Source organism: Genypterus blacodes, unplaced genomic scaffold (assembly GCF_046128005.1).
Source record: "Genypterus blacodes isolate CSIRO-AG114 ecotype Tasmania unplaced genomic scaffold, CSIRO-AGI_Gbla_v1 ptg000057l_1, whole genome shotgun sequence".
NCBI lineage: Eukaryota > Metazoa > Chordata > Actinopteri > Ophidiiformes > Ophidiidae > Genypterus > Genypterus blacodes.
In genome coordinates, this window is record NW_027466869.1 from 2,722,886 (window position 1) to 2,792,826 (window position 69,941).

Consider the following 69,941-nt stretch of genomic DNA (forward strand, 5'->3'; position numbering starts at 1 on the left):
TATTACATTGGCCTTTATTATCCATTCTAACCTAAATTTAACTGACTGGCTGCATGATGTCATGTCTCTAACCTTGAACACTGAAAGCGAGTGACAGAAATTCACAGGATATATTTGTAAAATGAAACAGAAAACTAATTTTTTGTTTTGATTTGTGAAGGGAACAGATTTTCACCTTTGTGCTGCACTTTGTAGGATTTTAAAATCATGCTTTTGTTACCTTAAACGTTCTACAACCTTAACATCAGGACAGAGTGCTTTGTTTGGTCCCTTGCATATTAATCAGAGTGTCGTCACACTGTGCTCGGTTTTGTTTTGAGTGCACAGCTGAACACACTGTATAATCTTCGTCCTCAAGTATGGGGGAATGGCGTCCTTTAATCATAGTATTTGTGTGAACAATGCTCTGTTTTGTACAGATTATGAAATATAATGTAGAGTAGAAAAATACAGGGTTTGGGAAGAAGGATGTGTATACTCTGTTATTGTAGAGCTGCTCTTACTCCACATTTACAAATCTGCTGCAGGGTGCTTCAATGTGAAATAATGTTCATGCACACATTCACTGCACCTGTGTGAAATAAGATGAACACGGAGATGAAGAGCTCTGATTTGCCACTAAAAATGACTTTACTTTGTCAAATTTAATATTTGACTCTTATAAAAGCCTGGGGGGATTGGAGCTCGCCTCTTTCATTTTCTGTACACGTTCTCTTCTCTCCGGCCTCTCCTCTGCTGCAGCTCCATTAGGTAATGAGCCGGCATGATAAATCACAGTCATGACTACTATAAGTGTGGGGAAATGTCTTACATAAGAATGACCACTGCTTGGCTACATCAGCAGTAACCAGAGCTATGCGCCATGCTGTAGGAGGGTGATGCTACTTTAAGTCTTTCACCTCGAGGAGAAGACTTCTTAGTGCTTCTCGTGTCTCTCCGGCAGTGGAGATTATTATGACTGGGTCGATAGCTGGAATTAGTAGCTAGTATTGATATTAGATAGTCAGCGGGAAGGCATTCCCCCCTGCTGCCACAGCCAGGAAGAGAGAGAAACAGAGACAGTCTGAGGAGGAACTACATCACTCACATCAAGCGCAAAGTATATAAACTTCCATCAGGACAGACCTGTGCAGTATGTGTGTGTATGTGTGACTGAGAGTATAACACACACAGCCTCACCGGGGCTGCAAGTAGAGCAGGTTACAAGTATCACTTCTCTCCTGCCAGCGGGGTCCGAAAAATATTAACCAGCTGTTTTACCCCAGATATGTCTGGAATGTGTGTGTTTAACTGCAACTGGCCTGCCAGGGACTATTATTACCTTCAGGGTGTGTCGATTATTTAGTGCAGCTCCTCAGTCATCCAGGCTCCAGGAGAAAGAAAACACACAGTGGATGCTCATGTTGGGCTCTTGGACGGGCGATGCTACGATGAAACCATCCTATAGGAGCCTGACCTGTGTTTATGCATCTCAGCCTCACAGCTTATGGGATTTGACCTAAATCAACTGGAGAGTTCACAATACCCCTCAGACTAGTATTATAGCGTTTTGAATAAGCCACTTAGCCCTCCATGATAACTGTGTATCGGGCCTGTAAATACTCCAATAGCCTGGACCGTACTCTGTAAATACCCAAACACAATCTGGAGGGATTACATGTCTCGGAATGAATGGTATGTCTGTCACCAGCAGACAGATTATCCCACTCCCAAGAAATGACCCACTGTTGCACTCAAGTAAAGTAAAGAAAACATTATTTGTGACATAAACAAGTGTGGGTGTGTGTCAACTCAGGTATAGAATTAAAGAACGGAACAACATGGCTGACAGCTAAGAAAAAGACTTCTTTGGCGAAGCGCTTGTTAGTATTGGATCAAGACCTCTGGAGATTAACTCCCCGCCAAAGCAGCTGATTGATCTGAGTAATTTATCAGCCTTTAGCTAATAGACAATGATGATTACCTGCAGCTGCAAAAACTATTTTCCAATTTCCCAATAAATCACAAGTTAATTGTATCGCAGCCTGTTTCATTAAGTGGATTATGGTGTGGGAAGTGACATAAGAGGTGAATTAACAGCTGTAACTGTGTTATGCTGATAAAAGGGGAAACATTGAGAAATATTTAATGGATAAATGATCACTAGGAAATTAATCAGGAGCAATTTCCTGTAGTTCTAAGGAGCTGCGATGGTAAATGGCCAGAGGTCAATGCTTACAAGATGCAGGACACAAGTAAGCACTGCTCAGATATAGTAACAAAAACAAGGCTAAATTGCAATAAAAAGAACATAAGAGGATGATGTACAGACTAATATTCATTAACTCAAAGATATATGTTTAACTGTATTACTGTAATCGTGCTGTTGGCTGTGGATTTGGTCAATTATCCTACAGTGGCGTAAAGGATTTGTTTATTGTTAATTATTTAGATGAACTAAGTGAGTTAAATGGTTTTGTTTGGTTACTTTTACCTCGCTAATTTAGACGTTTAAGCTTTTATTGTCCTTAGTCTGACTCGGAAACAATAATGAGGAAGGGAAAAAAAACAGTGGGCCCCCGTGGACACTGCTGGCGAGATTAGTCAAGCAGATCTTCAATGAGAAAGAGAGGGAGAGAGGGAGAGAGGGGGGGGGAGATAAAGGAAGGGGGGGCACCTTTTGTGCAAATATATCAACCAAGACTGAGACCAGCATCAGATTTCTGTACGAGGGTGTGAGTGGTAGAGAGAGGAAGGGAGAGAGCGAGAGAGAGAGAGAGGCAGGCACTTTTCAGAGAGAGAGAGAGTCATCGGAGCTTTGAGAGAAGAAAGGAGAGCTGCTGCCGCTGCTTCGATCACGTTTACACGCTTCTTCTCCACCTTCACCGAAGAGTTTCTCTTGCAAAGTCCAAGAAGCAGAGCCATGGACGGGATAACGCTCGGACGCGCGTCGCTCTTGTGCACCTTGCTGCTGGGGGCACTGCACGGTAAGTTCCCCCTCACACTTTCACCTACACTTCTTGATTCTTTTTTTCTCCCCGTTCCCATTATACTCGTTCTTAAAGTAAAGTTTAAGACGTGTGTGTGTTATCTCGTTGCTACGGGCTACACATTTACTTTCATGTGTCGCAGACTCTCACACGGTGCTGGAGGTCTCACTTACACGGCGTATCAGCGAGTTATTCTACTTTTTAAATGACCGGTTGCGCCATAGTTATTACCTTGTATTGGTCTTTTTTGATGGCCGGTGTTTGACAACCTGTTACCGGCCGCCTAAATCTAGAATATTCCGCTAGCAGGTGGGAGAAGGCATTTTCCACAGCACTATTTTCATTTAACGGTAACCAAAGCGAGTTTTATCGTGTTTTAAGTTATCGAGTTGTTGTTTTGTTGTGTTCTTTTTGTGGGGTGCTTTAATTTAATCGTGGTTCTATGTGGTTCTTTGCGGCGGTGCGGGAGAAAGCTCAGCACCGCACTTTGAGTTCACTTCTGCCGGTACGGTGACGGGACTGCGCCGCTCCGCTACTTACCTCAGGAACCCAAACCAAGTCAGCTTGCGTAAGACTGTACAACACTTCCGCGATGAACTCACAATAAAACACACATATACATCGTGTCCAAGTGTAAATAAAGCAGATTGACAAAGAAGCCTAGAGCAAAAAAAAAAAAGACTTGTATGTAATTCCCTATAATGGTCATTCCTCTCTATACATACCCTGCATCAACCCAATTAATGTAAAGCTTTTATTTTGAAGATGTAACCGTTTTCCGGTCTCGTTCACGCTGCGGTTGCGTGTCTCCCGCTTTGATCTCTGATCGGCAGGGATGTAGCGTCTTATGTTGGGCTGTGAGCCTCACACATACACACACACTCACACACTCCGCACCCCTGCGTCCCCTTAAAGAGACTTACAATTTGATATTAAATGTACATTACATTTACTGTCCAAAAACGCCATTTTCCTACAGGGGGTTAGTAGTGTTGTCTGTCCACTGTGGTCTTCTACTTATTGACCTTAATTGGACAAATGTACATTTATGTCCCGTGATTCCCATATAACACACAGTGATGTTGGATGTGTCTTTCCTTTCTCTGATAATTCTTAAAAGTTTGAGCTTACTGTTATTATTGTACTTATCCTGTCCCCTTTTTGTAGATAGCCCTTGTTTTTGACAGTCGTAGTTATTATAGGCTTACTTGTTGGATGTTCTGCATGGGAGCTGTGCTTACATTTGTGTTATAAGGCTGCTTTGGGAATATTTTTCTGCTTCACTGGCTGCTTTGAGACCACTTGCCTCTAAAATGTCACATTTTGTGTAAATGCTTTATGAGCATTTGGTGCAAACAGTTTCAATCTCCTTGCCAGTGCAGTCAGCCTGTAATGCTTTGGTAAAGGCTGTGGTGCGCTGGAGGGCGGGGCAGGGGTGCTGGGTGCAGGGTGGCTCCCTTCTCTCTGGCTTCTCCCATTTTTTTCTCCCTCTTGCTCACTGCATCACTTTATCTCTCCCATCACATCATCAGAGATTTTTTTCCTTTCATTTGGTAAGCATACCTCACTCCACCACAAGCGCAGCCCCTGGGAGTTCACCTGGTGTACCTTTACCGCCGATCATTCCATCCCCTCCTCTTCACTCTTTCTTCTTCACTTCCTCTTCATGCCCTAGATCTGATCTTAGGAATCCTTCCCTTAACTCCTACTTCTTTCCAAACAGCACGTGGTCAGGGAGACAGTTGTTGCTCCTGCTTGTCTGTCTGCCCTTTGTGGAGCCTTGGAACAGGTGCCTCCTAAAAAGTGCCCTGTAATTGGTGGATGCAGGCTAGTTCAACTATACAGCTGTGGTGCATTGATTTGAAGGCTGGTCTCCAGGTGCTCAGCTGGCTCCCTCCCCTCATGCTGCACTTTGATGAGCTCTGCTAAAGTCTGAGGAAATGAAAGATGCCCTTTTCACTTTGGCACCGCACGCTTTCATTTCTTTGAAGAAAAACTTTGCCAAATCCCCTGTTTTTGATTGCGCCTCCTCTCTCTCTAGCATGGTGTAGTTGAATATTAGCAGCTCTCCTTGGGTCATAGTGGGATTCTGGGACCTACATTCTCACTTAACCAACTCTCGCTGGTTGGGCACTTGCAGCTCTGACCTACGTCACAGTGCGCCAAATAGACCCTCAGGATACATAACACCCAGATGTGTGTGAATGAGGGGCCGCGTGGTTGTGTATATTTGCCTGTCAGTGTCCTACATATTTGTGTGTGTGTGTGTTTTATGTATGTGCATAAGTGTGTGCTTGAGACATGGATATGTGGTGCATTGCAGTGCTCAGCATACCATGGTCCAGGGTTATGCTGACACTTTGACTACGGCTCAGCTAGACTGGTTTGTAAACGGATCCTCTTCCTCGCTCTTTACATGCCGTCGTCTTCTCTGTGGCTTCATAGGCATCAACAGGGGGGGCGACATGATGGAATACAACTTAATTTGAGGTACTTATAGTGCTTTGTAGCACTCAGTCTATGACAAACCAATGTTTTTGCAGGGTTTAGTACTGTAATAAGGAGAGCCTGTGCTTTCCCCTGAGCACGGAGGATCAATGTGGGGATGAGAGGAGCAAAGAGTGACACCAAAGCAGAGAGGGGAAAACATCCAAGCAAACCTCTGCGACTTCAAAGTAGCGAGGACGAGGTGGAAAAAATTGTTGTGACAAGCATCAGCTGAGTTAAGGTGTTGGCCTCTAACTCACGGTGTCAGCCTCTTTGTCTATCTGGGCCTTAAATCCCACAGTCGTTTCCTCACTTTTAATTTCTGTACCCCCTGCAGGCGCAGCATCAAAAGTGCACCCCCGCTGCCACGTGTAATTATTATGGTATTAAGCTAGAAAAAAAAGCTCTTAGCAGATAAAAGCCAGTGCGATGCCTTCCACAGTTGTCACGGGGCTTTTTGGTTTGAGTGTTGGGGCTTTTGTGTCACATCCACTTGCACACTTTGATTGTGCGATTGCAGGATCTCTCAGCAGTATCGGTGCAAAGTCTTACCAACGCTATTCACCGTAGACACTCACATAATACTGAAGAGGAAAGAACACACACGTCGAGACCCTAATCACATGGTTACGGTGTTGCACAACAAGAGGAAACCTTAGCTCCCGTAGCCACTAGTGACAGATTGATAGGGGCTGCTTAGGGAGAGCGAGTCCATGTTTGCCCCCCCCTGTCATTTAAGGGGGGGGGGGGGGGGGCCTTCCTTGGAATGGGCTGGCTGTAATTACTGAGGTGATTCATGCATGTGTGTGTGTGTGACAGTGACAGGGTAAAACACAGAGGTGGAATGAGTGGTATTCACACGGACACGTCGGAGCTCGCTCCATAGTGTTTTTTGAGTGTGCAAGTCACAGCTCGTAATCCGCACACAAACACGCACAATGCAACCTCCATTTACCATCATGAGGCGGCGTTGCACGCATTCTTGAGGTTTGACGGGGTTCTGCTCAGCTGAACACACACACGACTCCAGTGAAACAGTTGTCAGTTAATGAAGAAAGGCCACGTTAAACTTGACTCACGCTTGTAAAACTTCCCTCAGAGCTGCCAGTGTGTCCTATGCTTACTATGTGCAATGAATTACACATGGACCTCACCTGTGAGGGTTTGATGTATGTGTGTGTCTGTGTGAACGCGCACGAGCGGCGAGCAGGTTTAATGCCGGGCTTGAAGTTTGATGATGTGGTTCACAGGCGAATCCCCGAAATTTATTCCGCTGCCTTTTCATCCTCACACCCTGCAAAATCTTCAAAAGCGGCTGCAGCTAATACTGTCATCACACACACACACACACACACACACACACTTGCACAGACATGCAGGCTTAAACCCACACACACACACACACACACACACATACAACACACGGATAAACAAAAGGTGTATTCCTCTAGATTAGCTTTGTCTGTTCTGATCTCCGTCTCTTATCCTGTCTGTCTCTCCTCTGTCCCTCCCCTCCTCTCATCTACCCAGCTTGTCTCTTTCCTTCCTTTATGATGACACTTCAGAGCATCCCGTTTGATGTCCAGTTGTGTGTGTACGTATGTGTGTGTGTGCATGTGTGCGTGCTTGATGTGATTTACCGTGTTGTCTTTTCTCCGTGTTGTCCCCTGTGCCTTTGTGCCTGGTTCACAGTTAATGACCCTGCATACTATCAGGAAGAGTGCCCAGTGTGAGATCCAGGCAGGGTCTCCGCTGCTTTTACGTCCACCCCTGGAGCATCTCCGTCCTCTGCAGATTTACGACCGCTATTGATGATTTTAGAAGAATGTCCATCCTGCCCCCCGCCCCCGCTTGCCCTTCTCACCGTTTCTCACTTTGTCAGCACGGCGTCTTGTCTATTTATGTGGCCTCGATTCCGTGAAATAAATGTGTCCATGCAAGTTGTAAGTTGTACTCATGTGAATGTGTAAGAACTGATTTAACAACGTCGGGGAATAGGGAGCTGTCTACAAGTTGTTTAATCTGGTCGCAGGCTGTTGCTTTGAAGCTGCGCCGTCTTGTCATTAGCAAGTAGCAAGGAGGGAAAAGGAAGATAGCAGGAGAGGAAGGGACGCAGAGAGAGGGAGATAAAGGGATAGACGAGGGATGAGTGCGACAGACTATTGTTGTGTTGCCACCGTGCCTTTGTGTTTGTCGTCTCATCTCGGGGGGGGGGGGCATGATGATGATGATGATGGTAGAAAGAGAGGGGGTAATGCAGCCTTGAAAGGATGCTGTGTTCTGATGTGTCTTTGTCCCTGCACCTATGTAGGAGTTTGTGAGGGGGGGGGGGGGGGCAGGAGTGCGAGGCTGGAAGAAAATTGAAAACTCAAGGAGCTCTTTTGGGAGACAAGGTTAAGTGCTGCCAATCCATTTAGCTGGAGAGTGCTGCAGCGAGACGTGGCTCTGTTTCTCAATCTGCGTGTTGCTGTAGGAATACTCCATGCACGGGGTCGGCCTCGGCCCTTTGAGCCACCGCGCCTTTCAGAAATCTGTGTCATAGGAGAACAACAGGGACGTGTTCCTGAAAATGTCCACTTTCACAAAACTCCTCTCATGTTCCAGTCCAGCTGTTTGGATCAATCAAGTAGCATGAGAGAGAGCGAGCGAGGGATTAAGGCAGCGATGAGCAGCAGCAGAGAACAAGTCAGGCGGCGGAGTGCGTCAGGATCGAGTAATACCAGTCTGGAACGGGGAATGTCGCAGAAACGCCTGGATCTGTGGCCAAGGGGGATCATTTTTCTGGCAGAGGAGCAGAAATCCTAACCCTCCACCCCTGCACCCCTCCGATCCTAAACCCTCCATCTGACTGCTGGCTGGCACGGCGTCCCCAGGGAGCCCCGCAAGCTGTCGCTTTCTAGACGTCAACAGTTGCCTCAGCAGCAGTTGTTGAACGCACTCCCTCCAAAAAGCCATGCCTGCACCCCCCTGCACACACACACACACACACACACACACACACACACACACACACACACACACACCACCACCTCAACTCACACACTTGGGTTCCATTACCACCTCGTGTCTTTCCACACCGCCAGTTTGGCCTGGTGTGGGGGGGGGGGAAGGAGCCGGTGAAATGACGTCGCACTTTGTGCTCAGGATTCTTTCTTTTTTTGCAGAAAAATGACGTGGTGGAGTCTGAAGGGATTCTTTTCCTCTCTTATCTCTTCTGCTTAGTGATAACCAGCAGATGAGGGTGACTTGAAGTTCACATAGCAAGAGAGTGTACCATGTTTGTACGCCTGCACATGTGTGTGTGTGTGTGTGTGCGTGTGCGTATTTACTCAAACCGCTGCCACAAAGGACGATCGAAACCTTACCGATGACTCCCCTCTCTCTTTCAAACCACTTTTCATGTCCAATCTCTCCTTTTCCATCCGTCAGACAACATTCCTGCCCCCTGTCACCCTCTCACCCTGCATTTTAATCTAGTTAATGGTTAAGCAGCGGTGGTTAACCTCTCTCAGCGAGGCTGGTCACTGTTTGACAAAGATCTGATTACTTTAACTTGGCAGGGGAGACATGAGAGACGGTAAGAGGAAGGCGCGGAGAGTGTGTGTGAACATTAATTCTCCACGCTGGGAGGAGGCGGTGGAGGAGGGGAGCGATGGTCGCGGCAGTGTTTGTGCGTGAGATTTGTGTTACACTTGCACTTGGTTCCATGTGTGACTTTAGGCGTGACTTCACGTGTGTTTGTGTGTGAGAACAGGGGGTTCCCCCCGCGTCACCTGAGAGCTCGGACAGAGTAGCGTCACCGAACGAATCCAGTGTCTGATTTCAAGCCTTTTCTACTCCAGCGACTGCCCTCAGGGTCTTACCTGCCTTTGTTTTACCACGGTGTCACTTTACCATCACACACCTGTGAAAGGAACGGCCGCATCGTTGATGTTCCCTTTCCTCCCGCTCAGCTCTGCATGTGTGAACTTGACTTTTTAGGCGAGAGGTAGCGGGGTAAAGCTACCACGCAAAGACTATTAATGTTCTCCTCAAGTCACATCCTGTTCTTTACCTCAGTACCTCAGTTTCCTCCCTGAGTTACATTTCTCACGGTAATCTCCTCGTTCTGTCTAAGGTGCCCTAGTTTTAGCTCAACTGTGCCACCCATCACATCTTTTTTTCCCCCTCATACATCGCTCCATTCTCACCCTCCGCCTCGTCCCGCTCTCATCTGTGTCTCACCCCTGGCAGACGCAGACAGAAGATACGCACATACCTCGCGACCATGTGCTGTCTTATCATCACAATAGCCTGAACAGAAGGAGCCAGTAGAGGGGAGGGGGGGGTCTCGTCTCAGATCTCCGTCCATAGGGAGACCTTCCTTTTTTTTCCCTTTTCTTTGATTGACACTTCAGCCCCTCTGCAATTCCCACTCAGCATCAGTATTGATATTTGTAAAGTTACCGTAGATTGGCTAGTGGAAATCATTGAGTGATACATTTAGACGCGCGTATTTAGACGTGTTTACTTCAACAACATGTAGCCGAATCCCTTCGCTTTGTTCATTATTTTTGTTCGTATTCCGGTAATGGCCAGAGAGGGAGAGCGAGCGAGAGCGGGAATCAGGTTTCATAGCTTCTTTTGATTCAATACAGCAGGAAAATAATACAAGCTTGCTCCCACTGCATATGAATATTTAATCTCAAATCAATAGCATCCAATTGGGTTATGACTCCATCAGGCTAAATGATGCCCATCTACATGACTGTGAGATCCACAGAACAACAAAACGTAATGGACGGTTACTGTTCGCATAATGTTTGACTTACAGAGTGCCTAACTGATTTAGTCTCTTGTTATTACACGATAAAGTAATTATAGCCCCGCTGCGTTGCCACAACAGCATCTTGCATCAGGCCCCGTTGTAGCAGCAGGTCTAAATTTAGTTAATGATTATTCACGCTGAAGAGTAATTGTACAGAAAACGTAGAAAAACGTGGTGCAGAATGTGAATTTGGGGGTGATTTGGTGGAGAGGCAGTGTAGGTTGTGCTGAAACAGCTTGGAGGACCTCCTTTGATCCCACTCCTCATTCACATCACACACACACACACATTTTGGGGGTTGTTGCTCTTGAGCATGATGAAAGATGGGCCGACTCTCCGCGTCAATTAGCAGCGAGGGAGTGTGTGTGCTCGTGTGTGTGTGTGCGCGTTGGTCTGCGTATTGCAAACAGCGAGCGAGGGTGGGGTTGCTTAATGGCCGGGGCAGAGGGGACACATGTCCAATAATAAGGCCTGACAAAGGACGACAGGGAGAGGGAGGGATGGAGGGATGGAGGGTCATTATATCTCTTTGCTAATGATGAGGCAGCGTGGCTCAATTGTATGGTGATCTGCTCTGTACTTCCTGCACATATAGACTGTGGTCTGTGTGTGTGTGTGTGTGTGTGTGTGTGTGTGTGTGTGTGTGTGTGTGTGTGTGTGTGTGTGTGTGTGTGTGAGGGTGTGTGTCAGACAGACGGCAAGCGAGAGAAATGGCAATGCACCCTAGGCAGTATACTGTTTATGATTATACGTCAGAAATTGTGTGTGTGTGTGTGTGTGTGTGTGTGTGAGGTAGTATGAGAGACAAGTGTGTTTTATTCTGCACTGCTCAAGGACTTTATATTGTGTGTGTATTTTTCAGTGGGGTCTTTTTGTGTCTGTACCTGAACAAGGGTACATTGTTAAGACATTCCTGTAGGCTGGTTGGAATGCAGGTATTAATGCTGAGCTGATTGCACACACAGGGGAGAGAGAGAGGGAGGGGAGGGAGGGGGGGTAAGGACAGGAGGAGGTGTAGAGTGAAGGGATTGAAGGAAGGAGAGAGGGAAGGAGGGAGGGAGGGACTCTGAGGCGCTGTGAAAGGGAGACCCTCACAAACGGCACAGAGACTCCATGTTTAACTCTTTAACTTGTGTGTGTGTGGAATGTATATCAACAATCTTCTGCGTGTGTGGGTGACAGAGGTGCGAGTTGCTGGTCGTGTGTGTGGGACACGGCTATGCTGTGTGTGTGGGCGTTCGTCCCTTGAGAGCATGGGAGCATTACTACAACCTGACCTGAACTGGAATCCGGACTTAGCGGATGTTATAAATAGGTGTGTGTGTGTGTGTGTGTGTGTGTGTGTGTGTGTGTGTGTGTGTGTGTGTGTGTATCCCGGGTCCAGTCCCACATCAATGGTAGTACCAGCTGGTGATGGGGCAGCAGTGAGCCCACCAGGACGTTGGAGGAGGGGGCCTCTCCTTTCTTTTATTTACTCCCTGTTACCTTTCCTCTCTCTCTCTCTCTCTCTCTCTCTCTCTCTCTCTCTCTCTCTCTCTCTCTCTCTCTCTCTCCCTTTTTGCTTTGTTTCCTCTTTGTTTCATATCTTTGTATCAATGCAGCCAAAAGAGGAAAGACACACACAAATTTCCCATCTTTCCACATTAACGTCTCCTCCCATGTCTCTCCTATTTGTCTCCTATTTGTCTGTTTTTTCTCATTTTTCTTTCTCTCTAACAAAAAGTGGCGGTTGTCCTTCTGTCCCCCCCTCCCCCCTGCATTGTGTCATATTGTGCTGCCATGGTCACGGCTCCTGGCTGCCTGAGCACCCAGCTGGTGGTGTATGATCCAGGCTGCCAGAGTCAGAGTCTGTGCCGCTTGGCAAAGAACCGAGAAAGGTAAAAGCTTGAGCCAAAAAAGCTCCCCTCTACCGTCTACAGTAGCCCCTCACACACTCACACACACACCAACTCTGACTCGCAGCCCCCCCATCTCTCACCCCATCTGCTTGAATATCCTGTGTGTGTGCGTGTCCATTTGGCGCTGGTATAGAGGCAGTTGGTGTAACGGTTCAGGAGAGCTCCTCAGCAGCGTCCACCGTCCACATGACGCGGCAAACAAAGTCAAAACTCTGTATGCTAGTTTAACCCCCATTGAGCTAATGCTAACTTCAATGGCAAACCAGTGAAAGAGGCTACATGCTAGGGACAGTGTGGCAACTTTCATCCCGTGGACGAGACAGCTGTTCCCTCCTCCCTCGTTACCGCCATCCGTCAGGTGGAGAGCTCACGTCCCAGCTCACGTGTTTGCTCTCCGCCTCTGACTCAATTTCTCTCTCTTTCTATTATTCTTTCTTTGTTTCTTCTTGCTTGCTCTATGCTTCCAGTAAAAGGCAAAAATGAAGGCAGAGACAGCTGCGTCGTCATGCTCTTGAGATCAGATTGCACAAGTCCACCCCCAACAATCAGTGCTTCCTTCTCTCTGCCCTCATTTCTGTCCTCTCTTTCTTTCTCACACATCTCGTTCTTTGTCTTAAGTATTCCCTTCAATCTTTTCTTGCATTCCTTTTGCTTCAGGTACACACACACACATTCCTCTGCCTTCTTCCTTCCTTCCTTTCTCCTCTCCTGACTTTTTATTCTCTATCAAACATCTGTCCTGATCTCATTTTGCCACCCTCTCTTTTGCTTTGTCTCTCTCTTGTGTTTCTCTTCCTCTCTTCTGTCTCTGTTCCCTCTCCGCTGCTGCGTTCAGGTTCCTGCAGTGGATTATCAGTCAGTTAACTCGCAGAGGGCAGCCAAAGACTCCAGTACAAACACGAGACAATGTCCAAATGATTGACTGGCTGGCTGCGGACCGTGGAAACAAAACCTTCATATCAGCCCAAGCCAGCCTCAGTCCACCGCTCTGCCTGTCCACCGCATTAGCCGGTAACGCTGAGTGTGGCGGCGGTGTGGATAAAGCTCCGTTTTAGCTTTCGTTTGTTTGCGGCAGCCGGCTTTGCTGTGGTATCGTCCAAAATGCTGCATTATCTCATAAACACAGGAGCTTCTATGAGAACGACAGAAAGGGTTCTCAAATAATGACATTGCTCTGGCCCGACGCGTGCTTGGCGCAGGCACGGACATGCACGCCATAGTGAGCGTGTGGAAAGCGTGATGTAATTGCAGTGGAAATGTCCGGCCTTTGTCATCACGCACCACTCAAAGTCAGAAACAGTATGGGCAGTGTGGTGTCATCGATGATTGGTTGAAGCAAAGAGGCGAAATGGGTGCTCGTCTGTGGAAATGTACCTGAATGCATCACAGCAAATAATATAAGTACAATCAGTATAGCTGGTTGTATTGTCACGTGTTTGTATATCTATTGCATTCTGGGATGAAAATATCCTGAATGAAATGAGTTTCTGGAGCTTTATGTCAGCAGAAGGTGAGGAGCATCTTGGCACTGATGCTCTTAATGTATATAATGCTCCTTTAATCTGGGAACACATTGTCCCTGAGTCTTATGGGCCTTTAGATCCCATCTGCCTGAGCTTTTGCACTGCTGAAACCTAAAGCTTGAGTGTTACCTCCAAGTGTTACCTTGGAGTGTCTCCTCCATGTGTCTCCTCCATGTGTCTCCTCCATGTGTCTCCCTGCCTCCCCTGCCACCTGGGCTCACAGCTCATTATGGAGGTGTGTATCATATGGTTGGCTTCTCTGCCCCCCAGCTACCTTTCTCCGTCTCTGGAAAGTCTCGCAGTCACATAGATTTCTTGGAAGCGTCCGATGACTGACAGCTTCCACTTCTTCCGCCTATCAGCATCGTCCACCCCCCCCTCACACACACACATTCCTCAGCTCACAGCTCTTTAGGTGCACCTCACCTCTTTCCATACCTGACAGATTCCTCCCTCCCCCTTTCCTCTCTGGGTCTTTCTCCCTCTTCTATCCCTTCCTGCCACAAACCTGTATGGACAAGCGCATTGCCTGCCTCTGCAAAGCCCCCTCCATACCCTCCACACCATAAATGTCAAAACCCACCCTAGGGCCCCCCAACCCAACCACAGAATGTGTGTAATGCTGTGACGCATTACAAAAGCACACTGTTCTCCAATGTCATTTGGTGACATACACACTCAAAGGATCATCTCCGAGGGGAAAAGAAACTTTCAAACTGATGACTCACAGCCGAACAATGAGGGTAATTTGAGAAATGTAAACCCAATATCTCACTCACGTTCTTAATCATCTGTTCCTGCAGTGAGGTAGATGTCCTTTATAGACAGGCCTGTGATTTTGAGAACATTGAGTTATAAATAATAAATGAAGGATGCTGACGGGAGGTCCTGCTTCACAGCGCTGCCGCCTTTGAGTTCATGTAATTGAAACAAGTTCAAAAGTGTCATGTCTGCTTTTATCTCCGTCTGGTTTGTCTCTCTTTTTCCTCCCCCGCTCTTATAATGGAAATTGTGGGCTGACAGTGACAGATAGAGTCACGTGGTCACAGATGTCCAGAAATATATTATTTTCTTTTTCCATTTCTGTACGCGCTTGATGGGAATAACGCTGGAATGCGGTTTTTCTCTCTCTACTGTCCACCCAGCTACCCTCTCTCTCACCCCACCCTCCTCTCACCACCTTCCTCCCTCTCCCCTCCTCAGTCTCCTGTCCCCCCACCAGCACCATCACTTTCATAAGCTCAAACTTGTCTAGGTTATTGCCAGATGCATGGAGGAGGAGGAGGAGGAGGAGGAGGAGATGGTGCCAGGATGGTAGTGGTGCTGATAGTTGAGCTTCAACACCCTGCAGTCTTCCAGAACCCCCCACCCTCCCTCCCTCCCCGGCCCTCTCAACACACTCACATTTACATTCACAAACACAGTTAATCTGCTCGGTTCCGCAGCACACACTGTTTTATTTCAATCATTATCCCGGCGCACTACTCCCACTTTAGACCATCTGCACCTGTAAACGCCACTGAGCATGATTCATCACTTTGGATGGAAACTTTCCAGAGGGTGTTTTTGTTTGGGGGAGAGGGGGGGAGGGTGGGGGGAGGGAGGGATGGTGCTCGCTGAAGATGTGTTACGAAACTGGGGGTGTAGACATGACCGTCACCCTTCACTCGTTTCTCAAGGCTGGTGTTTACAACCGCATCAATCTGATGTTTATGTGACAATCACAACGCCGATAGCTCCTGTAGAAGCACAGCCCTGCACGAAATCCTCTCCATGTTGCGCAGGAATCAATTTTTTGGAGAGTAGATCAGGTGGTATATGGTTTGACCTGATTCTCTGCGGTGCTTCTTCCTCTCCTCTGCCCTCTCCTTTTTTACCTTTCTCTCCATACTGTCTGCCTCTGAGGTATGCCATGATTAAAGTGATAGCCGGGCACTTTGACACACTCCTTTCTCAAGCTCCTTTGATCCTGGTATGCTGGCGATTAGCATTGCATCCCCATGCCAGTTTTGCCACATTCACTTTGTGAGCTTTTTTTTCTCCTTCCCTCTCTGTCTGTGTCTGTCGCCTCTGTAATCTCCTGCTTGTCAGTCTCTCATCTTCTTCTAATCATGTGTTCCCCATCGTGTTCTGTTTGCGTAAAGCCATTCTTTTCTCGCTCGGGCACTTTTTTTTATGTGTGGCCGCATAATGGAGCCATGGAGGCGGGGGCCTTATCAATGATGTATGAAGAAAAGGGGCAGGAAGGAAGTCTTTGTCTTGTGTTTGTGTTAGTTTGTCACCATCTAAAGTAATACATCTTTCTGTTCTTTGAGTACCAATCACTGGCCAGCTGTGAGATTCAGTGTTGGGGATTGGCTGCTATAGTCAAGCTGGGTTCATGTTGGCCACAGTAGTTTCCAATGGTGACCCATCTTCATTCATGAAGAAGGAATCATTGGTCATAGAAACTTGGTGAACAACTTCTCCCTAGATAAACCTTGTATCAGCTGTACTATATGTCAGGATACAGATTTAACAATCCATTGTAACCAACACGAGGCCCATTAGAGAGTCAACTACAAACCCTTTGCACTTTAACATTCAGAGGATAGATTTTGGGCGAGGTACCACTTTGCTTAACAAGAACCTCAACCCAAATGAGGTTTGTTTTAATTAGTGTCCTCGACTTCCTTATTAACCTTGTTAACCAGGCAGGCACGGTCAACCAGTAATGCACAGAAGAAGCCACAGTGTGGGAAACACTGACCTTACACTGTTAAGTTAGTTTATTTTCAACTGGGGTAAGAATGTGTGTTGTTATGAAAACAAGCGTAGTTTCACAGGCCTCTTATGCTACTGTGTGACCTTGCATTCGTGGAAGAAGAAGAGTCAGTATTTTTGTCCTTTTCCTGAAAAGCAGGACATGGGCTCTATGTGAGTGCAGGAAGCTGGCAGTGAGGGGGTCCAATCTGTTTTTGTCTCTATAGATAGAGAGAGAGAGAGAGAGAGAGAGAGAGAGAGAGAGGTTCAAAGGTTGGTTCAAAGGTTTCAGAGGAAAGCAGAATCTGTCTGAGACATTTTTCAATCATATTACCATGCCTGACCTTTTCCCCCTCCCCCCTCTTCCTTCCACCCCCCTCATCTTCATATATTTCTTCATCCGTGACGGCTTCCCACTGTTTAGTTTATTTTTCGGAACAGTGATCCCCCTCGTCGCTCTCAGCTGAGCCCCCTTACCCTCACCTGCCTCCCCCCTCCCTCTCCCTCTCCATCCAGACTCCTTCTTTCACCCCTCCTTTGCCTGTCGTCCATCCCCCGGAGGCGCGGGTCTGTGCAGGTTCAGACGTGCGTTGTTTTGTCTCTCTCAGGTTTCGTGCATTCCAGATGTTATCACCGGGCTCCTGTTAGCTTCTCTGATAGCCATCTCGACAGGGCAGTCCATCACTGAGACAAAGAGGCACGCTGCCCTCTGTGTCAGGCCCGATGCCCACAGATGGCGGCGCTGTGCCAGGCGTGGCCTACACACAGTCACAGTGTGTCATCTTGTTTGACACTGTGCCGGTTATCTTAACAAGGAGCTTTGTCCTCCTCACAATTTTGCTGTCTGCTTTTGAATTGCAAAGGCAGAATGTTTTGGGGTGAATCTGTCAGTATGAGGGTCGGTGCCAAACGGTTAAATCATCTAATTTACGGCTTGATTTCTTTGCTATTTATGCTTTTGTCTCCCATTTCTTTTCTAATTGCATCAAGAGCCAAGCTATGAATAAAAATTTAGTTAAGTAATGAATGAGAGAAAATGATTTTGTAGCAGATTTGAATATTGTGAAGATTGGACTAATGGACCTCCTCAAAGCCTCTTGTGGGCATTGATGTGTAAATGGATGAGAGAGAGAGAAAAAGACTGAAACATCCTTAATTCATGGGCTCACAAAAATTAGACGTTGGAACTGAATGTATTCATGGGTCACGTTTCATTCTGTTCCATTTAGTCTCTCTCGTTTTCAAGCTTTCTTTTCACAGCGCCCAATGTTTCTGAGCGAGCACATCTGTGTTCCACGTCTGCGTATTTGCGTGTATGCGGGTCTATCCGCCTCTAATCCAGCCTTGGGCAGCCTCCGTCCTCCTGCAGGCTCAATGTCAGCACTCTCACTTTGATGTCAAGCCACAATTTATTCTTCTGTCTCCGCGGACTCCCCTGCTGTCCACATAATGTCAGGCAATCAATAATAATGGGACCTACCTACCTACCCTGCTTGCCTACCGCTTTAGTTATCCACCCCCCGGACTGAACCATTCCAATCTCTGACCTGCCCCTGCCCCAATGGAACCGCTCCTGTGCAACCGCCCTACCCACTTTTACCAGTAATGTCTATCCAGCTACGGCAATAATCGCTACGGCTGTTGCTGTGGTAACATCCAGCCGGTCCTGAACGACCACTCTTCTTGTTTAGGAAAAACATGTTCCCTACAGAAAGGGATCAAGAGAGGGAGAGAGATAAAGAGAGGGAGGAGGGGGAGAGAATTAAAGGAGAGGATGGATGAGCTGTTTGTTCATGAATATGTTTAGTGGACCCCCGTGCCCCCTTGGCTCCCCTGTACGCCCCTCTGTAGTTCACTGAAGGCAAGAGAGAAAAGGGGGAAGACAGGTGTGCCATTATGTTGCAGATTAGCAAGGAATGCTGGGAGGTTAGCGCAGAGGAGGGGAGGCGGCCAACTCAGATGCGTGCAACGCTTATTTTCAAATGCGTATGCAGCGTATTACGTGATCTCCATGCCAACTCTGTCCATATGCTGAATGATATGTGAAATATGCTGGGTGTGCGCCTGTGTGTATGTATGTGTGTGGGTGTGTGTGTGCGTGTGTGCATACCGCAGCCTTCTTCCATCTCCTCGCCCTACCCATGTATGGGCGAGTGTAGCCCCTCGCTATCTCCTCAACTCCAGCTTATCTGCCGTCCTGTCTTACAGTGTCAGTGCAGAAAATAGAAACTAGTTTGCAGGAATGCGCTCACTGGCTTTTTCTTGCGTGCACCTTACACCAGGGACAACCAGAGTCAGAGGCTTTTAACCGCTCATCATCTGGGTGTTTGATCTTTCCTGTAATGAGATCTGCGTGAGTACACTGGGTTTGGTATGTGCGTGTGTTTGTGTGAGACAGAGGAAAATACTGGAGGACGTCCTCTGCATACAAATGATAGTGCAGCTACTGTATCTACACCCGGAAATGCATTGTGGGTATATTTCCCTGTGAGTTTAGTTTCTCCTCCACATCCCATTGTTAGGAGGTGATTCCCAGTTCTCAGTTCCCAGTTTCCTCAGCCAGCCAGCCAGCCAGCCAGCCAGCCAGCCAGCCAGCCAGCCAGCCAGTCAGTCAGTCAGTCAGGCAGCCATGTGGTCCGTCTCCACTCTAATTAAACTCAATGTGGTTCCCAACTCCAACCAGAAAGACACAACCTCAATGCCAGACTCTATGTCAGCTCCTGCCAAGACCTGTACGTGTGTGTGTGGGTGGGTGTGTCACAGAGAGAGAAGCTTGGAGAGAGATAGAGGAAAGGTTCATAGCCATATTTATCACTTATGTTCCTCTGTCAAGAAAGTGAGGAGAAGATTCTGCCAGTGCAACGGAGAGGCAGGGGTGGAAGCAGAACGAGAGGAGGAGGTGAAGGCGAGGACGGATTGAAACGGATCCACAGCAGGGAGGGATACACAGTATTTTCCCAAATAGATACATGAAGGGAGGACGAGAGCGAGGTTAGGAAGGTTTGCAGGGGAGGAGGAAGAAAGGGAGAAATGTAGGAGAAGAGTAATTAAGATGGAATTATTCTATCTCCAAGGGATCAGAGGGATTAATAGACGATTCAAGAATGGGAGTCTGATTCCTCTATGTGAATGTGTGATTGTGTGTGTATATATGTGTGTGTGTGTGTGTGTGTGTGTGTGTGCACTCCAGAAGGTGCGTGTGTCTGTGCCAGTTAGCTTGTGACCATGCCTGCCAGCCAACTAGTGACTGTGTGTATTGATGTGTGACTTTGTACCCCCCCACCCCACCTCCACACACAGACACACACACACACACACACACACACACACACACACACACACACACACACACCCTACTTACTGCAGTTCATCCAAGCATTATAAGTTAATCCGCCATAATAGGCAAAAAAGACAGAAAGTGCAGGAGTGTGGGAGGTAGGTAGAAGAGAAGAAGGGGGAGGGGGGGCATCATAAGGTAGTGAGTGTGTGTGTTTCTCTGTGCGTGTGTGTGTGTGAGGTATGCCAGCCAAAAGGCTGTGGATTTAGAGCTAGACAGGCCGTTCTAAATCTCCAGGCTTATATGCTGTTTGGGGCGGCGACGTGTTGATAGGCGCGGCAGGCAGACAGCTCGTGTCACACAGATGAAATCATGGCTTTGGCGTCACGCTATCGCCACCGTAAATCTACGCAAATACAAGAAGGAAAGCGACTGATTTAAGAGCGAGTGCGAGGGAGACGAGGCTCCTCAAGGGGGGTACGGGGAGGCGAGGGAGATAAGCGGGACACGTGTCAGTTTTCGTTGACATATGGAGGTCAGCGGGCGACAATGAAGCAGTGTTGGTGAAAGAGGGAAAAGGTGCGGCAGCAGTCGAGGGGGAGAAGTCACGTACGCGGAGCAAACAGTGAGTGAGTTCACCTTTTAGCGAGGATTTCCCGTATCGCCATACCTCCCAGCGACTGTTGCCACTGTCAACACCGGCGCTGTAAGCCTGTTTGTCCAAGAGGGAGGAGGGGCGGGGGAGGAGGGTTAGAGGGCAGGTGCAGGGGGTAATTTTGTGACGGCGGGGGAGCAGAGGTGGGCTTCACCCCGCCCGTCTGCAGGCGCTGACCCGTGCCCAGACTCTCCCTGCCTTTGCTTTACCTCCTTAGCTCCGTTTTTCTTCCTTCCTCTCTGCTGCTGCGACCTTGCTTGAATTCAGCCGAGATTTACAAGCTCCACTTATGTCTCTCAAACACACACACACACACACACACACACACACACACACACACACACACACACAGGCACAGGCAGAGGCAGAGACACACTTGTTCAGGCTTTTGTTGCCACACTTTCGTGCCCTCTATTCTCCGCTGCTCTATCTCTGTGCCGGTGCGTGTACCCCCCCTTCCTCTCTATCCCTCTATCTGCCTCACACACACAGGCTTTACCGGCCTGCTGAGCACGGTGGCCTGGATTTGGAAAAAAAACAACCCAGGAACGGCTGGATAAGAGAGGAAGGGAAAAGAGAAATGAATCAATGCATACACCAGTGGCCTGTTATCTCATTACAGTGGTACCGGCTTGTCACGCCCGACTGCCCGGCCCCCTAAGGATCACCCTTGCCCCCTCATAAGACCCCCTTTATTCAGCCAGCGCTCTCGTATTTCAGCTCGGGCACAAAGAAGGGCGATTCTCCGCGGTTTCTGAGCTGTCGGCACCAGATTTGTGTGTTCAAACTCAGCACGCATAGACACACGTGAGCAGGGATCCAGGCAGATGCACAGAAAGCTTTTTAGTTGGTATTTATAAAATGATGCATAATGGAGGCTAATAAGGAGAAAGGATAGATTTTTTTTTTCTCCACCATTTTCTCCCCATTCTTTTCTCTTCTCAAGTCCCATGTGGCTATTAAAAGGGGGCTTGAAGAGAGAACTGCTGTCAGTGGAAAAAGTGGAGATGGAGTTCCTCTCTCTCTCCCTCTCTCTCTCTCTCTCGCTCGCTCTTCATGCCAAAATGAAGCCTCATTAGAAGTGAAGGGAGTGCTGCTTTTTAGACGAGATAGGCAGAGTGCTACTCAGCACTCCTGGGGAGATGAAGGAGAGAGGAGAAAGAGAGAGAGAGAGAGGGAGGAAGAGAGACAGACGTGGGAGAGGTAGAAAGTTGGGAGATTGCAGATGTGGAGTTTGCCCGCGAGGAGCAAAAGAACAGCCTCATCATTTCAGTGTATGCAAATGAGGAAGAGCCAAAGTAGAGTTCTCGCCAAATATTATCGTCACAGGACCGAGCTAACATCTGGACCTTACTAACCCGTAGGCCTTTCTGTTTACTGTTGCTGTATTTACTCCCAGCATGGGGAGTGGGTGTGTGTGTGTGTGTGTAACCCGTCCACCCAGCGGCAGGCCCTTTATTAGACCAACATAACACCTGGGTGCTACAATTAAGGACGAGATGATGCTTAGAGAATGGTGACAGAAGGGGGCGGTGTGTTTGAGGAATTGAGTTGTTGGGCTGTTGAGATGTGGAGGGCAAGCAGGTGTGTTTGTCCGTGTGAGTCTGTGTGTGTGTGTGTGTGTGTGTGTGTGTGTGTGTGTGTGTGTGTGTGTGTGTGTGTGTGTGTGTGACGGCAGCATTGTACTGTAATCAGGCTACTGTAAATAGAACCTGACAAAGCCATCGCTTGGCTCATTGGCACTAAAATACACTCAGCAGGACGGTGTGTTTCACGTCAATAATGTTTGTCTGTGTGTATATACTGTGTATATGTGCGTGTGTGAGTTGCCTACTTTCTCCTTTCCTTACTTACTACTTATCATATGTCCAATTTTATTCCCCTCCCCGGAACAAACCAGGTTCTTCTAAATCTTAATCAAACATGCGGTAAGTTTCCTCAAAGATACACTCCACACACACACACACACACACACACACACACACACACACACACACACAAACACTGGAGAGAAATGCACACACTCCAGCCAGTGTTATTGCAGTAAACTGGCGTAAGTGCTACCTAATGCTGACTATTTATCTGCACAGTGGGAAATGACTTGCAGAATGAGTTGATTCAAGGAAAGAGGGAGAGAAAGAGCAAGAGAGTGAGAGATGGCAGCACTTTGTTCAAACCCTTTTAGGGAGATTAGCTCCAGTCTTTATATCTCTCCTCTTATTTAGTCAGCCAATCTCCTCATCCGTCTCTCTCTCTCTCTCTCTCTCTCTCTCCCCCCCTCTCTCTCCCTCTCCCTCTCTCTCTCTCTCTTCTCTGTCTGTCCAGAGGTATGGACAAGTTATTATTTTGAAAGCACGGTACAAATGTTAATGCAGCAACAAAACTCACGTCATCGTTGAATCGCTAATCTTTTGCTCATTTCCTGTTCCTGTGGATTTCGGTCACTACGTTTCTGTTGGCGTCCAATATTGTGTTCAGAGTAAAACGTCATACGTTGGCCAGCAGTGGACACGTCTCACACTCGTTTTGTCTTGAGGGCCAAAGATTTCATCTCAATTCCCTTATGGTTGTTAATTTTCCTCTGCGAAAGACCCAAACCGCTTCAAGTGATAAAGGAGTTAAAATGTGTTAAGAATATCAAGAAGATAACTAGGCTTATGTACAATGATTATGAAACTAGAAATGTTGATGATTGCATGTACTCAAATAACGTAATAACACCTGCATCCTGTGTGAGGATGTAGGGAAAGAATAACCGAGAAGTAGAGCTTACACAAGAAGGAATAACTGAGAAGTGTAGCTTACGAAAGAAGGTATAACCGTGAAATAAAGCTTAAAGAGAGAGAGAGAGAGATTTCTCGTAACTGCCCTGAGATCGGGAAATTAGACCTCAGCTCACAATTTATACTAGAAACAGGTTAGAACAAGATTAGTTAATTGTAATGTGTATGTGTGTGTGTTTGGAATGTAGTGATCGGTAACAATAATCTGAATCAGATCAGAACAGGTAGTTAATTTAGTAGTGGAATGTCTTCTTACAGTTTTAATAATAGTCTATGTTCTCTTAATAGTTAATGATTAGCATAGGGATATATGTGACGTGTGATTGGCTACAATGCTGTAAACTTTGCCTCTGCTAATAAAAACCTGATAAAATCAAATTACAAAATTGTCTACATACATACACACTTCTGCGACCAGTAAAGGCGCAAGGAAAGGCTGAAAGGACACGAGTGAGAGGTAGGTTCTAACCTGTTAACTCTAGCCAAAGGCAAACTTAAACAGACCCTTGGGGCTCCCTCAGACATGAGCCACTAAAACATAACCTAGCAATCTACCAAGTTCACCGATTCATTTAGAGGAGAGCTGCCGTGAATGAACGCGACCAGCTACGGTCACCGGCCCACAAGGGTTATTCGGCCGGGGGTCAGCTGGGGGAAGGAGGGTAGACGTTCAGAGGAGGAGGGCAGTTAGCAGCTAGGCGAGTCTCCTCGCCACCAGCTTAATTAATCGCCAGTAAGATTCCTCTGAGGTAAGACCTTGTGGATACGGATTCAGACCCTTTAAACGGAGAGCTGGACTAGTACCCCCCTGTTACTAGGGGAGACTTGTGGATCGAACAATAGCAACTCCACGGACATAACCGCAGTGATAGTAACCCAGCAACTGCATAAGTTTTACCTTTGATTAAGAAGAACCAAAATAGGGCGAGAAGAGAATTTTGTCCCTTTAAGGCCCCCTTCCTTTGTTCCCCTCTCTCTCCCCACCTCTGAACATTCACTGTAGTAGGTGCGGACCACCAAGGCTTACCAAAAACCCTGAGGGCACCGCCGATGAAGAACATAAAGTCATAAATATTGAAGTTGCACAACCTACTCAGCTCAGCATTTTATGCAATTTGAAATAAAGTCGTTGAAGACTGTCAGGCGTCCAATTTACAGCGTCCCTGCGAGAAAACATCACCGAATGAAATAGACTTGATGAAATATCAACACACTGCAATAGGTAGAGCCCAGTACATCAGTCAAAACACCAGGAGGTCTTTGTTTTAATGTCTAATGGAGATGTAATCCATTACACCATAGCTTATGTCCCCTCACTTTTGATTGGTGCCGTTTTCCTCCTGCCCAGTCAACCATAGGAAAACGTCAAATATGTGTAGATAAGGGCAGCGATCACAACGCTGCAGTCAGCTCCGTCTCTGGACGGTTATGAGTCCCTCTGTCTGTGCAGCCATCATGCAAATATTTCCCTTTTGTCCTCTCCACCTCCTTCATTACTGAATGCACTTCATCAGGACAGGCCATTATGGCTGCTGGTGACATTAGCGGCAGCACATATACAAGCAGATTGCCTCTGCCAAACAGTGCATATCATTTTGGCCCATTAAAGCAAGTCATTTAGCCAGGTAAATAGAGAGAGGCAGGGGGGGAATGGAAATGACGCACAAGGGACTATTGCTCTCTCTCTCTCTCTCTCTCTCTCTCTCTCTCTCTCTCTCTCTCTCTCTCTCTCTCTCCTTCTCTCCTTCTCTCCTTCTCTCCTTCTCTCCTTTTCTCCTTTTTGCTTTGTTTCCTGTTTGCTTCACATCTTCATATCTATGCAGCCAATAGAGTAAAGACAGACACCCCTTTTAACTGTCCATGTACGAGGACTTTCGTCTTGCCCATCAGGCCGTCTTCTCATCATCTTCCCGATCAGACTGCATGTTAAAAATCCCTCCCTCTTCTTTCCTGCTTTACTGTGTGCTCGTCCTTCTTCAGCGCTCAGGGCTTCATATCAAGGGCGGAGGGAACATAGTGTATGATCGGGAGAGAGCGGGGGTACAAAAGGACAGGGTTTGTTAATTGGATTGCCCGAGGCAACAGAGAGAGAGAGAGGTAGAGAGGGATGGAAGGGAGAGGGAGGAGAGAAAAGGAGGCCTAGATTTGGGGGCTTTCGAAACATTAAATATTAACGCCTCTTCTCATCTCTGGCCCGATGGTAACACCCACTGATTGGGTTCTTTTGCAATTTGAAAGGCTTTCTCTCTCTCTCTCTCTCTCTCTCTCTCTCTCTCTCTCTCTCTCCTCTCTCCTCTCTCCTCTCTCCTCTCTATGAACAAATTGAGTTCCCCCTGTAAGTGAAAGGTGCACTGGAGGAGACGGGGTGCAGTAATTTGCAGACTCCATCCGTTTTGTGCCCCTTTGATTTTAAACTTTAATAGAATTCTATGTGATATTTGATCCAGTCTTTGGTGTCACTCACGCGGCGTGGCCTTAGACGGAAATCTCCAATATGAGCTCTAATCGGAGCAAGACACCGGCTTTTGGCGTACTAGGTCACATTCAATGGGTTGCTTATTATGGCACTGGATCCTGTCTGCTGAAAGATATTAGCTTTATAAATGGCGTCGATATTCTGCATGAGAGATGAGCTCAATTTGAGTCAGCTCACTGTAATGTGGAAGGCCACTCAGAAGCGTTGGTTTATGGAAGAGATGATATATCAAGGCTGATTTTGCAGCGGCACTTACACAGCACTAAAACGGCTCGTGTATTCAGAGCTCTGTTCATAATCTCTCAACCCGCCATTTGTCTTTGTTGTATTTTTCTCAAACCATTGCTCAGAGTAGAGAAGAGTAGAGTAGATTGGAGTAGAGGAGAGGAGAGTATATTGGATTGGAGTATAGTAGAGTAGAGTATGGTACAGTGGAGTAGATTAGAATAAACTAGAGTAGAGTAAGGTACAGTAGAGTAGAGAGGAGAAGGGTAGAATAAAGAAGTGTAGAGTAGAGCAAAAGACTGCGATGTCACCTGAGGAATTCTGATTCTGCTCGTTCTCTCTCTGCCTCCATCTCTCCTTGTCCCTGTGTTCTAACACTACAGTAACTCACTGGCTCTTTTTCCATGAGGACAAACGCTCCCGAACCTACACACAAACACACGCACACACTCTAAATTCTCTTGTTTGAACGGGGTTGACTTCTCACCCCGTTGCCAAGACAACATGGCTTGCGAGGGGGAATCTCCTGGTAGACAAAAGAGTGTGTAAGGGGGCCACTTCACACTGTTTGTCTTGAGCTTCTAAACTACCGGGAGATGGCACACACACACACACACACACACACACACACACACACACACACACACACACGTATACATACACACACAAAACACACTCACCAGTAAAGCTGTGATTTATCTATTAAGGCTGCACACACTGCGATGCCTATCTCTCACACACACACATCCAGTTTGGCAGGCTGATGGTGTTTGCCGAGTCATTGCACTTTGTGATGACTTTGAGTTTTGCATTTGATTGCATTGAGTATCTGTGCAGATGTGACATTGTCAGTGCAGCCAGAGGGTTTATGGCTGATGTGTACGCAGGATAATGGCCAGTAGATCTCTGTTTGATTCATCTGTATTACGTCAACATCAAACCCAGGGAACATCACAGCCTCTCCAAACCCCCGCCCACCCCCTTCCTACTCTGTCCTCCGTCTGTCCTATTTATCCTCATTTGAGATGAAGTTCAACTTAAGAATCCAAATTACGTCCGCAGTGCTCCAAGCGCAAATCATGTCAGATTCAATCATAGTTCAATTGCGGCAACAGACATGAAATAAATTACATAAAGCGAGTAAAAGGATCGATGTTAGTTACAAAAATACATTCTGAAAGAAGAGACAAACTAATGCAAGCACTTTAGAGGGCTTAGAACAGACAAATCAACAGTTACAGCCTTTACCAGAAACGTAATAAAATTGATTTCCATTTGGCGTATTTGCTTTCGCCCCTTCGGACAACAGCAGCTGGTTTTAATGGCAATAAATAAACAGATTGGCAAACACAACCTTTTCTCTGCTAGACTCAGACGACCCTCTGCCACCAGCTGTAACCAGCAGGTGCGTGCGCTTGCGGCCGCAGGGTCCCAGGTGTGAATTCAGCCTCTGCTCAGGTGGCACATCAGCACAAGCCCCGACAGAGAGACAGACAGGCCCGTCTAGATCCTGTAATTGCCGTGCAAAGGCTTAAAATGTGGCATTGGTACATCCGGGATGAGGGACTATCTCTGTCTGAATCATGACACCCCCCAACATGTACACAAATAACCCTCATAAAACACAGGTAAGCCATTAAAAACAGGCGCCTGGCTTCACCCAGAAATAAAACACGAGCACTACAGATAAGAGTTTATTGTGCTTGACTCCAATTAGAGTCCCAGATATCATCTCAGAACGCGCAGCAGACCTCCGATATCGACTGGAGAGTTATGACTGCAGACGCTGGCGACTGACACGCCAACAATCAGACCAGATCTCCCAAAGTCTTTGTCTGCTTCCCGGATTGTGCGTAATTGCCTTCCGGGAGCTGCGTCGCCGGCCGCACGTTGTCGGATAGGCAAAAGTTATTTGCGAAAGCCGGCATGGCGAAGATTGCAGTTGCCGAGAATTTGCAGGAATTTCTCTTGGCAGGGGAATTTTAATGTCCTCCTGTTGATTGATTTGTGTTGTTCAGGTTATTGTACAATTGTGGCATAGTAAGATTTGTGTACACACACAAACACACACTCATTGCAGCAGTTTCATACAGAGCGCAGGCTTTTAGGGAAACAGTCTACACTTTAATTGTCTTTATGTCCCTACCTATGTCCGCCTCGCTCTCCCTGTCCTCCCCTTGTTTTCTCGGGCAAATGTCACTTATTGTAATTAGCGTCGGATTCATATCAATACTCTGCTCTTAAATGTCAACACTTAGCAGGACACCCACACAAATCGCAGCACTTAGGCTCCCATTGTAGAGCTACGGAAGCCATCACCATTAGAGGCAGACGGGGAGACATGCTGAGAACACGCTGTCTATTTCTGTCTGGTTTTCACTGTCTTGCTGTGTTTCTGGCCCCTGGCTCGTTGAATCGCTTTACTCCTCCAAACTTTGCTGCGTCTCCATTTTTGTTTTTGGGAAGCCACAACAATGCTTACTAATTGCCAGACTCTCCGTCTCTCTCAGCCTCTCTAGTTTTATGTGTCTTTCTCACTCTCTCTTTCCCTGTCTTTAAGTGACTTTCATTGTTGGGGAACAGTTGCGTGCTTGTGTGTGATCGACAGAGAGAGAGTGTGTGTGTGTGTGCGTGTGTGTTCCTGCAGCTGCTGTAGCTGTGCCGCACCTGTTCTCCTCTCATCAGGCCGGCGTTGACGGACTCCAGACCTTACATGGATCCATGGAACCCTGACACTGGCGGTCTGATCCAGCTTGCACGCCCCCCCTCTACGCACACACTCACCCACATTCTACACACACACACTAGTACATATGTGCAGGCCATTCATCTCAGCTATTCAAACTATGCAGGCGGGAAGAGCAAATATACAGTATGACTGAAATTTCATCCCAGCTTCCTCCGGCTCAACATGAGTTGACGTAATGCTCCTCATGCATTATGCCTATTTATGCCTCTGCTGGTCCATCGCAATCTTCTACCGCTGCCTTGCATTAGATGATGCAACACGCGGCCTGAATTCATTAGAGGTATTTTAATTCTCTCTAGAGTGATGCCCCATTAAAAGTCTGTGATTTTCTTCTTGCACATCTTTGCCTTTTACCTTCTAAATCCCATTTGGCCAGTCAGTCAATCAGTCATGAAGCACCTGGATTTTCACCATTTTAAGTGATAATAATCCAATTTATATCTAATGTTTACCTCCCTGAATCACGTCCAACCTGCCCACCCAAGTTTTGCTGAAATCCACCGATAACCAGTTGAGACATCCTGCTTACAGTCAGACTGAAAGCTCCACCTTCCTCATGGTGAAAGAGAAACTCACTGAGCAAAGTAAATGTTCAGAGGAAGTCTAATGTGAGCACTGTGCAGAGGTGAAAGGCCTGGAAGCAGGAGTTTCCAGCCACATCCAGTCTGCGGACCATTATCAGTGAGAGCGAGTGGACGGGCACACACACGCACACACACAAACACACACACACACACACACACACACACACACACACACACACACACGCACGCACACACACACGCACACACACACACACACACACACACACACACACAGGCCCTCTGGCTCATTATGCCTCATTGTTGCATTGGCTCTGCTGTGATGATGTTCAGCATAGCTACATGGTGAGACATGGAGGTAAACTTGCTGATCGGTGCAAAGTGATGAACTTTAAACAAAGAAGTGAAAGAACTCTGTTAAAAAAAGCTGTGTGTGTGGGTGTGAGTGTGTGTCCTCTAGCGCTTTGTGAGTCATTGCTTGTGACATTGAGTATGTTCCCTGCGTTAGAGGCGTGGTGTAGAATTCTTGAGTGTTCGTGGATAAAAGTCGATCGACTGAAACTTTGCTGGATAATTGATTTATTTATCTGCAGAGAAACTCAGAAGGTAAAGTGTCTATACTGGACTTTGGTCGTCAATAATGATCCGATTGGTTATAGATTGTCATTGGGAGCTGCTTGAAAAAATCAGGGAGGGAGAAAGGAAGGGGAATTTTGCACGTTCACCCAAGGTCAGCTTCAGTGAGAAAGTAAGAAGTTGTTAGTTTTACAGATAAGAGATGAGGGAGTAGAAGCTCTGCATTGGGAAATGAAAAAGAGAAAGTATTGTCTGTTTATAGATAAGACAAAGGTTGTGGTAAGCCTGCAGTCTGAGACCTCGTCTGAGTCAAAGCGTTGGAATCTATAGTATAAGGTGAAGCACAATATAATGAGGCGAGTGTTTATATTCCACAGACATTGTTTGCTTTGGCAACACACTTCATCCTAAAGCGTTCCTTGTCCATGAAGCGGCACGTTGCAGACTTCTTTAGCTCTTATCAGGTTCACAATCACAATCACTCCATTGATCCAGTCCTCTACCTTCAGTGCTGGTACCTCATCTTTGTCACACATGAGCAAAGCGCGGCGTCTACAGTCTGACACGCCTCTGCACGACCCTGAGCACCATCATCACCGCCGGTACATCCGACCCAACTGTACTGTGTCACCCGGAACATCCGTCACACTCTAACTGGGGGCTGTTTTGGGTTAGCAGGGAGACAGATGAGCATTAAGCGTGAAAGTGGGTTCATGACGGCCTCATATAGGCAAAGCTTTACATGTGCATGTGGCTCCTCCCTCCTTTATGGCCTTTGCGTTCTTTCTGATCCTTTCTCGATGTTCTTCCTGTAGTTCCCCCAAGCACAGACTAACACACACACACAGACGAGACAACACAAAAAAAGCGCGCGTGTGTGTGATTGCGTGCGTGCCCCGGGTATTCAAGAATGCTCTTTGACAACGAGGGATAAAAAGCTGAGTCTGAGAGAGAAAGACTCTCTCCTAGTTTGATGTCCAGAATACGACAGTAGGTGAGGGGGAGAGAACAACAGAGGAGAAGAGGACAGGAGAGAGAGACAGACAGACAGACAGGGAGAGAGAGAGAGAGAGAGGGAGAGAGAGAGAGAGAGATCCAGCTGGTTCTTTTCATCATGAGGGGCACCGGCCTTGTGTTGTGTATGTCTGCGAGAGAGAGAGAGAGACATATAGACAAAAAGAGACAGCCACAGAGTATAAAAGGTGCGTTCACATTAAGTTTTTAGTGGATGTGGGACTGACACGTCTCTGCTCTCTGCCACTCTGCTTTGACTGAAGCTCTTTTTTCCCCACACACACTCTGCTTAACCGCAGCCTTTCAGTGCAAGCGCTTTGGCTGCTCATAAATGTTGCATGGATCACGCTAAATATACTGTGAGAGTGTGTGTGTGTGTGTGTACAGGTCAGTCTGACCATCTCCCTCCCATCTGTCTTTCTACCCAGTCATGCTCCCCATCACACACCTCATGCACACACACTTTCTAAATCCGATTATCTGGGCTGCGTCAGTTAATGAGACCCCCGTGAAGCTTGCCCCCCCTCCACCCACACACACACACACACACCGAGTGACAGCAGCACCCTCTGTCTCTAAAATCACAAACACACTGCGCGACACCCAGAGGACTCCCTAATTACGCTTTAATTGCCCCGGTCTGTCCGTCCAGCTGCCTCGTGGGTAAAACACCAAACGTCAGCCTCATTGATCAACTAAACAGCCTTGTGAATGACACCCAAAGGTGTGTGTGTGTGTGTGTGTGTGTGTGTGTGTGTGTGTGTGTGTGTGTGTGTGTGTGTGTGTGTGTGTGTGTGTGTGTGTGTGTGTGTGTGTGTGTGTGTGTGTGTGTGTGTGTGTGTGAGAGAGAGAGAGAGAGAGAGAGTGACAGGCTAAGGAGTCAGGGGAAGAGAGAGAGCCATAAGTTACACAGATCTACTCACACACACTAACCTGTGCACTATGGATCAGGAAAAGCCACATTTGCTGGCACAAACAGATAATGAGGTAGAGCTTAAAGTGACAACATACATCCTGTTCGGTGGTCACACTGCAGCACACACGAGTGACAGCGGCTGCCGAGCAATGTGTCATGAGGCGGAAAATAAGGCACCTAAAAGTTTTACAAACACGCTGTAATTTTAACATCAGCCTGCAATTTGAGGCAGTTTGGTGGAAGTGATTGTTCCATTTTTCGGGCACTAACAGCTGTGAATGTGACAGGTGGTAATGCTCAGCAGATGACTTTGAATTTATTTTTTATTTTTTATTTTCTGTAAATATTACTTAGAAGAAAAAAATTTATTGAGTAGTTTCAGTTAGATTTGTTGTATTGATAATGTTCCCATAAGCGTGCACAGATGGTGAAAACGTATCACAACGCCGGTGTTTCCATCGCCATGGTTACCTCTTTGGTATTAGACTGTGGCACGTGGCGCGAATCCGACCCCCGGTATACCCCGGTGAAGTTTGAACCCCTCGACCTTTCTGAAAACAAGTGACTTGAGTTAGTGTGTTAAGAATGTCTGAGCTAGTGAGTCACTTGTGGTTTCTGTGTAAGTGTGTGTGTGAGTGTGTGTGTGTGTGTTTTTCCCAGGCACCGTTTAACAACACTCTAAAATCCCGCCCGCTGCCTAAAACCAAGTGCTTCGATTGCTCACATTCTTGTACCTTTGCTGTTTGTCTTGGCCCCAGAAACAAAAAGACAGGATTTAGCTTTTCACTTTGGCTCTTTCAAACTCAGAACATGAGACAAGGTTTCCGCTCCAGAGCTCCCGAGATGATACAAACGCGCTAGGAGAGAACGAAGATGAAGGGCGGAGAGGAAGAGCAGGACACATGAGGGAGGCCACAGATGGGATAAAGATAGAGCAGCGGGAAGAGGAGAAGTAGATGAAGAGGAAGCAAAAGAGTGAATCAGAGGAGGGAGTGAGATCGTCTCGTCACATGTCAACACTTGACTTGACCCTTGACCTTTGTGCCCCTTGTGGGTCATGGTGATTCTCAGGGTCTCACCCCGGTGGAATGTCTCTCCCTCACACACACACATATGCACTCTGCTCTCTTAATGGAGTGTGTATCCATTGCGGCTCCTCCTTTTATCTCCTCGACATGAACTCTGCTGTCCTCCCTCCTTCCTTCCTTCCTTTCCTCTCTGGCCTCCTCGCCGCAGCCGTCTCTCCTCTCTGCTCGTCTCTCTTTAAACACCAGCAAACATCCTTTTTTTCTTCCCCGTCTTCATTTTTCCTCTCCGTTATTAAAGCCGGCCTGTCAGACGGCCTGAGTCCCAGGCGGACGTGCTCTCCGTCTCCTTTCACAACAAATGAATTATTAAAGCGAATACTTTGTAGCTCCCAGATTGATTACATTATTAATTGATGTTAACAGATATACAGTATGCGTCTGGGTTTGCTCATTAGCAATTTATACCGAACGTCCAGATAGTGAACATTAGTCTGACTTTAGACGTATTGATTTTAATGATAGCAAACTTTGGAGTGTTTGCAGCACAGAGAGGTTATTTTTGGTCACGTTAGTCATGGGTTATGTATTTGTAGCTCCCCTTGTGCATCCATTATTTATTCCATGCGCACACACACACACACACACACACACACGCGCACACACACACACACACACACACACACACACACACACACACACACATACACACACACACACACACACACACTCACTCCATTTTTCACTTGTTTTTTCCCCAACACTACAGTACAAGAACATTTGGCTCCATTCCAGTAATCCAGTGTTTTTCTCCTATCATATGCATTTATCATTCTTTGGCAAGGATTATCCTCCACATAAGCCTGCCAAAGTACACAATGTGTGTATGATATATGTGTTTTTAATTTGACAAGAAGAGATAGTGAAATGGTCTGCCAGTTCAACCTCAGCAGGGAAACATTGCTGCCCTGTTCTTGGTAGCTATTTTGTGTTTTGCTCCACGGTCCAGTCACTCCGGCGTGTGTGCCGGTGCCTTCATGTGTTGCTGTACCGTAGGATTTATGACGCTGTACGTGCTGCAGTGATTCCATTAGCTGAAATGGATCTCTCCTCCCTCAGTCCCACGCCTCAGTCTTTTCTCTCCACTCTGTAATCTCCTTCTCACGCTGTCCCTCCGTACCTCCAGCATATGTGCAGAGACTTGGAGCTGGACTGTGGTTCTATCCTGTGCCCCAGTTGCATCCTCTCCCACTGCTGTGCAGGACACCGTGTGCATCCTAATGTCTCCTGTGAATAGACACCACAGTCGCTGCCAGCCAGGAGAGCCTCGAAGGGTCTTCTAGCTTCCCCTCCCTTTTTTTTTTACATACACCTTTTACGTTTATACATAACAACTCCACACTCAATGTATTACCTTACCTCACAGAGGACTGTGGTAATCATGATAGATGCCTCAGCCTGTGTGTGTACGCTTGTGTGATAGAGATTATCCTCTGAGTCATCATGTTTTCAGGCTGTGCAGGTCTGTACCTGAATGTGTGTGAGTGCACTATACTTACTGTAAAGCCATGAGGTAAGCGCACACACTGTCTCTTGTGGCTGTCTGTCTATCTGTCAGTGTGTGTGTGTGTGTGTGACGAGTGATGTGCGCTATCTACCCTGTGCATCACAGGAAAAGGCGTGCTCCAGTGTTGATAAAGTTCTACACGGATACCGCTGGGCTCTTAACATGCTGTTTAAACAATTGGAAGCCTGGCGGGTATAAAATAAACACACAGGCTTTTAATCTAATAACAAAGAGACATTTTATAGTTACTGCCTCTTTATTATTTGTTTTTCCTTCTTCGTCCTTGGCCTCCTCACTCCCTGCTGTCCATCTTACCCCGGCACTGCATGGTACAGTGTGTGTACTGTGCTGCGTTTACTTGTCTTTTAGAAAGCTCAGTGTCTGTACATTTTACTGTTATTTTTGTCCACGTTGACATTTGTTTTTCTTTTAGTACCTAACTTTTTCTTACTGGATGCACTTTTTATTGGCTTGAACCTCAAAGTTATCACACTTTTGACAACTTGTCAACACGTTCTTTCTACTCTATTACATCAATTAGTAATAAATGAATTGAAATATGTTGCCTTTTCTCTGTGCTTCTTTCCAGTGTGCAGTGGGACTGTGGATGTGAAAGTGACACCCAAGGTGGAGGTGATCAAAGGAGAAACTGCCACTCTGCCCTGCACCTTCACCCCCTCAACTGCATCCAGCAACACCATTGTTGAGTGGTTCATTGTAAGTCATCTCTAATGTGATTCATTATATGATTGTTATTATTACTGTTATTAACATCGACTTTTGGAATTTTCCATATTGAAGGTATAACTCTGAAAGAGGAAAGGTCTGCCAAATCTTATTACAGCTACATTTTTCTCCTTCACTCCCATTAACCCATTCAGGACGAGCAGGGAACCAGGAAGCGTGTGGCTTTCAGCGCCCAGGGTGGACAGCAGAAAATCGATGACGGCACCCCTCTGACTGGGAGGGCCTCCATAGCGGCCGACTTCACCCTGACCATCCCCAACGTTCAGCCTTCCGATGAGTTCTCCTTCCACTGTCAGGTCACCGCTGGCCCTACAGGGCTCGGAGAAGCCAGCTCCGTGCTCAAAGTCTTCTGTGAGTTACGCCCTTTGACCTTAATGTGACCTTTGGAAAGAGAACCCTTCACCCTCCCCCCCTCACTTTCTAATCAGTTAATGGGCTCTGGAATTTATGACTTAGTTTGTTACTTTCACTACCACTAAAGGTTTACAGCTTTAATCAGATCTGTGTGTGCTCATGCATACTTTAATTTCGAGGTGGCTTAATTATAGCAAATGCATTTTGCTGGTTGCATTTAGTACGTACTTATAGTAACACCATGCAAGACAGTTTTGGAGAAAAAAATCATTTGTCACGCGGGGATACTCGTGCAATGTACTTGTCATAAAATGGCAGTATGTGACTTCAAAGGGTTTATCTTTAGTCTGTTAGCACGCAGTTCCTCTAAGGTCAATTAACCAAAATCTAATCACACTTGACACAATTGATGAATAGTTCAATCACACCTGTCATGTCTCATATATCTCACCTTAATAACTGTCCATATTTATCACCATGGCGCTGCGAGCTGAGACTGCTGCATCCTCTCCCCCACCCCCCTCCCCCCAACACACACACAGCCTCTCTGAACAGACATCAATCATACTTTTAGCATTTGCATGACCTTTCTAAAATGAATAGGAATCATTTGCATTTTGGATTGGACTGATCAATCACTCTTAAAAGGAAGGAAATGTGCTGTGGAGAACAGTGATAGGAGTCCTTCCTTAGCCAAGCTGCTGTGTTAAAACAAAATAAAAAAAGAGGGGGGCTCGCAAGTTGTTCATTAACATTTATAAACTGGAAAGGCAGTGGAGTTAAAAGCAATCATAAAAAGAGCTATTAATTGTGAATGAGGCACTCTGTTGTGTGGACAATACCTCAATGAAGTGCTGTTTGACAAAGGACTTAGTGTCTCAGTCTTGAGAGTACAGCTCATCCCACAAAACAGCAATTATTCTTTGTCTACATGTGGCTGCTCCGCTCATTGGGGATGAATTATGGTTGGTCTGTCCAGCCTCCACTTAATAGGCCTGAGTTATGACGTCTCCTGAGCTTTAAGTTGTAGCAGTGATAGCCCGGCGTGTCTCTCAGGGGGTCTGCAGTGGAGAGTAAACAGTGCAGTGGCAGACATATATCATGGAACAGCAGAGAGGTTCCCACTGTACTTCACGCTAATCAGCTTCCCTGTATTTTTCGCCTGTACTTCATCTCCGCACGACTCAGATTCTAATGTGGAATGGATCTGGAGGATGAATGGATGTCTGGGGTGACGCATGCTATTGTGCCCCTTATCGATTGTGCCGCTTATTGATTGTTCTTCAGTGCCAACCCGACATATTAGGCAAATTAAACCACACAATCTGGAATCTGGCCAACGAAGAAAACATACAACTGAAAGGAATGTGGAAGGGGAGCAGAAAGTAAGGAAGAAAGACATCCAATGATTTTACTCATTCAACGTTTATTCTTTTTGACCGTCGACAGCTGCATGCGGTGATAGCAGGAGCCTGTATGTGAATGAGTGAGTTAGGGAAGGAGGGAGGGAAACACAAACACTCACACCTGTGGCTGTGTAGCTGTGTGTGTGTGTTAGAGAGAGATAGACAGATTTGACGCTTATCAACCTCATTTGAACCAGCTCACAGTGGAGAAATGTGAAGCAGGATATTTACTGTTCAACTTAACTTTAACAAGGTCAAACAAGCACGTGTGTAGCGCACATGCTCATGCCTTGGTAGTATGTGAGTCTGTGTGTGTGGTGTGTATGTGTGCTCATTTGAGTGTTAAAGGCTTCCTCTGTCTCTCTCTCTTTGTCTCTCTTAGTTGCTCCAGAGAAGCCAGAACTCCACAGGCAGTCCACACCCATTTCTGTGGGATCGGCTACCAGCTCTGAGGTGTGTGTGTGTGTGTGTGGAGTGTGTATATGACTCCAGCTTTCCTGAATCTGTATAATAAACATAAACAACACCCATTTCCAGTCCCTTATTTTTGTCCTTGGCTTGTATCTGTCAGATTGGCACCTGTGTGACAAGGAACGGATACCCGCAGCCCAGAATCGTCTGGTTCAAAGATGAACAGCCTCTGCCTGAGGTCAAGGACAGGAAAGAGAGTAGGTCTCCCCCAGAGGAATTGTGACAATGAGTTCTGACAGGGTCACCAGGGGACTCCTGTATCTACCAGCCCAGTGAGATGAAGTCACTCCAGCTTTCCCCCCCTCCTCTCTTCTTCCCCCTCTCTCCTCCTCTCTGTCAGAGTCCTACATGATCCCTTCGGTGGTGAAGGAGGCCTCGGGTCTGTTCACCTACGCCATCACTTTGTACATGCAACCCACCAAGGCAGACAAGGACTCAGTGTTCCATTGCACTGTGGAGTACAGCATGCCAGGGGACCAAATCAAAAAGAAGAAGTCTGACAACATCGCCATCAACCTTAACTGTGAGTGGGAAGGAGGGAGCGGAATTCATCCAATAGATCCATTAGAGGGGGACTCGGCTCGGGTCCTTCTATGGCCTGTAGGATATGAGGTGGAAGAGATGTGCCATTACGTGCTGTTTGCAATGTTATTATAGTTTATGGCTCCATGAGATGAGATTATGTTTGTATTCTTCCCACCACAGAAATTGCCCAGCTCCCCAGTTTGGCCTTGTGCCACTGTTTGTGAAAAGGTGTTTGTGTGAATGGTTGAAGATAAAGGGAAAAATACAGTGTGCGTGTGTGTTTGGGTGTGTAAATGGCTCCTTTTCTAACTATCCCTCATCTCCTTTGGTGCATCTAGATCCCTCAGAGAAGGCGACCTTCACTCTGGTGAACTCTGAGCCCGTGAAGGAGGGCGACACTGTCACCATGAGGTGTGAGACAGACGGAAACCCTCAGCCTGACTTTGACTTCAGGAAAGACGTACGTACCGCACTGCAGTTCTGTCTATTCCAAAAGCACATTCTACTCTATTCTTACCCTCTCCCTCTCCCTCTCCCTCTCCCTCTCCCTCTCCCTCTCCCTTTCCCTCTGCCTTGCTCGTCCAGGACAATGACATCACTGGCCAGGGCGGACTCCTCACGCTGAAACCCGTCAAGCGTTCAGATTCCGGCTTGTACAAGTGCAATGCCATTGACTTCGATAACCTGGAGGCTGACCTGAACGGCGAGATTAAGCTTGTTGTCAACTGTGAGTGGGCCACAGACTAACACACACACATCCGCATAGAGGAAATACTCTCACACACACACAACTCACCTCCTGCATTGCGTAGTTTAGCAATGAGCCAATCTCTTCATTTGTGAATCGTAGACGGTAAAGGTTTAGAATGGAACAGGCTGCAGTGGAAGCGTTTCAGCCTGGCAAAATCCAATTCACATCCTCACAGTTCATCTGTTTCTTTAATGTTGTCCCAACCACAGCCCATAATGTAATTTTATCACATACTTTTTGGACAGATGGCCTAGAAATAGGATGGAAACCTCAGACTTAGTGCATTATCCAAAAATGAAATTTTCTGCTCATTTCAGTTCTCTTCAGAGCTTCATTACATGCTTATTTAAGAGATCAATCAGGAACTGCTTTATTTTAACTGGCAATTCCTGTCTCCTCTAAATATATAGAGGTTTCATGCAGCTGAAGCAGCCTCTGTCCCCACTCATTAAGTATACATGCACTTACACGACCATTAGGGCAACAATTTGTTGTTGTTTTTGTTTTTCAAACATCACTTGTACACCTCAATGCAAATGAAATTGCCATATATGAAAGTATGCTTACTCCGAGTAGCGGACATTACCTACGAGACTGTAAATTGATTCATTACAGCATGCAAACGTCCTTATCGTAGTGTGCAGACAGCCTCATACTGCCATTACAACACGGAATGTTTACTTGTCAAGCAGCAGACTCCCATTGATTCAATGCATGTGTACAACTTAATCACATTTATACCTTAATTATTGAGTCTCTCTCTTTCTCTCTCTCTCTCTCTCTCTCTCTCTCCCCCCCCCCCCCCCCCCCCCCCTCTCTCTCAGACATTGACCCACTGAGCGTGACCCCGGCCCGCCCTGTTGTTGCCAAGCTCGGCGACATGGTGGAGTTGCAGTGTAAGACCAAGGCCTCTGCTGCACACACTGTCCAGTGGAAGAAGGTGTGTGCCATGACATCGCCCTCTCTTGTACTATGCACAGAAGGCTTTTTTTCCCCTTCTTCATCTGTGCATGGAACACCGACTGAATGTTGAGCGATCTTCCTCCCGCTGGCTTGGAATCAATACATTAGTTTGATTCTGGTTCACATTTGATGCAATCTTTTTTAACAATACTACCTTTCTTTGTTGAGTTCTCACTGGTGTGCAGCTGCCAGACTACACTGGAGCCTGTGGCTGTAAGGCTGACAGACAGTTGGCTCTGCTACACTGGCTGCATTATGTTTCATCTGACGGCAGCAACTGGAGGGCAGACACTCGCCTCCATTCCATTTTGTGAATGAGAAAAATGCACCACACACCGCGTGTCTGCAGTGAGATACTGCAAGGTTGTTGATCATTTAAATCCTAAGAAATGTTCTGTTAAACTAAGAAGCACTTCTGGGTAAACGGAGCACCTCACTACCAAGCCAGCAGCTCAGGAATTAAGCTCCAAAAGTTACCGACGCAAATGTAGCGCAAAAGTTGGGTGATTTTCAGCAGAGTAAATCATCAATCTTAATTAAAAAAAGAATAAATATCAAACTAATTGTTAATGGAATGTGTTTTAATCAGGAATGATTGATTGTAAGCACCCCTTGGTCGTACACTTATCGCAGTTTGAGAACCGCTGTAAAGTGATATTTAAAATCCACCCGCAGACACAGTATGGTTTTCACATTTTCATCATCTAATCTTACATTACCTAATCTATATCAATTCATATCAAGACTGGTGCCAGAAGATAATTAGTATCATTTTGCAGGCAGCATGCTCTGTGTGTGGTGGTGATAAGAGCCCCCCCGCCCCTCTTGTGGGCCTTTTCTATGCATCATCTTCTATCCTAAATGTGTCTTCTCAAATACAAATGCTAAAAAATATATATATATTCCCGAAATCTATTGAAGCAGCCGATACTTTCTGATTCTCTAAGATGAAAACTCACAGCAGCACTGGAGCTTCTGGGACTCAACAATGCTCCTCTACTTGTTGTGTTCCTATGGTGTCAGGCCTGCAGTGTAGTCTGTGTGTGAGCGCCTGTGTGAGTGTGAGTGTGTGTGTGTGTGTCTGTGTGTGTGATAGAAACTCACTGCCTGCTAGTTGTCTGGGTAGAGAGAGTGATTGCTTGTGGAAAGAAGCATTCCTATGAGACCAAGACCAAGAATTGTAAGAGACAGCTTCATCATGGAGGGCCGACTTTGATCCGTTATCAGCCTGTTGTTTACCCAAAATAACAAGAGGTGTTGTTCTGCTCTGCTCGCGTTCTTAGAGCCCACTTGGGACTGAAATTGAAAGGGAATGCAGCGGAAATTGTGTGAATCTAATTGGTTTTGTGTGTGTGTGTGTGTGTGTGTGTGTGTGTGTGTGTGTGTGTGTGCGTGATGCTCCAGGGCTCTGAGGTGCTCTCTCAGACTGGTGTGCTGTCGTTCCAAGATGTTTCCTATGACAACGCTGGAGAGTATATGTGCGTTGGAGCTGTGCCATCAGTGCCAGGACTGAAAGCTGAGGCTAGCATCAGCATCACTGTCCAAGGTAACACACACACACACACACACACACACACGTGTGTGGTCATAACAATGGTAAATGGTCAGGGTGTGCCGGGTATTGTTTCATTCTGAGGAAGGAAGTCGAGGTCTTAAATCGGTTGTGGAAGTTTGGGATGGGATTTTGTTTCATGTAAGCGTGTGTGTGTGTGTGTGTGTATGTGTGTGTGTGTGTGTGTGTGTGTGTGTGTGTGTGTGTGTGTTCCTCTGCAGGAAAGCCAATGATCGACACTCCCGTTCCTGGAGAGGTGGGGAAGGAAGGAGACATGGTGACTCTGAAGTGCTCCGCCCATGGAAGCCCCGCCCCTCAGTTCACCTGGAAGCCCTCAGGAAAAGAGGTAGAAACATATAAACACAGACCACCCAACATATGCTGTGAGCTGGGAGCTTCAGGAGTTTAAGTACAGACACAAACACATGAAAGAGCTTCCTCCTTCTTCCCAATGTGCAATTTACAGGAATCACTTATTAAAGAGATGTCACTGCTGCTTTCCTGGGAGGGTTTGTACTCGGACTACTTGTAAAATATTCAAAAAGAACACCGTAGATGTTTGGATGAATGTGTAAAATATTTCAAAAGTTCTGAAGAACGTCTTTCTGGCTGTAAACATCAAAGGAAACAGCAAAGCGAGCTACAGAGAGTGATGTTTTATTCTAATCTCTCATGCTGATGTGATGATTTGGAACGACAGCTCTGCAGGAAACAACTTTAAAGAATCTCGCAGACGGAGTAACACTTTAAAACTGAAATATTACACAAGTGTCAGTGTGTGATTATGAATGAGAAATGTGCACACAAAGTACAAGTTAAAGTCCTCGCGTTCTTATTCTCTGTGTCTTTGGCCCCTCCTTCCTCTCTCCTTCGCTCCTTCGCTCCCTCGCTCCCCCTCCCCAGGCTCTATCAGTAGCAGAAGGCAACAAGGTGGTGAGCACATTGACCCTGGAGGCCACGGCCGCTATCATGAAGGACGGCGTGACCTGCGAGGTTTCCAACGAGCACGGAGCCGACAGCAAGGCCTTCAGCGTAGTCGTGAAAAAAGGTCCGGGGAAAAAAAGCCACATTTAAGCTTTAAATGATCACAAAAGGGCAAAAACCTTATGTGTAGCTTGTTTGCTTGTTTGTTTGGTCAGTTTGTGCTCTAATCCCTTCCGTCGCTCTCTTTCTTCTCTCCTCCCACAGCTGAAAACGCCGCCGACAGAGGTAGAGCCGTCTCCCTCCTCCTCCTCCTCCTCTCCTCCCTCCTTCTCTCAGGACTCTTTGTTGTACAGACCCTGTAACTTAGAACTCCCCACCCCGTCCTCCCCCCCCCACCCATCACCTGTCTTCCCCCTCGCCCCAGCCTCTTCCACACGCACACTCACACACACTCTCTCACACACACACACACACACCTCCACTGTACTGTAATCTTGTATATTTGCCCTCTTGCTACCAAACACTGTGGATATTGTATATTACTCTTCTTCTCTTGTCACCTTTGTATGATGTCTGTCCTATATTTTGTGGATGCTACTAAGACTTTTTTGTGGCCCCTTGGGGACAATAAAGGATTCTATTCTATTCTATTCCTTCCTCTCTTCTCTTCATGTCTTCACTCAGTGTCTCCTTCTTTTTCCGACTGCACCTCTCCGTCTCTCCGTCTCGTCGTTTTCCACTCGCCTTAACCTTAGCTTGTGCGTTCGTACGTGTGCTTGTGCGTTCCTCTAGTAGTGTGAGTGTGTGTGTTGTCGCTTCGCTGTGCCATGGGACTGAGCCACTCTCTTTCTTTCTAAGTGCTGCTCTCTGGAAACCCTGTGCTAACCTCAGGTCTGTATCGCTAACCAACCCTATTGGTGTGTTGTACCGTGTTCGTTCTAAACGCTGTAAGTCACCATGTGTGTGTTTTAATGTCTGTGTGTGCACACATGGGTAAGGGTATACTGTGTTGTGTTCACAAGAGCCAGCGTGTGTTTGCTTGTATTACCATAGTTGTGAGGACACCTTTGAAATGAGGAAGATATTTACTTTGATGGTCGCTTGTTTTCATTCACACAGCAATTTGTCCTGAAATTTCTTTTTTTTAGCCTTAAACATTTCATTTTCCTGCTTGGTCCAATGATTTTCTGAGTGTCTGAGTGTTACAAAAGAAATCCATTCACTATAATGAAGATTTAACCCAGAAAATTCTTAAAACAATTTTGTATTGTATGGATATTATATTTTTTCACTAGACTGGACTGAATTATGGATAAAATGACTCCATAATTTACAAGTGTGCGTTCAGATAAGTTGAATTATTTGCTCAGAGGCAGGAACTGTTATGCTCCCCAGAATTTAATGCATGTTATCGATCAGCACACACTAAGGGGCCGGTCACATTAGAACTATTGAATTATTCGGGGCTTCAGTGGCGACTGAAGAGGAGCTATTTGGTGGAAACATTGATTGCTTGTAATTTTACGCATGAAAAAGTTAGAATTGAAGATATTTAGCCCAAAGGATCGATGCTTGAGCTTATTCTAAATGGAGTTAGATTAATGTTATAATTATAGTAGAAGAATCGATGCCGGGTCCTCACAAGTACAGTAATACGAGTGTGTGTGGCTCCGCTCAGCTGTGTGTTTATCTGTGAGTGTTCAGGCCCTAGTTTTGGGTCCCATCACATTTCACGAATTGCATTCAAAGTTTAGACTGACCCCACATCCCAACCCCCTCCTCCCCCCCTGCTCCTTCTCCTCTCCTCTCCTCTCCACCCCCCACCCCCACCTATTCATCCATCTGTCCATCCATCCGGACCTCACCCGTCCCCACTCTCCCCCTCCCCTCACTCCCAAATCCCCCTCCCTGTGGTGCCCTGCTTCAAATCACTTTCCTCCTCCTGACCCCCTCAAATCAAACACACCTCCCCCTCCCCCACACCCCTCACGATGCGCCCTCCCCCCACCTGCCCTCCAATCTCCCCTTTTTGCAAATCAACAACTCATGTTTTCCTCCACCGTCCTCCTCCGCTCCAATCACACCTCCACTCCCCCTCCACGCCTCCTTCTGTCCCTCGCTCTCCTCCTCCACATGAACCTTCCACCCCACCTTCCACCCCCCACCCCTCCTTCCATGTGTCCCTCCATTGCGGCACTGTAGCTGACAAGCAGCAGGGAGGCTCCAGCAGTGTGGTGGTAGCCGTGGTGGTGTGTGTTCTGCTGCTTCTGCTGCTGGTGGCCCTCATCTACTTCCTGAACAAGAAGGGCAAGCTGCCCTGCAACAAGAAGGACAAGATGGAAGTGTGAGTAGAGAGGGAGGGAGGGAGGGAGAGGGGGAGGGAATTAACTTCAATATTCATTTTAAATATGAAAATTGTATTTACATCCAATATGGAAGAATGTTCCGCGGTTAATGGTCTAATACTGAAAAGGCTCAAAGACAGAAGAGACTGGCCAACATGTTCCATCCATCTCAACCATAAGCTCAAACACTCACCTGTCTCACTCACACACGTCTGTCTCACTGTCTCATCTGTCTCGCTCTCTTCTGTCTCGATCTGTGCAGCACCAGTCGAGAGGTGAACAACGACATCGTGGTGGAGATGAAGACCGATAAGCCCAACGAAGAGGCCGGACTCCTCAACATGAGGCCAACAACAGATCAGGTCAGAGCATTTCTCACTGGGGTTAAAGGTCATGATCTTGACCTTTTGGTTTTAAGAGTGACTTCCTGTGATGTTCTTGGCGAGCTAAACCATCAGTGTTGTCATCAGGAGTGTTTGAGTTTCTGGGTTTGTTTGTGTGAATGTGGAATCAGGGCTCTTGAATGATTGGATAGTTATGAATATGATGGTAAACAGTGCCTGATTAATGTCAGGACGAAGCTGAGGAGGAAGATCTCTCATAGCGAGCAGGATCAGCTTGACATGAGGAGGATTTTTCAAAATAAAATCCTCAGTAATGTCTGCAGACACAGTGTCCAAATTAGATTTTTTTGCCGCAGCTAGAATGACATCACTGGCACTGATGTGTACAGAATCATCAGAAGCTGCCAGAGCCAAAGTCAAACAGGAGATCTAATGGTGTGTCATATTTGATGTGACATTTAAATCTAATTTCAAGAAAACTTGGTCTGATATGATTCCTGCAACTTTGTGACAGATTTTAGAATTGCTGAGAGGCTGCAGCCGAGTTTAGCTTTGCCTTTGAAACAAATATAGCAGGGAGGAGTTACATAATCTGTCTCAATACCATGAACTGATGTATCCTGAGACTTCATTAAAAGTCTCATTCAGAAGATGCAGCCAAGCCACTGACAGATTTAATTTGATTCCAAATTAATTCTTAAGAGACGCTTTAACCTTTCCCCAATGTTTGACAGCTGACATTTTCTACACACACCCCCACCCACACACACACACATATACAGGGTAATACTGTGGAGTATAATAGTCTGGTATGAGGTATTCTGTTCATAAAGCGGATGTGTGTATGAAACAAAACAACAGTGCTCTTACCTGTGAACTCTTGTTGTGTCAAACATGTTTAAGCACTGTGATACAGGTGAGAAGAAGAAAATGGGAGAGCTGATTTTTGGTTTTCCTCTCTTCCTCTCTGGCAGTGATCAACTGAGACGATTGAAGTATGGGACAGAGGGATGAAGGGACGGAGGAGAGCAGTGACGAAGACAACAGGGCTAATTCTTATTTACAACAAAGGGGTGAATCCAGACTGAGGGGGGGGCGACACAGGTGGCGTGTGGTGGCAGTGGGGTTTGGTGGCGGGTGAGGTGCGCTTGTTTTAAAACCTGGAGTACGCGTGTTGGATGGAGCTTATCCAGATGAAACTCCACCCAGCCGAGCTGTTGCAGGTTTTAAAACTGCACCCGTGCGACATCAACGGCTGACATCATTTTGCTCCGAATCCACCGCAGACACACACCTTGACGCCACCGCCACAACACTGTATATGTGAATATCCATATTTTTCTATTCTTTGCATCTTGAGTGTTACACTGAAACGAGTCCTCTGCCCTGGAGTCGGCACTTACCAAAATTCTCTGCTCACTTGGGGACACTGGGGGGGATAATCACCAGCTTCCATGCTGTTTCATTCACGTCAATAACAACGTTTAAGCCCGCCAACACGCCATGATTGGCACACGTGGCTGAAGTATTCTGCTCAAAGAGGTGCAGTGCTTTGTTTTGTATAATTACATTTTTTTTACCGCCTGTGAACGCTGATATATTCTCCATGTTTCTAATTAGCTTTTCAGCAGCAGCAGCAGCAGCAGCAGCCCGTGTATTTTCGTAATCCCACCATTAACTCTCAAAATGCTCACAAAAAGTCACGAAACAAGCAAGCTGTTAGGTTTTTACAAATTCATTCCCACTATTTCCAACATGCTTGTATATTGTGTTAGTACATCCGTTGGTGTTTGTTTTCATTTTCCTCTTGTTTATCCCTGTAAATTTTAATTCTGAGCCGAGGTTGAGGTGCACTCTGCTCTGTTGGTTGCTTGGCTGGCGGCTTCAAATCATCACCGCCATCGTTTCACCTTCATCTTCCAGCTTCTGTCAGTGGCAGAGCCGCCGCTCACACACACACACACACACACCCACACACACACACAGCGGTTCCACCCAGTAAACCCCAATTACTGTCTTTGGCTGGAAAATTGAGGTAATCTGGTGAAACAATTTGTCCCTCTGACAATTTTCGAAGCACCGGACTGCTGGGTCGTCATTTTACAAACGGCCAGGAAATGAGCCGCAGCAGAGCAGCAGAGCAGCAGAGCAGTCAGGCTGTACCTTTACATGCACATTAAAGCTCAAAATCTGCCTGTGGTTGTAAACGTACCGCCGGCTTCACCACACAGGCACAGTGACTGAGGTTTGATACCAACGGGAGCGGGAGGGGAAAGCATGGAAGGGATCAGGGGAGGGAATTTCGTTTTTTACCAAATAAGATGAAGAGTTTTTCGCTGTTTTAGGCAGACACACACACACACATGCGCGTTGTTTGTAGCGGCTCGATGTGACCTTTAACCTTTGCTGTACACTGGAACCATTGGGCCTTGATAGACATAAAGGTCGCCTCCAACCACTGTCTCTGCTCACAGGGATCATTTCTGTGTCTGTCTGCTGATCTTGCCATAAATCTATTGACTAAATGATTGTTAATATTTTTGATTGCTGGCAGGTGAGGAGAGATGAGTGAACTTCACTTGCATCGTTTTGTTTATTTTCATGTTTTATATAAGATATTGTGGTATAAAAGATGTTTTTTTAAAGGGGATTCTTACTTTTTTGGAACTACTGAGTTGTCATTTTTCCACTTTTCCACTCTGAGAGAAGAGAGAGATGTTTTTCTTTAGGATGTTGTTGTTTGAGATATTCTCAGTGCTTTACTTCTCTCTGTATACTGTATATTTTGTGGTACGCTGTTGTGACCTCTGTGGTGTGTTGATGTATCTTTTTTTTTGTTTGTTTCAGTGTAGAATTTATAATGAAAAAGTCCACAAAAACCAATCACCCTCTGACATCCTCAGTGTGTTCATTCCTATCTGTGTGGCAGGTAATTGAAGCTGTTTTCTGTGTTTTCCTTTAGGGAATAAAATGGTTTTTGTCACTAATTATCGTCGTCGTGATCACAAATGAGAGTAAATTTGTTGTGAAATTGACTGTTCATGCCGCTTTAGATGCACAAAGAGGTGTGGCAATGAAGGATGGAAGCGAGGAAGTGTATCTGTCTGCGTGATAAGGCGTCTGAAACCGTTACTCACCGTGTAGCATCACGTCTAAATGCTTCACACACCAAAGCAAAAGCTATCAGGAATGAAATTGCTTTTGATGAGATTGTGCGTTTCCTTTTTTTAACAATTCCCAGAAAATGACATCGAAATTGATTCCCTGCTTGAATCGTAGTTGAATCTCTTTGATTTCAGCCGCATTATGTAAATTCCCCTCGCATTGATTCATCCGATGATTTGTTGTGACAGAACAGACGTCAAGGAAGCTTGTGTTTTGCATGGATAAGTACTTAAAGGATGATCTACTGTTTGCTCTACCGGCTTTGATGTTTAGAAATGCACTGAATGAAGCGAAGCAGAAATCAATCAGCGAAGCGTGTGTCGCATGTGCATAGATCAATAACAGTTATTGGGATGAGTCTTATCAATGGCAGCCATAATTATAATGGGGACATTTAATATTCAGACATCTTCTCCGGGTGTAAATCAAAAGAAAAGTTAAGGATAAAAAACTCTTCCGCTCCTCACCTTGTGCTGCATTTGCAATCACGCATCAGCCTCGCCCCTCTGCTTACAGGCCCATCACAGCCAATGTCCTGACACACACACACACGAGCACACACACACACACACACACCCTATTCTACTGTCCATTAGGAAATTAAAAGTGTCCCATCAATGTGACCTGCAGGGATGGATCTGTGCTCTGCATCCCGAGCAGCGGCGGAGGAAACGAGCCGCAGCACCGGGGCGTGGAGGGAGAATTTATAGGAGACATAAATAACACAGCAGATTGCAAGAATCAGCACGTCTACGTCACGTGATTTCAACTAAAAATGCAAATAAATGAAAGCTCTTTCATAAGCGCCTCTACAAAATAAGACCCACTGCCCAGCACCTTCAAAATATAACACAAAAGATAAGAATCAGCCCAGGGTGACTCGTCAGTGCCAAACCGTGAAACTCAAAGCAGCTTGTTTTGGAAGATGGACCCTGTGCTTATACACACGGACGCCATTTTATTAGATGCAGCTGTTTTATGCTATAAAGCTTTAGCTTCGCTCCTCATGTTCCATTTCTGTGTTGATTCAGCTGTAATGCTTTCGTCCAGTACAACAACAACAACACAACATGTGACCTTTAGGCGACATCTCTATGACACTAATCCTATGCCACTTCCAAAAGTCCATAATTCCAATTCCAATTTGACCTTTGACCTATTGGATAGCATTGCACAGGTGACTCCAGAGGATACATGCAATCTGAAAGTGTTTGAAAGTGTGTGTGTGTGTGTGCCAAATCCTCTTCGTCTTTGTTTTACACTTAGGCTGCTCCTCTTCTGTATCGCGAACGATAAAGGGGATTAGTGTCGTCCCTGCCAGCGTCCTCTCCTTCCTCTTCCTCGCCCACTGCGGCTCCTCCTGCCTCCACCAGGGTTTAGTTACAGTAGCTTTAATCTGATTTAGCCATTTAGCGTCAGGCCATTGAGGAATGACAGCCAATGTCTGCCCCCCGCCTGCCTCAACCCGGCTCTGATGGCCACTCAGTAGCTGTTGGCTCGCAGCCAGGTCAACACACACGCACACACACACACACACACACACACACACACACACACACTCTCTCTCTCTCTCTCTGTCTCTCTCTTTATCCAGCACCACTGAGATAGATCCAGGTCGAACAAGACTCTAGTGACAGCCAGGATGACAATATGTGCTCCATCATCCTGCCTAATCAGCACACACACGCACACACACACACACACACACACATACACACTAAATTCTGCACGTCTGACCCCAAAAGCACTGAAGCGAAGATCACTATAGATGCACAGATTATCAGAGGAGTGTCATGGAGGAGCTGGAGGCTCATTGACAAGAGAGACAAACGAAAATCAGCAGGAAAGGAAGAAAGAAACGGATTGGACACAGAGGACCGGGAATGGATTTAAAGGAGGGATGAGGATGGATGCAATCTGGTGGAGGAGATGGTGTAGTGGGCGTGGCTTCTGTCAGGAGGAGAGGAAATGAAGACAAGAATGATTGGTAATGCCCGGGGAGAGAAACAAACAAAACGGAGGATGACCCACGCTATAAATCTGCATGAGCTCTGGGCTCTTAATGGAATAATCATGCTGATGGCAATAAATAAAGAGTGGCAGAGAACAGAGGGAGAGGAAGGAAGGGAGAGGGAGAGAGAGACAGAGGGAGTGGAGGTGTTTGGAGATAAAGACTGAAAGAGTGTTTTGTGTGATGAATGTGTTTATCCGCCTCAGTCCAGGGGATTCATATCCTGTGTGGTCTGAGTGCGTCTGCTGCTTTAGGGCCGAGCTTGTGATGATGCCACAGGTGTGTGTGTGTGTGTGTGAGTGTGAGCGTGTGTGAGTCTGCATAAATTGGTTGACATTTCCGACGCGTCCCTCAGCGTGGAAAACGAGTCCCGTGGTTGGGATGTGGGAGCGTCGGTGGACTCACACACACCTGAGCTGCAGTGAGTTGAGCGTCTGTCACAGGAGCAGCAGACCACATGTGAGATGTTTGGTGATTATAGCACAGCTGGATGTGTTCATCATTTTAATTTGTTATGCTGATTAGTGTTTTGTATGTGTGTGAGAGAACACTTACTGGTAAACACATTTCAGCCCTGAGAGATGATGTCATATTGCTGTTTCGAAATTGGAAAGTAATCCCGCCTCTTCATAGATGGATGAAGAGGCGGGAGGGGAGTCGTTTTGTGCTCCGACTCCCCTTGAACTCATTTGCCCGAATGATGTGGGATGTGTAAATCTCTCGCAACGGCCAAAGGTCAAAGGTCAGTCTAATCCTACGTGACTGGCCGAGCGAATTACCGGAATCACTTAAACTTTTAGTGCTGCATTAGGAAGTTTCTTTATCTGTGAACCATCCAGAAGTCAGGATTGATGTGGTTTCATCAGGGGCGGGGGGGTCCAGGGGGTCCAGGGGGTCCTGGCCCACGTGAGCTACGTCCCACAAAAAAGCTCAATAATGACTGAAGACTGACGTTTAGGTTCAAAGACTTCTTTATAACATCAAACCCAGCAGTTACTCAGGGAAAAGCCATCAGAGAAGATCTGTCAAAATATTGGAAATTAACATAGAAGCAGAAAAACAGTCACAAACATTTGGATTTTTGTTTATTTTTCTGCATCTATCAAAGAGAAATAGCTGTCTTCGTTCAGACTTAATGTTGTTAAATTAAACCCAATTCTTGCGTCTTTTGAGAGACGGCCGTCGTGTTGTGAAGGAGCTTAGGAGGTTCTGAGTGTGTGGTTGCGTGGCTAGTGGTGTCAAACCGACACAGTGAAGTCAAAAGGAGCTTTTAACCGGAACATCAGTGGACCTGAAGTGTTTATGTGCGAGCGTGACGCTGAGTGGTAGGAAGCTCTTCACCCGCAGCAGCTCTCTGCACATCGCTGTGAAAAGGCTGCTGACGGGCTCACCAAACGCTCCATTTAAAGCTCTGCTGACGGCAACGCTCCCCTCTCGTCCTGGGGGAGGGCAGAGAGAAGGGAAGAAAGTTAGAGTTAAAAGAGGAGAAGAAGGGCCCAGAGGAGCCGTGCAGCAGCTGTTGACTGTTGCTCCTCTGAGAGCTTCTGTACATGCTGGAGGCTCCGCCCATTAGCTAACGTTACACACAGCAGCTGTGTGGAGGACAGTGTGTGTGTGTGTGTGTGTGTGTGTGTGTGTGTGTGTGTGTGTGTGTGTGTGTGTGTGCGTGTGTGTGTGTGTGCTGACACTCGCTCCCTGATGTGACTTACATACCTGGAGGTGTGCTGAGATGTGTAGCATAATGAAAGGACGACGCCTTCTCTGCACTTGACCCTGTCGCCAACTCTCACTTTCAAACACACACATTATTGTAAACACACACACGCGCCCGGCCTGAGGCCATACAAACACAAACCCACACACACACCATAGACTAGAAGAAACACTGGTTGCTTTTTCATCATCTGACTCTATCTATGTCTCTATTCTCTTCATTCATTGATCTGGACGCACACAGTACGTTACACACATTCTCAGACAGGCGCGCGCGTGTGTGTGTGTGTGTGTGTTCCCCGGTGTGTTGTCACGGTGATAGCGATGGCAGTGAGAGTGACTCGGGGCAGCCTGTGAGTGCTCCTGATAATTACCATCACACGCCCCAGCAACTCACTAATGGAGCTTTGCCGTCTCATCGCTTCCTCCTTGTTTCTGTCTCTCGCTCACTTATCTGATCTGATGCATCACAGTCAAACTAATAACACAATACAGCAACCACAATTATTGTGATTTTAGTCTTTTTGCCTTTATTCTTGTAGTATTTCGATTTTTGTTTCTCAAAAAAACAAACTCATCTATCCTAATATCTCTCTTTGTGTCCAACAGTGGGCCTAAAGTTCTCTTGGAGTTTTGCCAAGTGCGGAGGAGTTAAAGTCTATGTTTTGTTTGAAGTCAAACTAAATATAAATACTCCTCTAAAGTACAAACTCTTTAATAAACAACTTCTTTACTTTGTTTGGCAGCGCAGGAGGAGCACAGGGTTCATGTAAAAAGAGGAGAAAAGATAAAGAGTGATGAAGAACAGATATGTGTGTGTGTGTGTGTGTGTGTGTGTGTGTGTGTGTGTGTGTGCGTGCGCGCAGCTGAATCCAAACACTGTATCGACCTATCAGCTTATCAGGTGTGTTCACTTTATTTGACGATAGATTAGGGTCAGGGCTCTGCGAAACCTCACACACACACGCGCGCCTTTCAGTGGAGCCTGAGCGTGAGTGTGAGTGTGTGAAGGAGTGAGAGAGTATTTGAGGGAGTCGATCGTCTCAAACGCACAACCGATGTAAGCGTGTGTTGTAGTGTAAATTGTTTACTTTTTTCAAACATACATGCCATCCTCCTACTTGCACTACCTGGCTGTGCCTGTCTCCTAGCGGATGTTGATCACACACACACACACACACACACACACACACACACTAGTTGCAACCTGTACAGTATGAAAAGCTGAGTGAGGGTGTGTTTCTTTTTGGCCACATGCCGCAGGGTGAGGGGGCAGCAGGGGCCAACATTCCTCTGTAATTGTACGTGTTCTCCATCCCGCCTCTCCCTACCTCCTTGTGTTGGTCTGCGTGTGTGTGTGTGTCCATGAGTCCGTGTGTCTGTTCATGGTGCAGAATACTTTGGAAAATCACCAGGGAGACATACGTTTGTGAGGTTGACCTTTTACGAGGGAAGGTCAGAGGCGAGGCTGAGGTTTAACGTTTCAAAGAGCGCTCGTTCTGCCGCCGCCGCTGTGATCTCAAATCAGTCCAAACGTGTCTGCAAATTCCCGAATAATCATCGGTGGCGTTTCCCTTATGAATGAAGATTGGTTTTGCTACATTTGCGCTATTGCCTGTAGACGTAACGCAGCGGCGATTCAATCTATAGCTGCCTCGTGAAAGATTTTATATTTGCTGTTATGACCCCCGGAGGCCTCGTCTCGTTCCTGGGAATGACACCTTCTACTCCTGTGGCAGCAGTTTGTGCGGAATAAATTGAGATGCGACGATAACCACAGGAAGAGGAAAGACGTGCCGGCTGACATCACAGCCTGGAGGTCAAATTTAACGAGAATGCTCTAACTTTCTAAGACCCGGACATTTATTTTGTATACATTTTGAATGCATCTTTGCTATTTGGGATTAGTGGGACCAAATAAGTATAAAACTAAAACAAAGAAGAATATAACACATTTCTTCATGTCTGATATGTTTCCTAGCACTAGGGGGCAGCAGAAGATATCCAGGCAAGAGGACAACAGGTTTAAGTTAAGCACAACAATGTGTAAGGTGTAGGGAAGGAATAATGGAACGTCCACATATGAGGACGCAGGGTCTCAGGAGGTTGTCTTGGAAAGAGGCGAGAATGTTTCCGATGTGTTTTCACCTTCTGAACATAAGGCAAAGCAAGCTCTGGTTAGTGGAGGTCAACGGGAAAAACAGGATTTTGCCTCGGAATGTTGAGCCACAGGGACTTGGAGGTCTTTCAGTGTGAATTGTGGGGTCTGGACTGAACGGAGGTTCTTTAGCTCCTGGATTTGCATTTTAGTATCACAGCCATTTCGCAGTGTTTTGCCATCTAATTCCCTCTCATCTTCATGGTGGCAATGTGGGTTAGGAACTTGATGAAGGAACCACACACTTTGTTCCTAATGACCGAATTAAAACACAAATCTGACTCCAATGTGTTTTTATCGGCAAACTGCAGTAATCCAGTGCTCGGCCTTCAAGGTTCACACAGGTTTTACGGGCTGGATTTAAAGCAGGATTAGTCTGCTGCAACATGAATAATACGATTAAATAAAGCACCCAAAATACCACGGGTTAACTTTCAGTAACAAATCAGTGTGGGTGCGTGTGGGTGCGTGTGTGTGCGTGTGTGTGCGTGTGTGTGCGTGTGTGCCTGTGTGTGTTATGTGCTGGATTCTGTGGATGAGGTTTGACTACAGGCAGGGAGTTTCCAGGTTTGTGCTGATAGATGAGACAACTTCTTTCCCCTCTGTGACAGTGAGACCTGTTCTGCTCTAGGAGGGGGCAACATTCCTCTGTGTGTGTGTGTGTGTGTGTGTGTGTGTGTGTGTGTGTACAGTGCTGGCCAGATGTTAACAGCATTACATATTTTACATTTGTTTGCGTGGGAGCATTCGCTGTTTGTTTTCTCTGTCTCCCTCAGGAAGAGCTGCCCCGGGTAAAACTTCCTCACTGCATTCCGACACACACACACACACACACACACACACACACACACACACACACACACACACACAGCAATAACATCTTCTCAGACGACTTGCTTACATACACGAAACAACATGTTCTGGTATGTAGCTGAGGTGTTAAAACAGTCCGTAGGGATTAGAAATCATCCCGAGACAGAAACAGAAGCACTGAGAGCAGAAAGAGAGAGAGAGAGAGAGAGGGCGAAAGAGCGAGGGATGGAGTGGTGTGTATCCTTGGCAACAGAGCTGGTCCATGGTGTTTTTTAAAGGAGTGTGTGATGATTGCAGACAACGGCAAATGGATTCCCTGTGGGCCTTACATCTTTGTAGCTGGGGCCCATTTTAAAGGAGGAAGCCATTACTGCAACTGTATGAGTGTGTGTGTGTGTGTGTGTGTGTGTGTGTGTGTGTGTGTGTGTACATATGTGTGTGCTGTTGGGAGTTTGGGGGATATTTTGAGCGTGTGTGCGTGCTTGTGTGTGTGTGTGTGTGTATTTGATCTTCCTAAACACAGCATTGTCGATACTAATGCATTATCAGAGTGCATGTGTGTGTGTGTGTGTGTGTGATCTCCTTCCTCCATGTAGGATTCAAAACAAAACATTTGGAATGGATCGATACGCCTCCATTACTGTACCAGTGCACACACATCAATGCAGCTTCGTTATTATTTCTTCTCCATTTTTGCTCCCCGTGAAGAAAGCAGAACCTCCACCTGGGGGGGAGGAGGGGGAGGGATTACGTCATCCTCTGCTGCCCAGAACGTCCTTCAAACGCTGGAGCCGAGCAGCGGGATGAATGTGACGATGTGGCGGCACTCAGCATATTGGAAGGAATAAAAAAAAGATCAATACCCGGCCTTCATCTTCATCAGTGCACAGGTTCGTGTAGCTTCTGGTCGTCCTCATTAGGAAGCTTTGACAGCAGGTAAGAGGACAAAATCTGTCAGACACTTGAACTCCATCAAAACGTTCCACAACCGCTTCAGGCCATCAGCTTATTGAAATTCACATACATTTCCAAAGAGAATTCATAGTACAGAGTATAAATGAGCTGTGTGTGTGTGTGTGTGTGTGTGTGTGCTGCATACTCATGAGTGTAAATATGTACATGAGGGTTATAGTGCAATGTGTATTTACACGAATGAATCTATGCATGAATCCTTTTGTTTTTGTTTTGCGCTGTGTGTGTGTGTGTGTGTGTGTGTGTGTGTGTGTGTGTGTGTGTGTGTGTGTGTGTGTGTTACAGTACTATCCTACACACACCTTTAATATCAAAAAAGGATATCAAACACTTATTCACTCGCCCACTGTCTCTTCACACAAACACGCACACACACGCGCACACACACACGCGCACACACATACGCACACACACACGCACGCACACACACCGCCGCCTCTCTGTGTGCTCTTGTAGCTATTACGGCCGTATCATTAAAACTCTTCAGACTAATTATCTCCCCTGATGAGCCAGAAGCCTCGATGGGACAGAAGGGAGAGATCGGCCGTGATTGACTTGGCCCACACTATTCGCAAAGAGCCATTAGCCAGGTAGAGCATTAGCACACACACATGCACACACACATGCACGCACACACCCACATGCACAGATTACTGTTAATGTACTTGAAGAACGCTCCCACATCCATTTACATCTCAGAGAGAAGACCTGTCAGTTAAGAAACTATAGGATGGAGGAGTGATTTTGTGTGTGTGTGTGTGTGTGTGTGTGTGTGTGTGTGTGTGTGTGTGTAGGTTAGGTGCACACTCTGTCTCTCTCTCTCTCTGTTTATGAATGTGCGTTTTAGCGAGCGTGCATGCTCATGAGCCAGCTGCCACAAGGGAATGCTGGGAATGTAAGCTGGCAATGAGTGATGGCGACAGTTTGCCAGAGAAGCGGAGCGACGGAGGCCGACGGAGGTAAGCAGAGAGAGATTCCTCCCGTCTATCTCACAGATATTGTACCGACCGCTGATAAACACTTTCACACGCTGAGGAAAAGATCTCCACCTATGGATCATCATTCATTTTAATTCCCCCTCATTAATCAGCACGCGCGTTGTTTGGACAATGGCGGGCCTGAGTTATGAAAGGCGTGAGAAGAGCGAGAGCGAGAGGGAAGGAAGGAGGGAGGACAGAGAGAAAGTGGGGAGGAAAGACGAATCGAACGCTCATAATGAAGATAATGATAATACAGCACGAAGGGAAGAAACGACAAATGAGAGAGAGAGAGATACGACGGGAGAGTAAAAGTCCCTCTGACCCGCTGAGGTCATCGTATCTTTACAGCGTGTGATTGTGTCCGGCTGGGAACTCTGGAGACTCGTGTAACCTCCACTGGCACAAATTACAAACACACTTTTAGAAAACAAGCCATCGCTCTCCACGCACCTTTGTCTCCAGAGACGGATTAGGAACCGAGCGGACGCAAAACCCAAACCTCCCTCTGAGTCATTAGGAGGAGAAACCTGTGGGCTCGGACGTCGCCGATAAATCGTCCGGAGCCCAGGTGATCATCCTCTTTTATTGGAGTTTAACGACACTTTTTAAGGGGTTATAAACCTTTATAGCGGTGAATCATAGTTTTTAAGGGCTTCACATTCAGTTACTTACAACACTTTGGCGGCATTTGGATCTTATGGACGCCATCCAAACAACACTTGTATACACACACCTGTTGGATTCCCTTTAATACCTCTGCCAAGGAGGCTCCTGTCTGCCCGCATCAATGAGACGGACGGTTGGTTCTATGTTTAGTTGGTTGCATAGCTGGTTGATTGGTTTCCTGTGTGGTTGGTGGGTTGCTTGGGTGTTGAACCAACAGGAAGAAATCATTCAATCTTCTATGAAATCTGGTTCTAATCTGGTTTTATTAAGCTCCAGTGTGTGAACCCAGTGTGATATGATCTTTCAATATTAAAAAAGTTTTAGATTTAATAACATTTCCGCCACCCTTCTAGTTTGAAGAGAAAACATCAGCGTGAACCGCCGAGAAGAAATGGGATGCAGTGTTTGCAGAAGCAGATGATGGGCCTAATTCCAATTCCCTGGGAGGGCAGGTGGAAATAACAAGAAAGATGCTTTAGCTCTCCTGAGCAGACTGGCAAACCTGGCGACCCGCCCGCTTCAGCACGCTGGAGACGGTGTGGTGACATGCAGGAAGCCAGCCAACATACCACAGGCTGCACCAAACTGCAAATCATCAGAGATTTGGCATATGAAGACATCTAGAATGCATTTTCAGGGGAAATCCCACAGGATTGGAGTATGGAATATCCAGCCTGAGGGAAGAAGTGAATGTGCCTATTGTATCCTTTACAAAAGCTCTAATTACTGACAACAGCAGCTATTACATGAAACTGATTTCACTCATATCCCCCAAGATTAATGGATATCCAAACAAAACAACAAATACAATCAAAGCAATTATTATCACACTGCTTCGTAACGCGGCATTAACGCAACACTCAAATGTGTGTGTGTGTGTGTGTGTGTGTGTGTGTGTGTGTGTGTGTGTGTGTGTATGTGTATGTGTATGTGGGGTGGGGTGGGGGGGTGTAGGACTCCCGCTGGGTGTATTAGGAGGAGAAAAGGGGGGAGCAAAGGGAGAGAAATGCAGAGAACAGATGGTAGGATGGCCTCTATACTGCCTGGGTGATTATGGACGCAGCTGTCAGTCACTTTATATGTAAGTGTGTGTGTGTGTGTGTGGGGGGGTGTGCGAGGAAGTGTGTGTGTGTGTGTGTGTGTGTGTGTGTGTGGGGGTGTGTGTGTGTGTGTGCGTGTCCGTGCTTTGTGTATGAATGTTTGCCTTTAACACACCCTTGTCATCTTCACTTCCTTTGTGCTGGTAATGTAACATGTGCGTTTTATTGCATATCTTTCTCATTGCACTTTTTTGTTGATGTTGCTTCTTCCTTCTTTTTTTTGACTTCAGTTCATTGTGTCGTCAGTATTAGGTTTTACCGCCATCTAGTGGTGGTACAGGCGAATATTTCTCATCTTTTTCCTGAGTGGCACCACACATCCTCACCCAGCACAGATTTGATCGCATTTTATTAAATATCAGTGAATTAAATGAAATTAGTGAAACAACAAAGCTTCGGAGTTTTACATCTGATAAATAAATAAAAACATGCAGGATGATGGCAGGGAGGAAGATAAAAACCCTGTGATGATGTAAGCTGAGAAAGTCAAATCATTTGATCATTTATGCTTTTTGATAGTCAACAGTAAATGGGTATTATTTAAAAAGACACAGATGAGAAAGTTTCTCTTCATTTATGGTGTATTATCAATTTAGTAGATTTCATTTGAAAGTATTTGTTATCATTTCAGAGTCACTGTAGGTCCAGCAGGTCCACTGTGCTCCATTCTACACTTTTCCAGAGTTATATTTCGGTTTTGTTGACATTATAGTTTGAGTTTGTGGGTTAATTTGCATTCATTTCATTCTCACACACACACGCACGGAAGTAAGCAGCAGCGTGCGTGAAGGTATGACGTAGTGTGAAACAATCAGAACTCATTAGCAGCAGCTATTAGCCAGCTGTGAAAGTGTTTACTGAGACAAATGAGTAAATAAGAGAAGCAACATGTGACCCAAACAATGAATAAAACATGGAGCGCTTTTCTACCTTGTTATTTTATATTTATTCTCGTTGGTATCGGCATTCTCCTGTTGTATAATCTTGCTTCCTGTTTTGCCTGTAGGTTTATCTGCGTGACACCTGTAAATATTTATGTGATTCATAACTTTTAACAAATGCAAACTTGTAAACTTGCTAAACTTTCATTCCCAGCTCGATTTTCCTAATGCCGGCATTGCTGCACCTGCGAGGAGGCCAGGAGCCAGGAGAGGCGATTCTAATGGTGTTGACACGTATTCGCAGATCCTCCGGGGCCTCACGGTAAGCCGGTGGTGGTAGGAAGCACGGTGGGAGGAGTGTAGTCGCTCATTACACCCGAGATCCAGTCGGTGTATCTGCACAGCTTTGTGTAGACGGTGAGGTCAGCCGGGCAACTGTGGCCGTACCACAGCAGGCCCTGCACCTGGCCGCCACACTCCAACACGCTGCCACCATCACGCTGGAGAGGGGGAGAGAGGGAGAGGAGGGGAGAGGAGGGGAGGGAGGGAGGGAGGGAGTGAGAGGAGGGGAGAGGAGGGGAGAGAGAGGTAGAAAGATGGAGAGAGAGGTGAGGGTGGGAGAGAGAGGGGGGAGAGAGAGAGAGAGGTGAGGGATGGAGAGGAGGGAGAGAGGTGGGGAGAGAGAGAGGTGAGGGTGGGAGGGAGAGAGAAGGGGGAGGGAGGGAGGGAGAGAGGAGGGGAGAGACAGAGGAGAGGAGACAGAAACAGGGAGGGTGAGAAAGAGGGAGGGAGACAGAGAGAGAGAGAGCGAGAGAGAGAGTTTGAGGAAGTATTTTTGAATGTGTGACTTTCCCTTACTTAGGTATTTTGGGGGCACTGGCGTATTTGTACCTCCACTATGTTCTGATCTATGTGCTCATTAACCACTGCCAACCGGCTCATTAATACCACATGGTGATGGCAGAGAGGCAGAGTGAGAGGACGAGGAAAAATGAGTCTGAGGTGACGGATGAGCCGCGAGCAGCAGGGCCGACATAAATACACCGGGACAAGTATGGCTGCCCTGCCCATAAGTAACGCTGATTAATCCTCCGCACTCACCATGCAGTAACTGTTCTTCTGTCCGGCACAGAACATGGTTTGGCCCCAGTACACGTACTCAGGCAGAGACTCCCTGCAAGTCTGGTCATCCACAACGGGCACAGTTAAGCACTTCAGGTCCTGCAAATTCCCAACTGCATGGAAGAGGAGGAGAAGGTGGAACCAATCAGATGATGCCAATTATCGGTTCAGATAAGAAAGATGGAGCAAAACCTTATGGAACGACGCTGAGGAGTAGATTAGGGAGCACTGGCTTACGGTCTCTGATTTAATGATGTTCTTGTAAAAGCCAGGGCCTGTAAATCCACTCACCCTGTTGAGATGGGATGGTGGAGCCCCAGCCGCTGGTCTGGCAGGTCTCCCCGGGCTGTGGGCAGCGTGTGGGCAGAGGGATGGGCTGGACGTACCGGGTGAAGCGGGCCGGCTTCTGCAGCCGCACCAAGGCCAGGCTGTGCAGGGGCGAGCGGTACGGGCTGCGGAGGACCACGGCCGCCACGCCGATGTGCTGCTCGGTGCCCTCCTCCTCGAGCGTGTTGTGCTCCCCCAGAGACGCGATGGTCCTGGAGTCGTATCTGTATGGAGGAGAGGAAAGAGGAGGAGAGGAGGAGACAGAAATAGAATAGAGGTGAAGAGGAGCATCGAAATCAGGCTCTGAATTATTAAGCTCAAACAGACTCTGCAGGCCTCAGGCAGACATGACACCATGACCTCCAAACAGCGAGAGCCTGACACCAACAGAATGCTGGTGTGTGTGTGTGTGTGTGTGTGTGTGTGTGTGTGTGTGTGTGTGTGTGTGCGTGTGTGTGTGTGTGTGCGTGTGTGTGTGTGCGCCTTAATCAGACGAGCCAAACTGTCGTACTGCTGACCCCATAAAGCCTCACAGATCACACACACTCACAAAATGCTTGGTCATCTTCTTACACACAAACAAACACTTTAAAACTCCGTCGCGCTGGAGAGATTTTCATGTACGAGCGCAGCATCAGAACAAGATGGAAATCAGCCAATCAGTGCGGCCCGTGTGTCCGTGAGGGAGAAACTAACGAATACAAACATGTTGCATTTTTAAGGATAGAAACTGGAGGGACGCTCATTACTGTCCATACCTCCTCCAAGGGCAAACAAATGCTCCAATGTGGTTGTTTTATTCATTGATCCATCCTCACAGACTTCTGGAATTCAATTTGAACACAGGGATAAACTCCAGGTCTACTGTCCAGTGCCTGGCTCACATTTTGTTTTTTTGGTAAAAGGTAAATAATTTGCAACACATAACTTACGTGTGCGCACACAGGAAGGAGGTTACCAGCCACCATTCGTTGATCAAAGCGCCGCTGCAGGACGACGCACCCTCAGCATGCAAGTAGACCTGCCAGGGCCTGGAGTGACGCTCACACACATTGTTGTCCGTGATAGGTCCGGCTCCTGTACACACCAAATAACATGAAATGAACAATGTGTTAACAACAATCATTCGCATTCACTTAGCTGACAACGTACCTGCGAAGCCAAACGCCAGCAGCAGAATCAGCAGCTTCATGGCGGAGTTCGCTTCTTTGTCTGTATTTCTGATCAAGTGGGGTGTGTTCTGGTCAATCTGCTTTATTTATATCTGAGTGTATGTGTGTGTGTTTCTTCTTTGCGTGGGAGGAACACACAGGCATCATTTCCTGCTCAGCATTAACCTTTGTTATAATCTAACCTTATCAGAGGAATTTGCAGTGCGTCCTTGCTCAGTGTGTCACAATTTATTTACTGTAAATCATGACGGCTTAAGCAAGACAAAAGAGGAAAAAGGTACAAATGCCTCAGACGCCTTGGAATGTAACACAAGAGATGAAAAGTCATAACAGAGAGAGATTGTTTTTGTTGTGTTTGTTATATTCAAACAATTCCTTTGCGGCAGGAATTTGATCTGGGTTGTATGAATTGCCAACACAGATCGAGAACAAAGACAGGAAAAGATAAAGGAGATAAGACAGCAATTACTGTTTCCATTGATGTTGAAACTTGTTCATTAAGTGGGTTGCAATTCTTGCCCTAATATCACTCCAAGGTCCAAACTTTGGAACTCTCAGTCAGCCTGGATTAGATGTGACCTGAATGAATAACTATAAACTATAAAAGACTAAAACAACCACATTCTAATCACATCCCTGAAATTGTTTTGAGATCACTGTGGATCACTTTAACTACTTATCCTACATTCAGAAGTGCAACTTGTCTCGCAAAGTTGGTCAAGGTGTCGAGCTACAATTAATTTTGAATGATAGACTAACAGATGCAGCTCCAAGTAAATCCATATATATTACCATGAATGCACCAAAGAGTGAGATTGTAAAATTGATCAGAATGCAATTGGCAGATTTTAGTTTTCCTTTGACTCCATCTTTTTACTTTCTTCCCCCTGTGGCTCCCACAAAATTACAAATCTTTGGTAAACAAGAAAACATTAGAAAGCAAATTTTGTTTGCGTTGGTTGCAGCTTCAGAGGAAACCACATGATGCAAACATTACGTGGTTAAAAAAGAGAGGGCGCTTGCATCACTGCTCGTCAGAATCAACAGAACCTCTACACAGAATTTGTTGTTTCTTCATCTCTGCTGGTTCTACGTGTTACATGTTGTTTCTTTTCATCTATTATTAATGGCAACAGAAGACTAAATTCTGGTGCTTCCTTAGCTGATGAAACCCCTGTGCCACTCACATACACACACACTCACACACTCACACACATACACACACACACACACACAGGTGATACTTGGCACCAAAGCAGCAAAGGTCAACACAGCACAAACACAATATTCCACAATCAGAAGCAGAAATGACATTTTATCAACTTGTTTCTGTATAAATATTTTATTTCAAGAGTTGCAATACAAATATTTTAATTTATTCAGAAGTGGGCTGACCGGGGCTGTGTGAAACTAAGACCACTAGGTGGCGTTAGATCGTTGCATTAATTGCATCGGTTTCTTAGCTGAGTATTTCCTAAGTGTGAGACCTCTGGAGGGATTTGTTCCTCTTACTCCATTGCTTGTTATGTCCAGCAGAACAGTCTCAGCTGGGTGGTTACTGTGATTTACCACGGCTGCAGTAGCCCATGAATGCAGCAGAAAGGAGCTCTGGGTCCCATATTTTATAGGAGTTCTCAGTTTTGTGAGATAGGACTCAAGTTCAGACCGTCAAATCACATTCTGGGTGTTTAGATGTTAAGGGGATTGACTCAGAGTGCCGATGGAAGATGAAGCAGCTGTCAGAGATGTTGGGTGAGGTTTCGGTTTACTGCTGGGAGAAGACGTGATAAAGCTGGTCTTGCATTATGCTAAAGTAGGTGCCCACAACTTTGGTAGTCTCGTCGTAAGCATTCCTGTGGGCAAGACAAGAAAAGAGAAGCGTTTTTAGGAATGATCACTTAAATTTGTGGTTTTTCCATCACACTGTGAGCTGTAAAGTGTCTCACTTGGCTTTCTCCTCCAGCTTCAGGCCCTTCATTCTCCCCATGTAGTCAGAGGCAGTATCGACAGCGCTGCCATAGTAAGATTTGATGGTGTCTGTGAACCGAGTCACTGTCCCCGCTTGATCCTGTTTCTCTTCCACAGCCTCCACAGCCTCCACAGGCTCCACGGCCTCTACAGCCTCCACAGGCGCCACAGCCTCCACCTCCTCCACTTCCTCCTCAGTCTGCCTTGGCAAGCGGGAACTTTCAGCACCTGCACCAAACAAGGTCAGAGAGGTCACATGGAGATTTTTCCGCAATTTTGGTTGATTTTGCTCTCGTTCAGGCTTTTGGTGTGAGCTTACTGAAAGCAAGCACTGCAACCAGCACAGTGATGATCAGCAGCTTGTTCATGGCTTCAGTTGATCTGTGAGGGAGGGGGGAGAGAAGGGGGGGAGACTTACATTTTAATGCTTACCTCACTTTATCCACCAGGGTGAGACATTGTCATAGATTCTACAAAACGTCTCGCTACGAAACTTTAAGCCAAACACAAAACAACACAATTACCAATCTTGCATTTCTATCTCTATTCTATTGTCAGTAAATGTAGAAAAGGTGGCTGTACTCACGGTATCTCTCTGCAGAAAGGACTGTGGCAAGAAAACAGGATAAAAAGCACGGCCGACCAAACCAGTTTATATAGGAACGTATGTGTGTTGACTTGTCGCTCCTTGGGTCAAAGTGCAGTCTGCAGGAGATAAACCCAGACTGTGGTTTGCTGTGTTTGTGGGAGTTTGTGTGGAGTTGTGCCTTGATAAAACAAACAATGTGCCTAGCTATATAAAAACAGGAATTGTGGGTAAAATGTCAAGTGGCTTCAGTGTGGAAATGTCGTCTGATTTGATTTCTCCAGAACAGGAAAGAGAGATCATCTGAGTGTGTGTGTTTGTGTGTGTGTGTGTGTGTGTGTGTGTGTGTGTGTGTGTGTGTGTGTGGGGGTGTGTGTGTGTGTGTGTGTGTGTGGGTGGGTGGTTGTACGTGCGTCTGTGTGTGTCTGTGTGTGTCTGTGTGCGTCTGTGTGTGTGTTATCACGGTGAATTAAGCACAAATTCCTTCTCAATCATGGATTTTATTACATTCAGTCTTTTTCTATTGATTAGTAAATGAGCTCACACATGCAGGGCCGTCCTAAACCTTGCCCACTTGTTACTTGCATAATGGTGATGACGTGTTACAACAGTCCTAAGTCCTATTAAGATAATCACAAGTCTAGAGTGTGTTGAACACGTCATCCCGGCTCATGCGGGTCGGAAATATCAGCAAATGGAGGTTATGAAATATTTAGGGCACGTAGATTAGATTGATTGATATCAAGCGGAGTCGTAATCAAAGCTGTGATGGAGAAATCAAAGTTCTCTCAGCTCTGCGTGTGACAGAATCAATGTCAGCAGATAAGCATCTGTTTGAGAACATGATTTGATTTTGCCTTCATCCTCAGAGCTTGCAGCTGCTGAATCACGACTCTTCCATTCTTCCGCAATTGTGTGATTTGGGGTTTAATTAGACTGAGAGCAGAAGTGGCAGATTCTTTTATTTATTTATCTGCTGTATGTCTGTTTGTGTTGTTGAATCCCAGCTGTTGGTTTAGATTGTTTTGTCAGCATTTGGATATGAAGCCGAGTCCTGCTTTGTTAAGTCATTGAGGTTTTACATCAACCCAACATCAGTCCACTTGATATTATTGCTTTGTAGAAATATTTTTACAAGTAGAAAAATATGTGTTTAAAGAGTTAAGAGTTTGCAGCTGAACTCTTAAATATGTTGCCTCTGGTAAATAAATGCTACATATTTTTTTCTCCATGATATTTTGTGGTCAAGTCACGGCTGTTTGCTGTCAAGCTTATAGCACAAGACCATAAGCTGCAAGAATCAAGGCCAAAGGTTTTTTATATCTTTACTTATGATAACTTCTGAATCTTAAATGTCAAGTGCCTTCTCAGAATATCCTGAAGTGCAGTTGCAGTATCTCACTGAAGTCCTGTGCAGTTCTAATGTGAGTTCCTGCGCTCACTTCTCCCTTGTGTTGCTCTATTCCTGAGTAAACATCACATGTCAGGATGTTTGTGACATGAATTCAGGTCACGATGAGAACATCTGTGGGTGGTAGTAGGATAGACGCCTTGTTTTAAGATGTTTTTTAAAAGGAGCCAAACGGATTCATTGTTGCCTAATTGTGTAAATGAGTAAAAATGGGGAAAGAAGCTGTTTTTGTAGCATTTTTATTGTGATTAATGTCTCTTAGTACCAATGATGTGATGTTCTGTTGGTTCTTTTCCACCAGAACATTTGACATCTGCAGCTCATACCAGAGGAACAATGTGAAAGCCTTTTACAAAACCCTAAATATACACCAAGCGTCAATATTACAAAAATTTCATTATTTCATAAACTGGAACGACATTCAAACAGAAAACCTTGTTATTGTGAAATCGAGCAGCTTCATTTCATTCAAGGATTACTTTGTGAAGGACAATCTTCCAACAAGCACTTCATCTTTTAGTATTCTTTTTCTCATTTTCCCCTCTATTAGACATAAAGGCATTGGGAGGAAGAGAGGAGAGAATCTCTGGGGTAGAGAACAATGTACGGCATTTTCAGATAGACGTAGTATCTAAGTCAGTTGATTGTACTGATTCAAGACTTGAGTGGTGCAGTAAATGACTGAATAAATATGAGATGACCTCGCTTCTCTGTTCTCTAACTGAGCTTTAATCTTATCTAGCTAGGTTTACACGTATGTTCTTTATGGTGCTTACGTCAACGCTGTAAACATATCTTTAAACATATCAATCATATGTCACTCAATGAAGATTATTGGCGCTTGATTAGGATGCAGAATAAATGCAGGTTTGGTTTGTGGAAACACTTTTGTCCTACAAGTTAAGTCCCAATCTTGAGTGTTGGTATCTGTGTAAAGCTAAAGGCTCCATGAAGTAACACACACACATCAAATAGATTCCTGTTCATTTTTTATTGAACACACACACACACGCACATTCATAGACGCACACAGACTTTGGTTAGTGTATCAAACACAAATACTGTACATGCACATTTTGCATAGCTGGTGTTGACATGTTTGGCCTTTGCTGATGTTGCTTTGAAAAGAAGCAAAGGATGCATTTGCATTGTGCATTGCTCTTCTCAGCCTAAACTGGTAAAGTTTCTATTAGCTATGATGTAATACGATCACTGTCTGCTTCGGCCCCAGACTGACGTGATGGCTGCTTTGCTCCAGTTGGTTTTCTTTACTCGGCTGGCAGGGCCTGGTCCAGGTCGACCTTGATGTGGTTGATGACTGAATCCAGAAAGGAGCCAAAGTGGGGGCGCAGGTACATTTCATACACACCCAGGGCGGATGAACGGGCTTTGTCCACCAGAGGTGTTGCCTCCTGGACCACACCACTGCACAGTAGAGGGAAGAGAGATGTGAAGAGAAGAGAACACAGATAGAAAGAGATCCAGGAAATACCTCAGTATACCTGGACGAGCCACATGTGTACACACTGCCCAACTGTTTTCTTTATTATTACTATTCATTATGGCAGATGAATTAGCATTAGCATCTTTACTAAAAGTTCACAAGTTAAAGAGTTCAAGCTTGATAAAGCCTTTACCAGAAAGTGATTGCCAAACATCTCCCAGGTTTTGGTATTTAGGAGGCTTACTGTCTTTAGCTGAATACTCACGTGGCGATCTTGGCAGCGGCTTCATACTCAGGCCTGTTAATCAATTCCCCGATTTTTCCCCTCACAACCTGGGCTTCTTCGTTCTGATTAACCTGCTCCACCAGAGGAGCGGCGACGGCCCTCATCTTGACAAGTAAAACCATCAGCTTCTTGTAGAAGGTTTCCTTGAGAGTATTGTACTTCAACACAAGCTCCGTCCCAGGCACGGGGACTTCACACAGGCTCATAGAGACTGAAACACACCAGACAGAGTGAATGAAGACAAGAAACAGAGCCGCTGATATCAAATCTTATCAGGAGAAGCTAATTAGAAGTAAGTATTTATGTAAATACATTACTGACTGCCTACTTACCCAAAGGCCAAAGATAAGCAGCTTTGCAGACCTTGTCTTCTTATTCTGTCTGTCTAAATAATTATTTGCTATTGTCCTTGGTATCAGTTTCAGACACTTTAAGTAACTACAGATATAAAGCTGCATACAGTTCTACATACAATTTGCCCCAAATGCTACTCTCTCTGTTATATTTGTGCAATGTCAATGCAATGGCAGGAAAACGTAATTTTTACAGTAGAAAAGTACAGATAGCCCATGCAACAAAAAAAGCAATCACATTCAAAATCAAATGCCTCGGGTGGCTCGCATTTCACATAGTTTAGCTTGATTTAAATGGAGTCCATGCACTGTTGCCTGATTGTCTTACCCTGCAGAGCGAGGATCAGTGCCAAGGCGTATTTTCCGTTCATATCTGAAACAAAAACATAAGCAAATTAAACAGTTTGTATAATGAATGAGATATTATAATGTGTTTCATCTCCACATTTTGCACTGGAGTCTGATGAGTTGGAAGGAAAAAAATCAGATATTACATGCAAAAATGAATAACAAATGCTTAAATAATATATCTTTCTAGTGCAGTATATGAGTTGTGTATATGTGTTAGTTTGTGAGGCCTGGATCCTTACCTGCTGCAGTGTAGGATGTACAGATCCAAGCAGTGACAGTCTTCTCTGAAAGTGAGTTGTCTGTAACTCAGCGCTCACATCTGGACGCGATGATATAGGGGGGGACTGCAAACAAACGTCATCTGATGAGCATACACACACCTACACACACTCCAGCACACACGCGCCTGCACACGCACGCGCACACACTCATTCACCTAAACAAAGTCCACTGTACATGGTATTAACCTTTAAATACAGTATGTGGAAATGGGACTTAGCAGTTATGCAAGCTTTAATGTGAGTTTATCTCATCTCTTCATATGGTGATGCAGGCCAGAGCCAGAGCCTCCTGATAGTGTGCATGTCATAATGGACGTGTGTCATATGGAAAATTACTCCTTTTTTTAACATAACACTTAACACACTGTGGTCACCTGGTGCAGCAAACTGCAATCATGATTGTAACTGCTGCCAATCAGCGTTTCTGCCACAGCACAGAGATCACAGACAGTTAGACAGACAGTCTGGACGTCCAGCTGAACCCACAGCAATGCATGCTGGGATTAATGCCTTCACCTTTCACCCTTGCACCTGATGACAGTCTGAATGTAGGCTAAAATGCTGCGTGGCCATCATGACTGTGTGTGTTAATGGTTTCTCTCTTGGTTCCTCATTAATTAATAGTTTTTTACATTGGCAGTTATCATTAGCAGAATTTTATGACTTATCAGGTCTTTTGACATCTCAGGAAATGACATGAAGAACTCATAATGACACTTGAAAATGCTTTGTGATCAGATGAGACTTTTATTCATTATTAGCCCTTGATTGGTTTGGCAATGAGCAGCAAGACTCAAGGTACGACTTTGAATCAATAATCAGTGTTTATTTAGCCTCGCTAAACAGTGGTGTTGGTTGTTTTATATCGGTTGTAGTTGTCAACAGTCGTCCAGAGCTTCTCCCAAAAGGACCTGCGAGCATTGGAAGCCCATTCAAAGTATCCACCAGTCACCGGCTGGATGTTGTCTTCATAGTAAGCGCCAGCAAAGTCCATCAGCACTCCACCGACACTTTCAATTTTTCGCTTTGCTTCTCTAGAATACAGACAAATGTGTAATAGAGCGCCCACTAACTAACAAGGGGAAATCATTTACAGAGCCATCCAGTATGATTGCGCAAGTACCTGGCGTTCTCTGCCAGATTCTGCAGCATTCCAGGCGATTCAGTTCCCTCTGCCGTCTTGGGGGGCGTCTGGGCCAAAAGCGGCCCCCATGCTGCAACACACACAGCTGCACGTTACAGCTCGGGACCGAACACTGGGACTGAAGGTGTACAACTGTTTTCTAAAGCCCATTTACCTTGCATGAGTAATAGGAGGATGAGAACAAATGACCTCTTGTGCATCTGATGGAAGAGAAAGAGTCACAAAATCCAAAATTCATTATTAGAATGTCTTCTTGATGACTTGGACAAACAGTCACCAAGAAGAAGAAGAAAATTATGAATAACAATATCAGAAATCACAACAACGCATAACACAATTTGACTGCAGGTTCATTACACAATGTGTAAACAAAGTGTTTTTACCTTTTCCTTCTGGCTCTGGTCAACAGGTTTTGACTTAACTG

At 46.1% G+C, this 69,941-nt stretch overlaps 5 protein-coding genes across 8 annotated transcripts in view; 1 reads left to right on the forward strand and 4 right to left on the reverse strand.

Moving 5' to 3' along the window:
• Window positions 1-2,674: 2,674 nt before the first annotated feature.
• bcam (basal cell adhesion molecule (Lutheran blood group)) lies at window positions 2,675-47,600 on the forward strand. Of its 4 annotated transcripts, none has more exons than XM_076152640.1 (16): window positions 2,681-2,966; window positions 34,821-34,948; window positions 35,113-35,329; window positions 37,121-37,191; window positions 37,310-37,406; window positions 37,550-37,732; window positions 38,073-38,194; window positions 38,320-38,461; window positions 39,310-39,425; window positions 40,853-40,994; window positions 41,222-41,346; window positions 41,904-42,048; window positions 42,189-42,209; window positions 44,127-44,268; window positions 44,532-44,631; window positions 45,588-47,600. In XM_076152640.1, exons 1-16 carry the CDS (start codon window positions 2,903-2,905, stop codon window positions 45,588-45,590), a joined length of 1,818 nt encoding a protein of 605 aa, XP_076008755.1. In that variant the 5' UTR covers window positions 2,681-2,902; the 3' UTR covers window positions 45,591-47,600. The 4 variants fall into 4 exon arrangements, with proteins under 4 accessions (XP_076008758.1, XP_076008757.1, XP_076008755.1 ...); XM_076152641.1 differs by lacking the exon at window positions 2,681-2,966 and adding an exon at window positions 20,310-20,328; XM_076152643.1 differs by lacking the exons at window positions 44,532-44,631; window positions 45,588-47,600 and having other exon boundaries at window positions 2,675-2,966; window positions 41,904-42,047; window positions 42,187-42,209; window positions 44,127-44,194.
• Window positions 47,601-58,642: 11,042 nt separating this feature from the next.
• On the reverse strand, window positions 58,643-61,784 carry LOC143002551 (trypsinogen-like protein 3). The gene is made up of 5 exons (XM_076152709.1): window positions 61,674-61,784; window positions 61,454-61,598; window positions 60,486-60,745; window positions 60,174-60,307; window positions 58,643-59,572 (listed from the first exon to the last, which is right to left on the reverse strand). The coding sequence occupies exons 1-5, from the start codon at window positions 61,711-61,713 to the stop codon at window positions 59,390-59,392; spliced, it is 762 nt and encodes a 253-aa protein (XP_076008824.1). The 5' UTR covers window positions 61,714-61,784; the 3' UTR covers window positions 58,643-59,389.
• Window positions 61,785-63,016: 1,232 nt separating this feature from the next.
• Window positions 63,017-64,401, reverse strand: apoc2 (apolipoprotein C-II). The gene is made up of 5 exons (XM_076152746.1): window positions 64,248-64,401; window positions 63,981-64,042; window positions 63,849-63,889; window positions 63,640-63,788; window positions 63,017-63,546 (listed from the first exon to the last, which is right to left on the reverse strand). Exons 2-5 carry the CDS (start codon window positions 64,027-64,029, stop codon window positions 63,459-63,461), a joined length of 327 nt encoding a protein of 108 aa, XP_076008861.1. The 5' UTR covers window positions 64,030-64,042; window positions 64,248-64,401; the 3' UTR covers window positions 63,017-63,458.
• Window positions 64,402-66,630: 2,229 nt separating this feature from the next.
• On the reverse strand, window positions 66,631-68,420 carry apoa2 (apolipoprotein A-II). Its single transcript, XM_076152644.1, has 4 exons — window positions 68,332-68,420; window positions 68,070-68,114; window positions 67,368-67,599; window positions 66,631-67,083 (listed from the first exon to the last, which is right to left on the reverse strand). Exons 2-4 carry the CDS (start codon window positions 68,110-68,112, stop codon window positions 66,927-66,929), a joined length of 432 nt encoding a protein of 143 aa, XP_076008759.1. The 5' UTR covers window positions 68,113-68,114; window positions 68,332-68,420; the 3' UTR covers window positions 66,631-66,926.
• Window positions 68,421-69,097: 677 nt separating this feature from the next.
• The window catches only part of apoc4 (apolipoprotein C-IV), a 915-nt gene continuing 71 nt past the window's right edge, over window positions 69,098-69,941 (reverse strand). Inside the window, exons 1-4 of the mRNA XM_076152645.1 lie at window positions 69,901-69,941; window positions 69,672-69,717; window positions 69,497-69,587; window positions 69,098-69,407 (exon numbers count right to left, since the gene is read on the reverse strand). The exon at window positions 69,901-69,941 is cut by the window's right edge and continues 71 nt beyond it. Coding sequence (XP_076008760.1) covers window positions 69,212-69,407; window positions 69,497-69,587; window positions 69,672-69,717 — 333 coding nt within the window. The 5' untranslated portion in view covers window positions 69,901-69,941 and the 3' untranslated portion in view covers window positions 69,098-69,211. The remainder of the gene's footprint in view (window positions 69,408-69,496; window positions 69,588-69,671; window positions 69,718-69,900) is intronic.

Coding starts and splice junctions, on each gene's coding strand:
- LOC143002551 (XM_076152709.1), bottom strand. CDS start 61,713: ATGAAGCTGCTGATTCTGCTGCTGGCGTTTGGCTTCGCAG. Junction 60,746..61,453: donor TCCTTCCTGTGTGCGCACAC/GTAAGTTATGTG, acceptor TCCTCCATACAG/ATACGACTCCAGGACCATCG. Junction 60,308..60,485: donor CACCATCCCATCTCAACAGG/GTGAGTGGATTT, acceptor TCTTCCATGCAG/TTGGGAATTTGCAGGACCTG.
- bcam (XM_076152640.1), top strand. CDS start 2,903: ATGGACGGGATAACGCTCGGACGCGCGTCGCTCTTGTGCACCTTGCTG. Junction 2,967..34,820: donor GCTGCTGGGGGCACTGCACG/GTAAGTTCCCCC, acceptor GCTTCTTTCCAG/TGTGCAGTGGGACTGTGGAT. Junction 41,347..41,903: donor GGAAGCCCTCAGGAAAAGAG/GTAGAAACATAT, acceptor CCCCCTCCCCAG/GCTCTATCAGTAGCAGAAGG.
- apoa2 (XM_076152644.1), bottom strand. CDS start 68,112: ATGAACGGAAAATACGCCTTGGCACTGATCCTCGCTCTGCAGG. Junction 67,600..68,069: donor ACTGATCCTCGCTCTGCAGG/GTAAGACAATCA, acceptor GGTGTGTTTCAG/TCTCTATGAGCCTGTGTGAA. Junction 67,084..67,367: donor GCCGCTGCCAAGATCGCCAC/GTGAGTATTCAG, acceptor TCTACTGTGCAG/TGGTGTGGTCCAGGAGGCAA.
- apoc2 (XM_076152746.1), bottom strand. CDS start 64,029: ATGAACAAGCTGCTGATCATCACTGTGCTGGTTGCAGTGCTTGCTTTC. Junction 63,890..63,980: donor GGTTGCAGTGCTTGCTTTCA/GTAAGCTCACAC, acceptor TGTTTGGTGCAG/GTGCTGAAAGTTCCCGCTTG. Junction 63,547..63,639: donor AAGCTGGAGGAGAAAGCCAA/GTGAGACACTTT, acceptor TCTTGCCCACAG/GAATGCTTACGACGAGACTA.